Source organism: Acomys minous, assembly GCF_964271855.1.
Source record: "Acomys minous genome assembly, chromosome: 5".
In the NCBI taxonomy this organism is placed as follows: Eukaryota; Metazoa; Chordata; class Mammalia; order Rodentia; family Muridae; genus Acomys; species Acomys minous.
In genome coordinates, this window is record NC_140494.1 from 32,260,982 (window position 1) to 32,332,348 (window position 71,367).

Here is a 71,367-nt window from a genome sequence, read left to right on the forward strand (position 1 = left end):
AATCCTCAGGCAGTCCTCAGTGGGTGGTGCCACCTAGACACTCTGCTATCTGTAAGAGGTTTTGTTTTCATTTACTTCATCAATGAATCCTCACTTTGGAGGAAACCACCTGCACCTTCAAAGAAGTTTTATGTAGGCATGCATTTTCACTTTAATGTTTAAAGATTTTTTTTTCCTTTCAGCCAATCTTATGAGAGAACGTGGGAAGCACAGAACTTGGAAAGCAGGCAGAGACACCCATCCTTTCCCCACACAGACGCACACAGGCCTGCTGGCAGTGTTGTTCTGTGTTTATTCACTGTCTTCTCTCCAAGCGTACAGAAAAGTAAGCACACACATGTATGTGTATGTGGTTACACTGTTTACAGAATTTGACAATGTTTCCTTTCCTGCTAAATAAAACTTTCTTGATTTGGTTTTCTTTCCCCTTATGCATTCCTCCCTTCCATTAACTGACTATTTTTCTGAGAAAGGCTTTCCCCATATAGCTCAGGCCGGGCTAGGAGTACAAGTCTGTGCTATCATATCTGGTCCTTTCCCTTCCCTTCCCTTCCCTATACACATGCATGCACACACACACACACACACACACACACACGTATGCGTTCCTGAAAAGATTTGTTTATTCTTACGTGTATGCGTGTTTGCCTACATGTATGCATGTGTACCACATGGGCACCTGGTGCCCAAGGCCAGAAGAAGGTTTAGGATCCACTAGCACTGCAGTTACAGACAGCTGTGAGCCATCATGTGGCCCTGCTTCTATTTTAGTTACCAAAAACCTTCTGCTGAACGAATATTCATAAAATGATATCAACAATGGTAGTAATAGTTTTATAATTTTTGGATATCATATTTTGTATATAAAATTATAGAAGCTATAAAAATTTAAATATCGATTCCATTTCTGACAACTGGTGCCCCTCGGCATGTAGTAGTGCTACAGGCACATGAGCTCTGTGTTTTCATAACTCCATGAAGCCACGAAGCCTGGCATTTTGGTTCACGTTTCAAAGGCCAGTCACAAGTGGAAGGTCCCACATTAGGTCACACATGGATAACTGTAGGTCTGCTCATGAAGTTCACAGGCTGAACTCCCACAAGCTGTAAAACAGAGTTTATGGGTTTGTGATCCAACCTATTCCTGTCTCGGTGCACAAAGTGGATGTTGTTACCTAGAAGAGAACAAGGACACAATGCTGAGGGCAGATGATGCACTAATCTTTAGATTCACTGCTTACCAGAATCAAGGAAGCATTTCCACTCCTAATTAGTACAAAGGGGAAAGTTAGTTACCTGGAGTCCATTATATTCCCCATGCGGTGCTGCCACAATCCCTCATCACGGCAATTAACCACGACAAGACAATGGCCGAATAAGAGTGTTACTTAACACATGATGAGTTCCAAGGGGACAGCATCCTAAATTTACCTTCCTATTCAGTTTCATTAAGTATAATTAAATAAAACATCCAATCAGGCAGAATCCGGAACTAACATAGGTATGAGTCTATTTCCTAAGCACATGGACTAATAAAACAAATCACTTGCTTCAAAAGTTTACTCCTGGGGCTAAGGGGTACAGCACTGAAGAGGATCTGGGTCATCCCTAGCACTGTCAAACTGAGAGAGAGACAGACAGAAACAGAGAGAAACACTGACTTCATAGAGGTTTATGACTAACCTAAGAGGTTAGAAGAGAAGCCAGTTAGCTACAGTACACCTACACACCCACAATCCTATCCACCCAACTAAGTTATAATTTAAGTCCTGTTCATTCTTTTTTTTTCCCCCTTTGGTTTTTTCAAGACAAGGTTTCTGCATATAGCCTTGGCTGTCCTAGACTCATTTTGCGAACAGGCTGGCCTCTGGAACTCACAGAGATCTGTCTGTCTCTGCCTCCCAAGTGCTGGGATTACAGGTGTGTGTCACCATGCCTGGCTTTCCTCTCTCTCTCATTCTACTGCCTGCCTATCCGGATGTAGCACTCTCAGCTATCTCTCCAGCCCCATGTCTGCCCGTGCGCTGCCATGCTAATAATGGACTAAACCTCTGAACTGTAAGCCAGCCCCGACTAAATGTTTTCCTATATAAGAGTTGCAGTGGCCACGGGGACTTTTTGAAAAAATATTTATATTATGTATACAGTGCTGCCTGCATGTACATTTGCACGCCAGAAGAGGGCATCAGATCACATTATAGATGGCTGTGAGCCACCATGTGGTTGCTGGGAATTGAACTCAGGACCTCTGGAGGAACAGTCAGTGCCCTTAACCTCTGAGCCATCTGTCTAGCCAATCATGGGGTCTCTTTACAGGAATAGAAAACCTAACTAAGACAGCGGCCAAGTGACTCAGTGACATGAGATGAGAAATGGGGTGTAAAAAAAAACCAACCCCCTTTTCAGGTCTGAGTATGCAAATTAGTTATTTTAAAATATGGCTCTGAGCTGGGCGTGGTGGCGCACGCCTTTAGTCCCAGCACTCGGGAGGCAGAGGCAGGTGGAACGCTGTGAGTTCGAGGCCAGCCTGGTCTACAAAGTGAGTCCAGGACAGCCAAGGCTACACAGAGAGACCCTGTCTCGAAAAACCAAAATAAATAAATAAATAAATAAATAAATAAATAAATAAATAAAATAAAATATGGCTCTGGAAGATGGGGGTGTAATTCAGTGACAGAAGCACCTGCACAGTGTGCACAAGGCCCTGGGCAAAATACCCAACACCACAGAGAAAGAGACGAATACGGAAAATGAGATGCTCAGGGGTACAGGTGCTGCCACCAAGCCTGACAACCTGAGTTTGATCCCTAGGACCCCCACATCATGAAGGAGAGAACAGAGTCCTGCAAGCTTTCCTCTGACTTTCATATGTACCAAGGCACACATGTCCCGCCTGCTGTGTACACATGCTCACATGTACATAGACTAAATAAGAAACAAAAGAAATACAAAATGATCTATTAATGCCAGCAACTCAGGAGGCAAGGACAGGCAGATCTCTGTGAGTTTGAGGCCAGGCTTCTTTGCAGAACCAGTTCCATTTCAACTAGGCTGCACAGTGAGAACTCGTTGCAAAACAAAACAAAATACTATCTATTTTTAAAAGGCAGAAGCAGGTGGAATCTATGTGAGTTTGAGGCCAGCCTGGTCTACATAATGAGTTCCAGGACAGCCATGGAGAAAAGGAAAGAAAGAAACAAGGGGAGAAGGGGAGGAGAAGGAGGGAGGGGAGGGGAGGGGAGGGGGGAGCTGTAAACTGAGGGTGCAGTGTGGACACAGTCTTGTCCTAGAGGACTCAATCCCCAGCACAAAAAACAAACTCCCAAGTGGTTCAGTGTCATTTGTCATTTGAGTAAATTTATAAGACTCATAAAATGGGCGCATTTACGTACTTATTTGTTGGTGCTGGGCCCAGGGAGCATGCACCTGCATTGAGATACAACTCCAGCCCCGAAGGGCTTCTTTAATCTGATCTAAATTTGTGAGAGACGGCGGCCATAAATGAGTCTGCTGTAAAGAACCAAAACACTTAGTCAAACCCCTCCTTCAAAACCAGCCCTTGCAATTCTGGGGTTTATAGAAGTGTTAATGCTTTTTAGAAGGTATGTTCACTAGCAGGTACAATTTTATTTTATTTATTTATTTATTTAGGTTTTTTGGGACACAGTTTCTCTGTGTAGCTTTGACTATCCTGGAGGCTGGCCCCAAACTCACAAGAGATCCACTTACCTCTGCCCCCCAGAGTGCTGGGAGTACAGGCATGCACCACTTCGCCTGGCTCTAGCAGGTACAGTTTTAAAGAGGCAGAAGAATGAAGAAAAATCTGCCTGTACCACTGTGACTTGTTGGTCTCTTATGGCAGAACTTGAAAGCCAGCTGTCCACACTGAACAGGGTGGCGCCAGAGGCATCTCTGGCCCATACACAGTCCGTGAAATTGTTGAAGCCCATGACATACGGCAGTTCTCACTTTGGAATGGGCCAACCCTGGCACTGGCTTGCTTTCCAACACCATGTGGGTCTTTTGGTTTAGTTAGTAAAAATAAAGACTTGCAGGCCTTTAATCCCAGCACTCAGGAGGCAGAGGCAGGTGGATCACTGTGAGTTCGAGGCCAGACTTGTTTCCTCAAACTCAGAAATGTACCTGCCTCTACCTCCCAAGTGCTGGGATTAAAGGCATACACCACTATCACCCAGTTTTTTTTAAATCTGTTTTTCTGTCTGTAAATTATTTATTATTTATTTATTTTTGTTTCTTTGAGTCAGGGTTTCTCTGTGTAGCCTTGGCTGTGCTGGACTTACTTTGCAGGCCAGGCTGGCCTTGAACTCACAGAGATCCGTCTACTACTGCCTTCCAAGTGCTGGGACTAAAGGCATGCGCCACCACTGCACAGCTCTGTAGATTTTTGAATGTGCGGTAGAGACACTGGTTATCAAAGTGTAAAGCTTGTTTGGGGACTCCTCACCCTCATACATTTTCTGGATAAACATACAGGGCTCTGCTCTGGAACATTCCTATTCCTGTGAGCCAGATGGCTCTGTTGAGCCTGGAATCACTGTGCGTATCTCCTTCATGGGAAATTTCCAGATGTCTTTGAGTGCCCAAGAGAAAGTACAGATTATTTCGCAAATCCAAGTGCCACCTCCATGCAGGGGCCATGCTAAGCTTTGCACTGATCCAGCTTTAGGACAGGTGCTATCAAGGTGAGCACTAAACTCTTTTTTTGGGGAGGGGGGGTGTCTTTTGAGACAGAGTTTCTTTGTGTAGCCCTGGCTGTCCTGGACTCTCTTTGTAGACCAGGCTGGCCTCAAACATACAGAGATCCGCCTGCCTCTGCCTCCCAAGTGCTGCCAATTAAAGGCATGCGCCACCATGCCCAGCCCCCAGCACTAAACTCTTCTAAGATTTACTTTGTTTTTAACTGTGTGTTTGTGTGGGAGTAGGGGTAAATTTAGGGTTGTACACATGCATGTAGGTGCCCAAGGAGGCCAGAAGAGGTCATCAGATCTCTGGGAGCTAAAGTTACAGGTGGCTGTGAGTCACCTGATGTAAGTGTGGGAACTGAGCTTAGGTTCCTTGCAAGAGTAGCCAGTGCTTGTAAACACTGAGCAAACTCTTTAAGCCCTGTTGAATTTTCTAGAGTATAACAGTCATATATCAACCAGCAACTCTAGTTTACTTTCTGTGTCCCAAATCCCTGTCCCCGCTCAGGAGTGATGGGGACCCTCACCAAACACCACACATCAATACAGAGAAGCCTCTGAAAATGAAAGATGCTCCCTACCAAAGCATGCCGCCTCATTAGGCAAGGACTCCCATTTTTACAGTGTCTATGATGTAAGAAAAGTGGGTAGCTCTTAGACTAGTAGAAGGCACTGGAAAGGAACCTGCCCTTGATGCTCACCTGGACCTAAGATGAGGGTTCCTCCTTGCTGAGCTGGGTCTCCTTGGAAATCAAAGAGAGGGCCAGTGACTGCCCGCCACAGGCTCTGAAGGCTTCCCGCGAGCAGACTGGACTTTATGTGGGGGCTCTGTCCTGAAATATTGAAAATCGTCTTTAGGTGTTATCATTTTATATTTCAATAAGATATATTGTCAGTTCCTGCATAAAGCATTCTTTTAAAAAAAAGATTTAAATTATGTGTATATCTGTCTGTAGTTCTGTGTGGTTGTGCATGTGCATGCTGTACTCTTTGAAGGCCAGAAGAGGGCACTGAAAGCCCTGGAGATGGAGTTGCTGATCCAGGGTGAGCACTGGCAAGAGCTGGGTGACTGCTAATGGCTGCGCCATCCCCAGAAACACTCTGTATTGTGCCCCACTGTCCTTCCCTTACTCTTCAATGGAAATCACACCATTGAGCTTCCCACTTACGTTTTGTCTTCCTTGAAACCATGGCTTATCCTGTCACCAAGACTGGCCCAGGCAGTCCTTCTCTGCTGCAGAGGGAGGCATTTGGCAACGTCCTGGCCTTCTATGCCAGCTAAATGCCAGTAACACGTCACTGAGTTGGACGACCAATCCTATCTCCAGGGAAGGACAGGCTGGGGGCGTGGGCATTGTTCCTGCTGAGGATATTGTCTTAAAGGAAGAAGTGACAACAGACCTGGCCGGTCTGCCAGAGAACACCAATGACACATTTCTCAGACTTGCACCCTTCTATCTTAGTTTCCCACGTATACTTGCTGGCCCCCACCTCATGCTCCGGGCAGGCTGTTAAATGATAGTTAGTCAACACCTTTTCTTCCTCCTGCGCCCATGACTAGATTTCCTTTTCCAGTTTTCCTCACATTAACTGTGGTGACATTTTGGCTAATGCGTGAAGTGGTTGTTTGTAGGCCAAGCTCTCAAAACCTCCCTCCAAATTCTTGGAAAGCTTGGATTGGAAATGGCAGAGCCACAGAGGGCGGGCACAGGTCTCTGAAGTGCTGGTTAGTGCCTGACATTTCCTGTTTCCACGGTGACTGATGTGACTTCTGCTCTGTGACTAACATCCCTTCTCCTTTTCAGTCTCTGCTCGGAGTATAACTATTTTTTTCTCTTATTCCTGTCTTATGTCACAATTTAAGCTTTTAACTTTGATGACTGTACAGAAAAACACTCAGAGTCAAACTTACCTCCCTACTGCACTCCTCTGACTCAGATCTACATGTGGGCGCATTTCTCCACGTGCCAAACAAGCAGTAAGTCAGTGGTGACGAAATGTACCCAAAGAGAATGTCAGGCCCGACAGGTGGAAGGCTAAGTCTCAAGCTGGGTCCCTACTTAATGCAGAACTAACCACAGGCCTGGCTTGTTCAATTTTTTAAAATGTTTATTTCCATTTTGTGTATATGGGTGTTTGGTCTGCACAGGAGAAGACGGTGACTGGGTACAAAGTGGGACCCTGTAGCCCTTTGGAGACAATGAGTTCTCTTGCGTGGCTCACACAATTCAAGCAAACAGGCTATGGTGGTTAATTTTAATTGTCAATTTGACATGATCTAGAATCATCTGGGAAGGGAGTCTCACTGAAAAACTGTCCAGATTAAAACAGCCTATAGACATGTTTGTGGGCAGTCATCTTGACTAGTGTACCCACTGTGAACAGCACCATTCTCTAGCTAAGGGATTCAGTACTATGTCTGAGTAGAGAAAGGGGGCGGAGCATAAGCACGCATGCATTAATTCAAGGCTCTCAGCTCTTGACTGAGGAAGCAATGTGACTGGCTGCTGCAAGTTCCTGCTGCCCTTAACCTGGGCATAATCAGGGAGGCAGAGGCAGGTGGATCTCTGTGAGTTCAAGGCCAGCCTAGTCTACAAAGTGAGTCTAGGACAGACAAGGCTACACAGAGAAACCCTGTCTTGAAAAACCAAATAAAGGGCTGGAGAGATGGCTCAGAGGTTAAGAGCACTTCTTCCAAAGGTCCTGAGTTCAATTCCCAGCACCACATAATGGCTCACAGCCATTTATAATGAGATCTGGTGTCCCTTTCTGGCTCTGGCGTGCAGGCAGAACACTGTATACATAATAAATAAATAAATCTTTAAAAAATAAAATAAAGTAAAAAAATCTCCCTCAAGTTACATTTCAAAGTGTGTTTTATCACAGCAACAGAAATGAAACCATGACATAATCACTTAACACACTTAGCATAAAATGTAATCTTCATGGTTTAATTTTTTTTAATTTTTCTTGTTTTTGTGCCTTGTGGGTGTTTTGTTTTGTTTTTTTTTTTTTTATGTGCATTGGTGTTTTGCCTGCATGTATATATGTGTGAGAGTATCAGATCTTGCAGTTGCAGACAGTTGTGAGCTGCCGTATGGGTGCTGGGATTTGAACCTGGGTGCTTTGGAAGAACAGTCAGTGCTTTCAACTGCTGAGCCATCTCTGCGGTCCCAACTTTTTTAATTTTTAATTTTATTTTACTTGTTTGAGCATTTTGCCTGCATGTACATCTGTGCACCACGTGTGTGCAGTGCCCACAAAGGCCAGAAGAGGGCATCAGGTCCCCATGAACCAGAACTGTAGTTTGAGAGCCTGTGTCCCATGGAAGAGCAGGCACTGCCATTTCCCCAGCCTAAAGGGTTTAGTTCTTAAGTGAGTGTCCTAAGAATGACTCTCACAGTTATGCTTTCCTTACAAGTGGGAACCTTAACGAGTATTTTATCAAGCCGGGAGACGGCTCCGTTCCCAGTACCCCAAGAAGTTCACAGTATTCTGAAACTCCAGCTCCTGTGGACCCAACTCCCTTTTTCAATCTCCATGGACACTGTACATGATACATACAGGCAAAATACTCATACACATAAAAATAAATCTTTAAAAATTACTTTATAAAATCTTGCTGGGCGGTGGTGGTGCACATCTTTAACCCCAGCACTAAGGAGGCAGAGGCAGGTGGTCCTACAGCTTGGTCCTACAGAGTGAGTTCCAGGATAGCCAGAACCATACAGAGAAACCCTGTCTAAAAACAAAAACAAAGCCAAAATTAAAATCAAAAGTACTCTGTCTCAAAAACAATGTGATATTTTATGCTTGATAGTATGGTACCATAACTATAAACCCAAAGGTACATACAGTATAATTACAATTATGCTTAGGGATTATATATAGCATGCATTTATTGGGTATTTCTTATACTTGTATACTGAAGACTGTATGAGTCTTTTTGTTTGTTTGTTTGTTTGTTTGTAAAGATTTGTTTATTTATTTATTATGTCTACAACATTCCACCTGCATGCCAGAAGAGGGCACCAGATCTCACTACAGATAGTTTTGAGCCACCATGTGGTTGCTGGGAATTGAACTCAGGACCTCTGGAAGAGTAGCCAGTGCTCTTAACCTCTGAGCCATCTCTCCAACTCTGTTCTTGTTTTTTAGAGACAGGGTTATTCTGTGCAGCACTGGCTGTCCTGGAATTCACTCTGTAGACCAAGCTGGCCTCAAACTCACAGAGATGCACCTACCTCCCCCTTCCAAGTGCTGGGATTAAAGGCATGCACCACCACTTCCTGGCTCTGTATCAGTCTTAATATAAATTTATATACATTTGTGACATATAATACATATTATATAACAGTATCACAGATATAGCTATATAGAATGGCATATACTGTATGCTTTATAAATAAAAGGAGTGTAAGCAAGTTGCATGTATTCTCTTATAATTACAAAATGCATTTGGTTTGGAGTTCACCTATTTTCTTTACATTCCCTGTCTTCCTTGAGACAAGAAATGTAGTGTCACACAAGTGGAACTCAAAGATCTTTTTTGTTTGTTTGTTTTGAGACAGGGTTTCTATGTATAGCACTGGAAGTTGCTTTGTGGCCAGGCTGGGCTCAAACTCAAAGAGATCCACCTGCCTTTGCCTCCTAGGGACTGGAATTAAAAGTGTGCCCCATCGTGCCTAACTTACAAGCAGATCTTACACATGCTGAGACTGTTAGAGCACATAAAAACAGTGACCTCAAACCTGCGGCCTGCGATCCTAAACCAGCAGAGGTAAAAACTGAACGCTGGCTTATCAGCTTTAGTCACATTTAGGCTGCAGTCTTTAAAGTCAGCAGTAAGGTGGGGCATGGTGGCACACACTTTTACTCCCAGCACTAGGGAGGCAGAGACAAGAGGATATCAGCAGGCAAAACTCTTGTGCGCATAAAATAAGAATAATAAAAAGACTATAGCATGTCTGCCTCAGAAGCAGCTCCCAGCCCCATCTCAGTGAGACCTCCCTTGACTGACATCTTTGTCACCATCACTGGCTTCCACTTGGCCAGGTCTGATTCTTCCTCCACACATTCACTTAGCTGCCACAAAACACCTGAGAATTCCTCAAGGATAAATCCAAACTGAGTCAACCTGAATTCATATGAGCCAGCCAGCCTACCCAATGACTCATACCACATCAGCTGGAGGAAGGTACCCGCATGTCTTGAGTGAGTGGCACTTCCTGAAGCCTCTAAAGCACCTAGTTCCCCCACACACACACACCCCAGTAACTTTCATGGTAGCTGGAACGTCACCTCAAAAGTCAATCGCCTCTAGACCCCTCTCTCTCCACATTCTCAAAACTGGCACTGGTCTCTCCTGCATCTCCTGTGCCACAGGCCGCTACGCTGAACTGAAATCTCTGGCAGGCCGAGGCTTGGTGGGATAACAGCTTTGTACACCGTATAAAGACTGTCTCTGTGTCATTCAAGTGCTGATTTCTTGGCACGGCAGATCTCATTCAGGCTAGACTTTGGCACTGTCATTTTTATGAAGCATCTGCTGTCTCAGGTTTTGTAAACAACGTTCTCCATCACCTTCTGATTGGTCAAATAAAGAGCTGACCAGCCAATAGCTGGGCAGGGAAGTTAAGGGGGTACTTCTGGGCCAGCAGAGGGAGGGGCCAGGTGGGGACCAGAGAGGGAGAGAGGCAGAGTCGCCATGGGAACATGAATGAAGGAGCAGGTGCCAGAGGGAGACTAAGATGGCAGGTAAGGCAGCCCACAGGGTGGGAAGCAGGCCAGGCTAGTGTCTGAAGCTTTTAATAAATATAAAGGTCTCCATACCATTACCTGGGAGCTACAGCGGGCATAGAAAAAGACCTTACATTGTACAGAGGCTGTCCTTTACCGGTTTCCCTCAAGAAGCATCCACCACAGTGGCCACCACCGATAAGAACTCAGTAACTATTGAGAGTGACTGACTGGAGCTGGAGTTCCCATGTCTGTATCTGGAAACTAACTGAGTCCAGCCTATAAGACAAACAGGTCGACTCAGCTGGGCTTAGTGCTGCAAGCCCATCATGCCTGCACTCACGGGGCAGATGCAACAGGACCACAAGTTCAAGGCCAGCCCGGACTACACAGTGAGACCCGATTGCAAGAGGACCCAGGTTCAATTCCCAACACCTACAATGGCAGTTCACAACTGTCTGTATCTCCTATTCCAGGGGACCTGACACCCTCACAGAGACATGCATGTAGTCAAGGCACCAATGTACATTTAAAAAAGAAAAAGAAAACCTGGCTTTTCAGAGACAAGAGGAAAGGTACTTGAAGGGCTGGACCCCAAGACTGGAATCTTGGGCTTGTGCAAACGTAAATCCATCGGAAGAAGTACTGAACTGACAGTCTGAGGGGTTCTCTGTCCAACAACAACTGCTTAGGGCCCAGGCCAGGCAGTGTGTAGCACTGTCACATCCCCTGCAAGGAGCCCGAGAAGCTACCACATAGAGCTGTGAAGGTAAGCACAGCAAGCTGTGATGCAATGGCAGAACTGGATGGGCGGGGCCGCCGAGGCTTATGGGAGGAACACAGAGGGTTCTACCAAGTTCCAGATGCGGGACATGGAGGTGCAAAGTCTGATGTTTGGTCCTGCTGTGTTCTGGTCGTTCCTTGCTGTTCTGGTTGGTTTTTGGTCAACTTGACACAACCTTAGACATATCTGGGAAGAAGGAATCTTAATTGAGAAAATGCCTCCAAAAAACTGGACTGAAGGCGAGTCTCCGGGGCATTTTCTTAATTAATGGTTGATGTGGGAAAGTTGATCTGGGCAAGCGGGCAGGCAGAGAAAGCCACAGGAAACGAGCCAGTAAGCAGTGCTCCTCTATGCCTTCTGCCACCAGATCCTGGCCTTTAGTTCATGCCCTGACTGCCCTTCAGTGACAGACTGTGATGCTAGATGTCAAAGTATAAGATGAAAGAAACCCTTTCCTCTCAAGTTACTTTTGGTGTTGGTGGTTTTTTTGTTTGTTTGTTTTTGTTGTTGTTGTTTTTGGTTTTGGTCTTTCAAGACAGGGTTTCTTTGTGTAGCCTTGGCTGTCCTGGACTTGCTTTGTAGACCAGGCTAGCCTCGAACTCACAGTGACCCACCTGCTTCTGCCTCCCAAGTGCTGGGATTAAAGACGTGTGCCACCACGCCAGGCTCTGGTGCTGGTGTTTATCACCCCAGTAGAAACCCTAAGACCCCCTATTATCTTTCTTTTCCTTTTTTCTGGAATGAGAGTGTTTACTTTGCAAATGTGTAAAAATTTAAAAAAAAAAAAAGCCTTAGCCAGGCATGGTGGCGCATGCCTTGAATCCCAGCACTTGGGAGACAGAGGCCGGCAGATGGCTGTGAGTCCAGGACAACCAAGATAACATAGAGAAACCCTGTCTCGAAAAACAAAAACAAAAACAAACAAAAATAAAGCCTTGAATGGAGCTCACAGTTAAGAGCCTGGATCTCAGAAGAGCCTCTGGGCTTTTGAACAGTGCTGACATCTTAAATTCCCTTTGGCAAGAGCTTTTTAAAGATCTATGGTATTATTATCTAAAAAAATCATGTGGAGTTGTGTGTGTGTGCACATGAGTTCACTCGTGTGCAGGAGGCCTCGGATGACAGAAGAGGGTGTCAGATTCTGCAAAACTGGAGTTACAGTTGTTGTGAGTCACTATGTTGGTGCTGGGACCTGAACCTAGGTCCTCTGCAAAAACAGCAAGTGCCTTAACCACTGAGCCATGTCACCACCAGCCCCTTGGATCCCTATTTTGTCACAGCAACAGGAAAAGTATTGAACACAGCTTTGCTCTGTACATATGCCCTAGTGTGAGAAGACAACACTTATGTTTGAGAGAATCATTGTATGTGAAACATGTCTTACCAGAGGAGGAAATTTCTTCACCTCTTTTCATTCCCAATCTTTTATAAATTTCTCTTTCAGGATCAACATAGATTTCATGAGAATATCCAGTCAGTTTGCAGAAAGGCTAAAAAGAGAATAATTGAAATTTTTATAAGAACAAATGAGAGAAAAGTAATGACCAACCAGCTTTCTGCGAACCAAGCCTACACCCAGGGGCTCAACAAAGGTAGTTTTGTATATGAAAATATATTTAACATGGTAGCTCCTCAGTCTGCTACATAGTTACCTCAATATGATGGTACGATGACTGTCCAATCACTATGAGGGCGACATCTGCTTCCTTTGGGAGAAGAGGGACAAGTATTAAAAGTATGCCTTAACAACTGTCCCTAAAGCAATCCTTTTGTTTTATTCTAATGCCATCTATAGGTGTCTAGAAGAATAGAAAACAACAAAATTGTGTGAGTAGAAAGAAATGAACGGTACAACATTTGAGTGATTCAGATGATTTGTTTTCTCTATGTAAGAATTTCAAGACTTAAATATAAACCACTAGAAGACAACACAAGGGAAAGCCCGTAACTGTCTGGGCAGTGATGTGGCTCAGTGAGTAAAGGTGCTGCTGGGCCTGATGGCCTGAGTGTCACGTCAGGGAGCCACACGGTAGCAGAGAACCGACTCCTGCCAGCTGTATGACCTCCACACATGCAATTCAAGTCAATAATAAAACACAGCAAAAAAGCAGACATACCAAGAAGATTGTGTTATTCTATATAACAAAGGAAACAACAGAGAAAAGACACACAACCCACTGACTGGACTGAGAGAACCTCTGCAAATTATGCACTTGTCAAGAGACTTCTTAAATCTGTTATGAATTCAAACACAGCAAGAAGACAACCCAGTTTTTAAAACGGACAAAATGGGCTAGAAACCAGGGCTTGTCTAGTATGCACGGGGTCTGGATTTGATCTTTAGCATGGAGGGGCCTAACACTTAAGACAGCCAGTAGCAGGGGGCTGGAGAGATGGCTCAGAGGATAAGAGCACTGTCTGCTCTTCCAGAGGTCCTAAGTTCAATTCCCAGCAACCACATGGTGGTTCACAATCACAATCATGAGATCTGGTTCCCTCTTCTGGTGTGCTAGTGTACATGCAGGCAGAGCACCGTATGTGTAATAAATAAGTAAATCTTAAAAAAAAAAAAAAGACAGCCAGTAGCTATATGAAAGAATTCTTGGGCTGGGGAGATGGCTCAGAGGGTAAAGTACTTGATGAGGATCTGAGTTCTATCCCCAGAATCCATGCAAAAAAAAAAAAAAAAAAGGCCGGTACAGCTGCATATGTGTGACCCAGCAATGCAGAGGTGGAAACAGGTGATGGGCCCTGGGGCTTCCCTGTCCAGTCAGCCCATTAAAATCATCAAGCTCCAGGCTAGGGAGAGATGTTACAGCAGAGACAAGGAGCCAGGCGTGGTGGCGCACACCTTTGATCTCAGCACTTGGGAGGCAGAGACAGGTGGATCGCTGTGAGTTCAAGGCCAGCCTGGTCTACAAAGTGAGTCCAGGATGGCCAGGGCTACACAGAGAAACCCTGTCTCGAAAAACCAAAACCAACAAAGCAAGGTAAATAGTACATGAGGAACAACACTTGAGGCTTACCTCTGGCCTCCATGCACAAGCATGCACAAACCTGTGGACGCATGCACACAAATTTGTACACTCAGCACAAAGATGTTGAGCATCACAATCATTAGAGAAATAAAAACAGCCATGAAGTATCTTGTCACCCCAGGAGAGATGCTACTAATCAAAGAGAGGTAAATATCTGAGGAGAACAATGAGTCTGCGGGCTGTTGGTGAGAATAAATTAGCACCGCTTTTGTGAGGATAGTTCACGGGCTCTCATGAAAACTGAGCACATCTCCCACAGGATACAGACGTGCCACGATTGCTTATGCATCCCAAAGAAATGAGATGAGCATGCCAAGGGAACCCCACACTCCGTGTTCACCGAAGCACCATCCACAGCAGCTAAGGCAAGGAAGCACCCCAGCGTCCACCAGTGGGCGAGTGCACAGAGGAATGTGTGGTAGCCCAGGGAAGGAAGCAGCATTTGTGAAAACCTGGAGCACATTATGCTGAGGGAAATAAGCCAAGCACAGAAAGACAAACACTCGACGACTCAGCGTATAATACATATGGGATCAAACACTGCATCTCACAGAAGTGGAGGACGGAGCCAAGGCTCCCACAGGCTGGGAGCAAGGGGATGAGGAGTATGGAAAACTGCTCAAAGAGTACAATTTCAGTTAGGCATGAGGAAGAGGGACCCTTTTAGAAATCCACTGTCCAGCACAGTGACATCGTTACTAGTGACATGCTATTTCAAATTCACCAAAAAGCATCTACTTTAAATGTTCTTTGTAAACACATACACATCATGTTTATTGCCACATTATGCATAATACAGACCGAGCCTGGGGACCAGCGAGTAGATGCACGGACAAAAACGAAAACCAAAACGAACAAGCAAAAACCCAACATTACTTCACATGCGCGCACGCATGCACAGGCAACGCAATCATCAGCCATAGCGGCTGAGGGTAAGCTAACTGCAGGATATGGGTGGAAATGGACATCTTTGTGCCAAGCCAATATGGCATAATGACTTGTCTCCCTGTCTGCAAGGCGGTTTTCACCGCCCTGCTCCTTGGGACCAGGAAGAGGGGCCCCCAATAAACTTGCCCTTATTTTCTTTTATTTAGGCTTATTTTGGCTTATTTTGTGGTGGAGAAAACCTATTAGGTATGAAAGTCGAAAGGGGGTTGTCAGGAGGAGGTATAGGGGTAGAAGGGAGTGAAAGGGGTAAAGGAATGTAAAGATATGCATCAAGAAAACGAAGCAGGGGGCTGGAGAGATGGCTCAGAGGTGAAGAGCACCGGCTGCTCTTCCAGAGGTCCTGAGTTCAATTCTCAGCAACCACACGGTGGTCCATCCATGATGTGATCGGATGCCCTCTTCTGGAGGGCAGGCACACATGCAGGTGGAACATTGTATGCATAATAAATAAACAAATCTTTAAAAAATGGAAATGAAGTAGAAGACCGATGTGGTTCTACATAAAAGGAAGAACAGAACAGGTGGCAGCAAAATAACATGGTATACATGTATGAAGGCAATGAGACCCATTTTCTTTATGCTAAGTAAATCGATAATGTCAACAATATTAAAAATGTTTACAATGCAAAGATGCTTCAGAATATTGTAAACAAAAAGGATAGAAGGGCTGGCAGAAGTTTAAAGTTTTTCCCCCCTCACATATCCTAACAGGAACGTATGCTGAAAACAGATGTTAGCTTTACAAATGCCAAGTGTCTTCACTCACAAAATTCATCAGGAGAAGAAAAACAGGGACACGGAGCTTGCAGCTTATTGGCAAATACAAATCTGCACTTTTAGGATACGTTACCATTTTTCTATAATGAATAACTATTTGAGTTGTAAAATTAAAGGGCCCAAAACATCAGGCAGTTGCAGCCTGTGTTCTGGTCTGATTTTTACATTCTTATGCAACATCTGGATGCAGGCAGTTTACCAGGTAAAATTGTGATAGTACTTTCTCTTGAGGGCGCAGAGGAGCACGTTACGATAGAAACATTGGGTCTCACTGTCCTAGAGGATGAAGAAGGAGACACCCGCTGACAGCTCACCCACGGCATTGGCCACTGCCGGCCTGCCCGCTCAGGAAACTTACTCGGAGGAAGCTCTTGGGAATTTTGGCCAGATCTTCAACGTATTCTTTACACACGTAACACAAGAAATGCTGAAAGGCAACGATGCAGAAGAGCATGTCAGCAAGGTAGCAGCCTGGTCCCAGAAGGTCCAGCCAGGAGCTGGGCGAGCTCTGGGAGGCCCTTCCCGTCCCGCCCGCCCGGAGCTCACCCGCACGAACACTACCACGGCCCGCCGCTCCCGGAACAGCGCGCCGAACGCCAAGCGCCTCCCGGACGCGTCCAGCACCGGCAGCTCGGCCACGGCAGCCGCCAGGGGCTGCCCGCGCTCAGTGTCCGAGCCGACGGGGCTCAGGGCCCGGCCTGCGCAGCCGCTGACCTGCCGCGTCACCGGCGCGGCCATCCCGGAGGACCCGACCGCCCGGGCCTGCTAGGGGACGCGGGAGGCGTGGCCAAAAGGGGAGGGGTGTGGCCAAACGGGAGGAGGCGGGGCCACGAGGGGCGCGACGGGGCTAAGGAAGGGGAAAAACTAACCAATGTTTCTTTTCGCAGTTTGAGTGCCAAGGGAGAGGACCGTGCTGTGGAAGATGAAGCTGCATTTGTCCCTCTTTCTGCTGCCTACAAAACTTCCCAATTGAAAAGGAGCTGGAAGTGGGGCTGGAGAGATGGCTCAGCTGTTAACAGCACTGGCTGCTCTTCCAGAGGACCCCGGTTCAGTTCCCAATACCAACACAGCAGCTCACAACTGTCTGGTCTGTAACTCAAATTCCAGTGGATCCGGCATATCTGTATGCCAAACACCAAACGTACATAAAAATAAATAAAAAGAAAGAAAAGGTGCTAGAAAGATAGATCAGTGGTTAACCGTGCTTGTTTCTCTTCTAGAGAATGCAATACACAACTCAAGTCCAGCCCCAGGGACTGGTACCCTACTCTGGCCTCCATGGGCACCGTATAGAGTGCCTACTGCTTGCAGAGGACACAGGTTAGATTCTCAGTACCCACATCAGATATTCATAACCGTCTGTAACCTCTGACACCCTCTTTGGAGGCTCTACAGGCACCTACACTTACAAAGGGAGGGAGCGAGGGAGTGAGAGGGGGAAAGAGTGGGTGGGTGGGTGAGGAAGGGCGTGGGTGGGAGGGAGGAAATTAAAAATAATAAGAACAATTCATTAAAACTTTGAGATTAATAGCCAGGCAGTACTTTAATCCCAGGACTTGGGAGGCAGAAACAGGTGGATCTCTGAGTTTGAAGCCAGAACCAGTTCTACCACAGCCAGGGCTACACAGAGAAACTCTGTCTTGATTTGTTTTTTGTTTGTTGGTTGGTTTTTTTTTTTTTTTTCACGACAAGGTTTCTCTGTATAACAGCTCTGGCTATCCTGGAACTCCCTCTGTAGTCCAGGCTGGCCTCGAACTCACGGAGATCTACTTGCCTCTGCCTCCCAAGTCCTGGGATTAAAGGCGTGCGCTACCACCGGCCGGTCCGGAAACCCTGTCTTGAATACAAAATAAATTTTGTATTCATGTGTGTGTTGTCTGTGTGTGGGTATGAACATGCCACCCCGTGTGGCGGTCAGAGGACTTTTGGAAGCTGACTCTCTGCTTCCATCATGTCATTAGGCTCGGTGGCAAGTGCCTTTATCTGCAGGACCATCTCCCAGGCCCAGCACATTGTATTTGAAATCACCTGCTTCCATTTCCCATTCCGTACTTCCTTTTGCACTTCAGCTGGTTGTGGGTTTTCACCTGATACAGCAACCAGAGTAATTTCCATTGACTTTAAGTATACACTCTACGGGACAGCCTGTCTCCAGACCTTTCCTCTCTCCACTGTGGAGTGCCAGTGCAGGGTCCCTCAGCAGTCAGGACCAGTCATTGTAGGCACAGCAGCAAGGCCCTCCTATGCCTGTCGCTTTGAAGGAGACCACAGAAACCAATGTGGCTGACAGAACAGCGCACACTTGAAGAGGGCATTAAGAGAGAGAGGCTCCCCAATGCAGTGAAGGCTTCCGTCCTGCATATGGGTTCTGTCCTTGTCGACTTTGGGTCTTGGTAACAGAGTTCACTTTTTTTTTTTTACTTGAGTCATCTCTGTGTTCTCCTGTTTAATATTGTACTTATCGTATGTGTGCGTGTGGGCTCATGATGACATGACAAATGTGTAGAGATCAGAGAACACGCTGTGAATTCAGCTATGTCCTCCCACCATGTGAGAGGCACAGGGCTGCGTTCAGGTTATTAGGCTTGGCCGCAGCTGATCTACAATCCACTGTGCTGTCGGCATACTTCTAAAATCTGTATTTATTTTGGGTTCCTTAAGTCTTTCCCTACTCTACCTCAATCCCTTCCAACACCCCAACACCAGGTATGGGAAAAAGAAGGTTTGGAAGGAGAGGGGGTGTAGTTTTCCTTAGCTGCTTCCTGCTGTTCAGGGTCTTCAGATTCCTTGGGGCATGTCCAATCTCAGACACGTCAGGTATTGACGTCTTCTCCTCACACTGCAGTAGCAGCAGCCAGGAGCAGCAGGGGGAGCGCCAGCAAGCAGCCTTCTTCTTTCTCAGAGCCCTCCCCGCCCCCCAGTCTCTCTTTGGGTCTGGCATTTATCCCCATTGGCAAAGACCCAAAGATCATGCTTCCTCTCAGGAGGCAGTTATCAGCTGTGGACAAACTGGAGCAGCCGCCATATCCCACACCTAGGACTAAAACAAAACATGCTTACATGTAAGCCAGAACTTCCGCAACACTGAGCTATCCTGCTGTCCTGTTCTCCTCTTAGTAAACAAAGCACTTTAACTGTAGAAACTGTCTGGACTCTGTGGGTGCTGGTGACCTTGCTGCACTAACTCTTAAGGGGACATTGGCCTGTATGTCGTTTTGTATATAACCCCAAATCTGAGGCCTCCCAAAGACAGCTGACATGTTAGGACAAAGTGAAATCACAATTCACTGCTCAGAAGTCAAATAAAATATAATCGCATATACATTTATGCTAATTAAACCAGCACGGTAGAAGACAATCCCGAATCAATTCTTGTTATATTTCACATATCAGAGTGGTTCACTAAATAAAGAAACAAGCCAGCACGGTATGAAGGACCAGTTTTTACCTACAACTACCAGGTATTTACACATATTTTACAAAGAGGCTGGCAAGATGTCTGAGCTGATAAAGACCCAAATGGGAGGAGAAAGGAAACCAAGTCTCAGGAGTTGTCCTCTGATCTCTACATAAATGCTGTGACGTATGTGTGCATGAAATGTTTTACAGTGAATGTTGTTGGAGTTACTGGAGATTTTCACTAGATGGCACTGTTTACATTTAGTTTTGTTGTTGCTGTTGTTGTTGGTTGGTTTTGTTCTGTTTTTTGAAGACAGAGTTTTTCTGTGTAGCCTTGGCTGTACTGGACTCACTTTGTAGACCAGGCTAGCCATGAACTCCCAGTGATCCACCTGACTCTGCCTCCCGAGTGCTGGGATTAAAGGCGTGTACCACCACACCCGGTGGCACTGTTCACATTTATAAGCAGAGGACTTTTTGTTGTTGTTGTTTATTTGGTGTTTTGTTTTGTTCTTTGTTTTTTCGAGACAGCATTTCTCCGTGTAGCCTTGGCTGTCCCAGACTCACTTTGTTGACCAGGCTGGCCTCGAACTCATAGTGATCCACCTGCCTCTGCCTCCTTATAAATGCACATTTGTTCCTTTACATTTTGGTGGAACCAGGGCAGCTCCCCTACTGTTTTCCATCTGCTCAAGAGAGTTCCTTTCTCTATCAACTTAAAACATCTATCTAGACCTAAAAACCATCTTAACCCCTAAACAACTAGAGATTGATTTACATTCAGAATTTTTGGACTCACCAAGATAGGAAAATGTTTTCTACAAGGTGGCCAAATACAAATAGCCAAAACACTATGAATGTAACATTAATATAAATCCTGATTGTTTCATGGTTCTTCTTGCTCTAGGTAGTTTATTTTATATATGTATAATAATATAAATGTACATGTAAAAACAAAAAATATTTCAAAAATTAGAGAGAGAGAGAGAGAGAGAGAGAGAGAGAGAGAGAGAGAGAGAGAGAGAGTTCCTTTCTACATTTCTGGGATCCGGATAGTCTAGGGCTCCCTGGAACTTATGGACTATGGTGGAGGTCTTGTCACCCCTGGCATCATTTCCTGTTCTCCTTGCTAGCTGTCCTCTGACCGTACTGAACTCCTGCAGTTGCTTAATTTCATCTGCTTGCTCCTCCTTGGAACCTCTGACATCTTCTCTTCTGGGAAGGCGCTGGGCAGGCAGTGATGTCATCCTCCTTAGGTGCTGGCTCTGTTACTTCTCAGAATCCCCTGGGCGTCCCAAGCACTGCTGCCTTCGTTACCTTCCTAGCACCCATCGCCCTCCAACACACTGTATAATTCACCCATCCATTTCTGTCTCCATTAAGATATGACATCTTGAGCAGGGCGTGGTGGCGCACGCCTTTAATCCCAGCACTCGGGAGGCAGAGGCAGGTGGATCACTGTGAGTTCAAGGCCAGCCTGGTCTACAGTGTGACTCCAGGATAGCCAAGGCTAACACAGAGAGACTTTGTCTTGGGGGGGAAAAAAGATATGGCATCTTTCTGAAAGGATCTGTTTCAGTCTCTACTCTATCTCCCCCTGAACCTAATGGGCACTAGTGGGCTCTTGTTAAACAAACTGCAAGACAAACAAATACCACATTCCATGCTTTCCATTGAGGACGTGAGGTTAGGTACTGTGTTGGGGCGGGGAACCACAAAAGGCAAAGTGATCTAATATCAAAGTTTTATTTTCATTTTATTTGCCGTGTGTGTGTGTGTGTGTGTGTGTGTGTGTGTGTGTGTGTGTGTGTAGCGTGCTCGTGTGAATGTGGAGGCCAGAACACACGTGCTCTTGACTGCTGAGCCATCTCTAGTGCCAGATTTAATTTTTAATTAGTTAACTTGTACAGGGGTCAGGGTGTGTGCCATGGCATTCGTGTGAAGGTTAGAAGACAACTTTAGGTTGCTGTCCCTCCTTCAGGACAGTCTCAGGGATTGAACTCAGGTCCTCAGGCTTGCTGGCCAGCACTTTAGGCCTCTGAGCCATTTCATTAATTCCTGGGTAGCTTTGGGGGCTAGGCTTTAAGTAGATTTAAAAAGTAGTTTCCCCTGGAGTCACATCTCAGGAGAGCTGCCCTTCCACATGAAGGCACATTAACACCCTGTGCTGCGGCCTCTGGGGGAGCAGCCAAGTGGAAGAGGCGCCTTGCCAGATGGCTGGGCAAGCTTCCTAGAAGCTGAGCTTCAGATAAGTTCAGACCAGAGGTTCTCAACCTGTGGGTCAGGACCCCTGTGAAAACACATATAACAGCAGTAAAATTAGTTATGAAGTAGCAATGGAAAAAATTTTACAGATGGGGGATGGGGTCAGCACACATGAACTGTTTTAAAGGGTCACAACATTGGGAGGGTTGAGATCCCCACCCCCACCCACCCCGCTCTAGACCCTTAGTCTTGACACCAAGGGAGTAGAAAGAGCAGAGACTAACTGCTTCTGCCCTACACCTTCTCAGTTCTGAGCCACCGAAATTAATCTAATAAATGAATGTTAAGCAGCCAGGGAGAACTTTAATTTGTAAGTTGTGCATTCATTTACTTTCTTTCTTTCTTTTTTCTTGTTTGTTTTTTTGTTTTGTTTTGTTTTATTTTGTTTTGTTTTTTTCGAGACAGGGTCTCTCTGTGTAGCCTTGGCTGTCCTAGCCTCGCTTTGTAGACCAGGCTGGCCTTGAACTCACAGCGATCCCCCTGCCTCTGCCTCCCAAGTCCTGGGATTAAAGGCGTGCGCCACCACGCTCAGCTTCATTTACTTTCTTATTTATTTGTACGTGTTTGTATGCCCCTGCCACAATGCATGTGTGGAGGTCGTCAGTCCTCTCCTTTTACCATCTGGGGACTGGGAGTGGGACTCAGTTGTGAGTTTTATAGTTGGCCTTTACCTGCTGAGCCACCTTGACAGCTCTCAGATGATTGTTTACACTACATTCTCATGTGGAAGTTATACCACATTGCATTGGCCAACAGCACCCCCATCCCATTGCTTCTATGTTTCCTCTGGAAACCCTGCCCAAACCCACACAGTAGGTGCTCACTACTTCTCCAAGAACTGGGGAAATGTCACCTGGGTACTTGGATCCAAAGCAACTATCAACATTTTAGTTCCTGTGCGACAGAAGATCCACGTCAGTGACCATGGCCATTAGTGTCCGTCCTCTAGACACAGGGAAGTTTTGTTTCATTTTGTTTTTCAAGATAGGGTTTCTCTGTGTAGCTTTGTATGTCCTGGAACTCACTCTTGACCTCCAACTCAGAGATCCACCTGCCTCTCCCTCTTGAGTGCTGGTATTAAAAGTGTGCACCACCACTGAAATTTGGGAGTTTTTGTTGTTCTTCGAGACACAGTTTCTCTGTGTAGCTTTGACTATCCTGAGCTCGCTCTGCAGACCAGGCTGGCCCTGAACTCACAAAGATCCACCTGCCTCTGCCTCCCAAGATCCGCCTGTCTCTGCCTCCCATGTGCTAGGATTAAAGGTGTGCACCACCACTGCCCAGTGAAATTTGTATTTTTAAAGAAGCTGTTGCCAGGTATAAGAAAGCGCCAGGAGCCTGAGAAACTCATACACGTTCTATACAAGTTACTTGGCCCAAAGTGACTTGTCTCTAAGAACCACTACACCAGTGGGCTGCTCATCATTCATCTAACCAACCAAGAACTCCATTTCTAACACCCCAGGTTCGCCCAAAGCCCAGTATCCTTTGGTACCATCTGTTTTGTTAAATGAAAGGGGAGTCCTTTGTATGAATCTCTGGTGGCCTTTGAGGAACTGCTTAGCCCAAGATCCTCCTGATAGCGTTTGTGCCTTCAGGCTGACTTATTCTTGACTTACACAGCAGCCTTCAGCCTTCTTGAGAAACAGCTGAACTAACCCCAGAAACAGATCAAAACAATGAGAGATACAATAAAGGTTTGATCTTTGCTGATAATATGTTTAACTACTAAAGATGTGGAGGATCAGGCCGGGTGGCGCACACCTTTAATCCCAGCACTCGGGAGGCAGAGGCAGGCCTGGTCTACAAAGCGAGTCTAGGACAGCCAAAGCTACACAGAGAAATCCTGTCTCGAAAAACCAAAAAAAGAGGAGGAGGAGGAGGAGGAGGAGGAGGAAGAGGAGGAAGAGGAGGATCTTACTCCCAACCAACACTGATTGTGGCCCCCTTCCTGACTGGCATTAAAGAACAGCATCCAAGGTTGATCTAGAAGTCAAATTCACTTATTTTACTTTTTTCATTTATTTAGTGTGGGGGAGGTGGAGTTGGAGGTGTTCTCTGCCCTTTTGGAGGTCAGAGGACAACTCTCTCCTTCCACCTAGTTTTGAGGTAGAGTCTCTTTTTCTTCTTCCCCTGGCCGTGCTCTCAGGGTAACTGATCCATAAGCTTTCACAACCTGAGCACTGGGATTACAGATACTTGCTATCACAACCTTCATTTTTAGTGGCTTCAGGAGACCTAACTGAGGTTATTAAGCTTGTGTGGGATGCGCTTTTACCAGGTAAGCCATCTCTCAGGGCCTCACATTCATTTTATTCTGAAAGGCCCTGTAGGAAGTAGTTCAGGGGAATCTTCTACTTGTCAGACCTGGTTGCAGCACACATCACAGGCATCCCTGTTCCAGCAATCACTCACAAAGTGCAGCTTCATCAAATGGAAGTTAGAAATTCTAGAGATGCTACTGCATGGAGGGAAAAAAAAATGGAACTATCACTTTTGAGCAGAAAACCAGACTCCATGATTTGTTAGACTTATTTGACAAGAAGTGATTTCACCTGGAAGGGGGGGGCTGAATCCTGTCGGGTCTGATCCAGCATCAGTGTCCGGTTCTTTTGTTCTGAAAATATATAATTTCTCATAAGCATCATAAAGTCCTAAAACTATAAATGCATGAGGTGTGCAGGATGCACAGAACAATCAAGGCTGGTTCTGTAGTTTGTATTCATGGATATATAAACTTAAGTTAGCAGTCTCCCTTTCATCCTGGTATGTTTCACTTTGTCCTCTTTCAAAGAGGAAGTATAATGCTACCATTACCAAAGAACATACAATCATCATCTAATTGAAATCAAAACAAGATTGTATAGTTCTATGGCTCCTGATGTATAGGCCAGGTCGATACCTGTTTCCGGAGAAAGTGTATTCCATTTTAGAGACAAGCTGATTGCCCTGAGCAAAAGAAAAAGCATGAAGCTTTAAATAAACCTATGCATACCCTAGACATCTTATACCTGGGTTTTTACATTTATTGCAGATGTTTTTGTCTCGACTTTCACCCTTTAGTTCTAAATGTCCTTCTCTAGGCTCTATGGCACCTGATGGATAGGATAGGCTGCTACCTGTCTCCTGAGAAAATGTATCTCGTTTTAGAGACAAGCCGGTTGCCCTGAGCAAAAGAAAAGGCATTAAGCTTTAAATAAACTTTATATAAACTCTTATTTAATTTAGAGTTTATACATACCCTAGGCATCTTATACTTGGGTTTTGACACTTGTTGTGGGTGGTTTTGTCTCATCCCTTCTCTCCATAAGGGATGGACACTTTTAAAGCATATGAATTATAGCTTTTGAGTTTCTGGGACCTAACTAGGCTGACATGTATTTTGTCACCATAAGTCCTCTGTGTCTCTTTGCATCAGGTGACTGCCACCTGTCTCCTTTGAAAGTGGCTCATGTTTAGAGGGATAAGCCGGCTGCCAGAGCAATGACACCTCAACTCAGCATACAAAAGCTTTTTGACACAGGAGGCATGCAGCTTGTATGTCCTTACATCAACCAACAGAACATATCTTTTAGGCCAATTACCCTTTGGCACCAGTTCTCCCAATGGAAGCTCCACTTTTAAGGAGATTGGCTGGCCATTTTTAGAGCAGTGACATCATTTTACCTTACAGAAACCTAAGGTTGATGTGTATGCATCCTTTAGATCAATAAGAACATATAATCCATTATTAACAAAAAGGAACATACTAAGTAAATTTAAGGAAAAATTTGTCAGTTTAAATCCTAGGCTGTCTCTCCGAGCAACTTCTCTTATCCCAGGAAATCATGCCCTGTGGAGACCAGGCTGGTCCAGAACTCACAGAGATCCACCTGTCTTTTTCTCCATTGTGTTAAGCTTAAGGGTGTGTGCCACCACTGCCCTGCACAAATATTTCATCTCATTTCCAGTCAAAATCTACAGAAATCTCAAGTAAAATTCAAGAGCTTTCATGCTTTTATTACATTTATAATAGCTCTCTCCTGTTGAAGTTCTATTGAGGCAATTTCTCACATCCATTACAATAGCCTGGCTTTCTTTTCTGTTGAATGGTTTGAATTATTAATGACAGACTCAGAAGAACTTTGCAAGATCACTCCCTGTGAGTCACATCTGCAGGAAATCTTCATTGAACAAAGTGGAGAGGCACGAATACTAAGTGGCTTTCTGGAAATTCCTCATCTCTTATCAATGTTTTATTATTGATGAGCATAACCCATCCTATGTAATTGTCCTTGATTTTATTTTCCCTCTGAATCAGGAGACCACCACTGCAATCTACTAACACTGAGAAAAGTTGAAAACATCTTATGAACTTATTTCCATATAGTTTATATTACACTGCAAGCCTAGATTTCACTGAAGCAAATAAGGTTGATGTAATATAAACGGGAGAGGAAAAAAGTAAAGAATTCCCTAGGTAGGTAATGACGTAAAATAAATACCATGGACAGTACGAGGGTAGATAAGAAAAAAGGAAGCACACTGGAATTCGGTCGGGGTGCTTATTTTAGGCAGAAGGGAAGTAGAGGGGAGGATTAATATAACACAGACCATAAACCTTAGAGCAATAACAACAACAACAACAACAACAAAACCCTGGAGATTATATTATTAACAAAATAGGCCAACTACATCTGGGTGTGGTGGAGCAAGTCTTTATTCTCAGCACTTGGGAGGCAGAAGCAGAGGCAGGAGGATTTCTGTGAGTTCCAGGACAGCCAGGATTACATAGAGAGACCCAGTCTAAAAAACAAACAAACAAACAAATAAATAAATGAAAACAAATAGGCCCACTGCAGAAAGGTTTCTGTTTTGGGAAGGAAACTGTTGACCACGTCCAGATATTATCTTGATGCTTTCGGCTGAACACTAAATTGCTCACATTCTTCCAATTTGATATATTTCATTTGCATGGGCTCTTCAGTAACAAACACCTAACAATAACACTTTTCCAGGTTGACATGAGGACATTACTGCTTAGCCTCTCACTCATCTCTGAGCTGTGAGTCACAAAACCTCAACTGAGAACATGTCTCGGTGGCCAAAGCTGTGGGAACTTTTCTTATTTAGTGATTGACGGGGGGAGAGCCCCAGCCTATTGTAAGTGTGCTATCCCTGAGCTTGTAGTCATGGGTTCTATAGGAGGGCAGGCTGAGCAAGCCCTGAGGAGCAACCCAGTAAGCAGCACCCCGTCCATGGCCTCTACATCAGCTGATGCCTCCAGGTTCCTGACTGTTTGAGTTCCTGCCCTGATTCCCTTCAATGACGGACTACAATTTAGACATGTAAGCCAAATAAACCTCCTCAACTTGCTTTTGGTCATAGTGTTTCATTACAGCAACAGAAACCCCTAACTAAGCCAAAGCTTGTCTAAGTAAGGGTCTTATGGCTGTGATGAGGCACCACGAGCACAGCAACTCTAATAAAGGAGAAGTTTAGTCCATTATCGACATGATTAGAATCACAGCAACACACAGGCAGACATGGTGCTGAGAGCTCTATACCTTGATGCACAGGCTAGAGGGAGAGACGCCACACTAAGCATAGCGTGAGCATGAGACATCAAAGCCTACCTCCACAGTTACACACTTCTCCAGTAAGGCACCATCACAAAGCCCTAATGAATGCTATTGTTTCGAGCATCTACTTGTGTGTTTCTATGTGTGTATGCTGGTGGAGGGTAGTAACAGGGCGCTCTCTCCTTTGACCATGTGGGGCCTGGGATCAAACTCAGATAGCCAAAAACTGGCAGCTAATACCTTTACCCTCTGAGCCATCTCATTGGTCCTGGTCAAAGCATTTTAATATGAAGGTCGTACAGGGAAAAGTCTGTACTGCCATTTTGTTGCACAGATCAGCAAAATGTTGCACAGGCAAAAGCATAATGTCACTGTCTGTGAGCTTTTATTTATTCTTTCTAAGTATCACGTGTCATCTCATGTGTCTGTTTTCAGCAAAACATCACATGCCCTCTCCCAAGACAGCATCCAGAAAAATATCACATGACACAACTGAGTTGTTTGTTTTCTTTCTTTCTTTTCTTTCTTTCTTTTTTTTTTTTTTTTTTTGACACAACTGAGTTTTTAAAGAAACCAGAAACTTCCACTGCAAAAGGCTATTCTGTGCTGTGACTGACTGCATGTTACACCAGGAATGTTGGCTTTTGTTAGCTGTCACCCATGTTGGTGTGTGGGGTTCTTCAGTGACACAGGTACTGGTGACTCACTCACGGTCCTGTAAGTAACCTCAATAAATCTATTGATTTATCAAACTTGACTTGAATTGAGGCCTCTTTTTTTTTTTTGTCTGTGTTTGGTGCCCTCTTCTGGGGTGAATAAATATTACTCACATCTTTCCAGGAAGTTATGCAACAAAGTTCCTATGTGCTCCTGTGGTCAAGAGAAGACATGCATGAACAGATATTGTGAGCAAAACTGTACATTGGAACAAAATATGTAAACTGAGTTCACTATTACATCATATAGGAATCAGGCCTGTGATCTTACTTCTGGAATAATAAGAGCTATTTAAAGCCAGGCAGTGGTAGCCCACCCCTTTAATCCCAACATTTGGGAGGCAGAAGCAAATGGATCTCTATGAATAAGAGCCCAGCCTGGTCTACAGAGCAAGTTCCAGGACAGCCAAGGCTACACAGAGAAACCCTTTCTTAGAAACAAAACAAAACAAAAAACCCTGAACGCATGCTCAACTTCAAATAAGAGCACTAACTGCAGATTGTGCCTATTTGGGGGCTGCTGAATTCTTACACACGCACCTTTCTGATGTTAGGAACTGCAGTGGAAACTACTGCAGGGTATTTGACCCCACAGTGATCCCTGAGATTATGAACTGTAAGATCCTGTCTTTGGTTGATGTAGCTGAGCCCTAACACACACCTTTAATTCAAGAGCTTTCTGTATGCAAGATTTAATAAAAGTAACCCAAGGTCAAGAGGTGGAGCAAGAAACCAGCTGACAGGGATTAAGGAGGAGGAGGACTTTAGTTAAGGCAGTGTGTAGAAGAAGAAAGAGCTCTTGGACTTTTAGATTTTTAGCTCTTGAGCTCCTCGGCCTTTGGCTTTTTGGGCTTTGATCTGGCAAGTCTTCGGCTTTGGGTTTTCTAGCCTTTTCTTCCTGGGCTGTCGGCTGAACAATGAGTGTTTTAGGCCTTTTCCATAGGATGTGAGCTGAGTAGGAAGGTCAGCTGGGTGCTTTCTCTGCCTCTCTGAGCTAGCAGGTTTTCACCCCAGCATCTGACTCCTGAGTATTTATTGGTAAAACAGAATGATTAGGAGTTTAACTTAAACAACAGGAAACCTATGAGCAAATTTGATGACAGCCTTGTCACTCATACATACACTTTGGTTGATTTTATGGCAGGTGTTTTATTGGCAGTGAGAGAATGAGTTTCAATTATTCTTATCAGTTAGTACAATTTAGGTGAATATAATCTTAATGTTGCCTCTAAGAAAAACCTTGCCGGGCGTGGTGGCGCACGCATTTAACCCCAGCACTTGGGAGGCAGAGGCAGGTGGATCCATGTGAGTTTGAGGCCAGCCTGGTCTACAAAGTGAGTCCAGGACAGCTAAGGCAACACAGAGAGACCTTGTCTCGAAAAACCAAAAACCAGCCAACCAACCAACCAAACAAACAAAAAACCTTAAACATATTAGATGACATGACTTTAATTAACTAATTAATTTTGTTTGTTTTTGTTTTGAGGCATCGTCTCACTATGTATCTCTGGCTCCCCTGGAACTCACTGTGTAGACAAGAAAGGCCTGGACTTCACAGAGATGTGCCTGCCTATGACTCATGAATGCTGGGGTTAAAGGCGTGTGCTACCATGCCTGGCTAATTTCTTTTTTAAAGCAGACTGTGTATGTGGATGTGTGTGTGTGTGTGCGCGTGTGCGTGTGTGTGTGTGTGTGTGTGTGTGTGTGTGTGTGTGTGTGTGTGTGTGTGTGCTTGTGTGTTCAGGCTCCCACTTGCCTCAGCAAGGTGAGGGGGTCAGAGGACAAGCCTCAGGGGTTTGCATCTTGTTGCCTCAGTGTCTCTTATCTCTGCTGCAGAGCTTTGCAATCCAGGCTAGTGGCTCGAGAGCATCCAGGGACTTCTCCTGCCTCCACCTCCCACCTCACTGTTGGAGTGACAGATATCACCACATAAGGCTTTGCACTGGGATTCAGGGATGGGAGCTTCTTTGGCCCTCAGGCTTTCCTGAGGAGTGGTTTTACCTGCTGAGCCATCTCACCGGCCCAACAATGTAATTCCCAATGAGCCGCCTAAAATTTCTATGTGCACTTTTGGGGGGGGGTACTGTTTCTTAAGCTAAAGGAACCATCCCAACTTTTATTTATAAAAACCCATAGTAATGAACAGGTAATAAATAAAAGCATATCTATAATTAACTTGTTGGCTGTTGGTGAGCATTTCAAAATTGACTGCACCAAAAGTTCAGGTCTAGGAGGAGAAGGCAGAACATGGTGGGTACCAGTCCAGGCAACAGGCAGGCACCGGAATAAAATAAGGCCATTTCTATTGTACTAATATTACAACAGTCGTTTTCATAGGGAATTAGAAGACAATTTACAGTCTAAATTTTCTAACATTCCTAATTGTATTTTACTTTTTAAAAAAGATAGACACTCCTCCATAGCCAGGGTGGCCTCAAACTAACATAGATCTTCCTGGCCCTGCCTCCCAAGAGTTGGGATTAAAGGTGTGCACCACCATGCCTGGTTCTAAATTCTTAAAGTAAACACACTGCAAAATGTTTCCTCCTAATCCAGATAGGGTTTCTCTGTGTAGCCCTGGCTGTCCTGGAACTCACTCTGTAGGCCAGAGTGGCCTCAAACTCAGAGATCTGCCTGTGTCTGCTTCCCAAGTACTGGGATTAAAAGATGTGCCACCATGGCCCATCTTTTTTTCTTTCTTTTTTTTTTTTTTTTTTTTGGTTTTTCAAGACAGGGTCTCTCTGTGTAATCTTGGCTGTCCTGGACTCACTTTGTAGACCAGGCTGGCCTCGAACTCACAGAGATCCACCAGCCTCTGCCTCCCAAGTGTTGGGACTAAAGGCGTGCACCACCACACTGGCCCACCATAGCCCATCTTATAAATGCTTTTTAAAAACCATAAATATATATCTCCTCTTCAAACCAATGCTCTTGCGCTATGCCACCAACCCACCTGGGCTTGGGAATCTTTTCTAGTAAGTTACTGGACATCTGTGAAATGTATTTTAATATTTTCCTTCTTCTTCTTCTTTTTTAGACAGAGTTTCTCTGTGTAGCCTTGGCTGTTCTGGACTCACTATGTAGACCAGGCTTGCCTAGAACTCACAACAACCCACCTGCCTCTGCCTCCCAAGTAATATTTTCCTTTAATGTCCATATCAACTAGGTTTAAATTATCATAAATGTTCCTTTCTATAATGTTTGTATAAATCCTTTGTCAGATATGTGTTAGACAAATGCTCTTCCAGTCCCTGGTTCTTTTTCATTAAAAAAAAAAAAACAAAACTAAAACTCTGAAGGCTAGGAGTGAAGCTCAGTTGGTGAGTGCTTGCTTACAACACAAGGCTATGGGTTTGGTCCCCAGGACCTCATCATCCAAGTGCAATGGGAGTACATGTGTGATCCTAGCACTTGGGAGACAGAGGCTGGAGGATCAGAAGTTCCATGCCATTTCTATCCACATAAGTGAGTTCAAGGGCAGCCTGGACCACATGAAACCCTGCTGAAAGCAAAATAGGACAACAAAACTTTAAAAAGTATTCTAGTAAATTTTAAATGTTTAATGTTTACTTTCTTTTTCTTTTTTATTTATTTATATTTATTTGGTTTTTTGAGACAGGGTTTCGCTGTATATATTTGGCTGTCCTGAACTCACTTTGTAGACCAGGCTAGCCTCGAACTCACAGTGCTCCACTTGCCTCTGCCTCCGCGGTGCTGGAATTAAAGGCGTGAGCCACCAACACCCAGCTCGTTTCATGCTTTTGAAAAATGATTTATTTATTTATTTATCATTTATACAGTATTCTGCCTGCACACCAGAAGAGGGCACAAGATCTCATTGTAGATGGTTATGAGCCAACTATATGGTTGCTGGAAATTAAACTCAGGGCCTTTGGAAGAACAGACAGTGCTCTTAAACTCTGAACCATCTCTCCAGCCACATTATGCTTTTTTGATGTGTTCTGTTTTAAATTTTTTGGCACACCACAAAATAAAACTAGAGTTTTGTTTGTTTGTTTGGTTGGTTTGGTTTGGTTTTTGGTTTTTTGAAACAGAGTTTCTCTGTGAACCCTTGCCTAAACTCGCTTTGTAGAACGAGCTGTCTTCGAACTCACATTAATCTATCTGCCTTTGCCTCCCGAGTGCTGGGATTAAAGGCATGCACCACCACGCCCGGCTCAAAACTAGCTTATTTTTTTAAAACAAATATTTTTACTTAATTTTGCTAATGCATATGATTTAAGTTGAATAATTGCTTTTTAAATTTATTCAATTTTTATGTACATTTTGCCTGCATGTATGCCGTGTATCACTTACAGCGCTGGCGTCCATGGAGGTCAGTAGAGGGTGCTGGATCCCCCTGGAACTGAAGCTACAGATAGGTGTAAGCTGCCTTGTGGGTGCTGGGAATCAAATCCAGGTGTTCCCAAGGAGCTATGAATGTGTTTAGCTGCTAAGCCATCTCGTCAGCCTGGAATAAGTTTTGTGTATGAAAGAAAGCTCAAGGTGTGTGAAATACATGAATATCTGGTTATTTTAGCACCAGTTTTGAAAACAGTTATCCCTTCCCCATCCAGTTACCACAGAACAAATGATGATTTCAGGTATCGCACTGAGTGTGTAAAGAAAAAAAAAAAAAAAAGACCACGTTCTTTTACACAGAGCAAGGTAAGGGCCAAGTGATTACAGTTTTTCTTCAATGCTTGAGGTACGTGAGTCACAGGGAGAAAGATGGCCAAAACATGGAGTCAGTCAGTGCCAAACATGACGGGACATGATAGCTAGGTAATTGAAACTATCACATAAGTTAAAATCTGGGTAGAGAGTACAGCATCATAGTGAGGGCTGTTCCCCAGGGTCCATTAGTACACCCAGCACCCCCAAGGGCCTCATGCATTAGCCACCTTAGATAACGCAAAAGCCAACAGGAAGCACTTGCTCCTTTGAAATTGGCCCCTCTGCCCTGCGTAGAGCAGAAGGCTCCAGGGCTAAAGGAGTGTGGGAAATATGAATTTCCACACTTCCTGTGACAGATGTGTCATTAAAATGTATGCGGAAAGTAGCAACTAATGTCAGAATAACTTATTGATCAAGGGGATGTAATTCTTCTACATCTATGAGTTCCAATATATATTATATACATATACGTATATGTGTAAAATAAACATCTGTTAAGTGGGATATTTATATCCTTAGAACAGACTATTCAAATGTACTCACACTCAGCATTATTCAACTTAAATTTGTTTATATGCACTTTATCATAGTGAACATCTGTGAATTAATAATTGTGTCTTTTTCTTTTTTTTCCTGAGACATGGTGTTAGCCTTGGCTGTGCTGGACTCTCTTTGTAGACCAGGCTGGCCTCGAACTCACAGCAATCCGCCTGCCTCTGCCTCCTGGCTGGGATTAAAGGCATGAGCCGCCACACCTGGCTTCGATAATTATGTCTTTAACCATTTTCATATTACAGATGAAATAGCTGTTTAGATACAACATTTTTAGAAAGAAACTATTATTTGCAAACTTCCTCAAATTGATATATTTCTCTGTTTATTTCTGAGATAAAGTATTACAACTTGGGGCTGGAGAGATGGCTCAGAGGTTAAGAGCACTGACTGTTCTTCCAGAGGTCCTGAGTTTAATTCCCAGCAACCACATAGTGGCTCACAACCATCTGTAATATGATCTGATGCCCTCTTCTGGCCTGCAGGTGTACTTGCAGGCAGAACACTGTATACGTAATAATAAATAAATGTTAAAAAAAATATTACAACTTGTCAAAACGTTTACATAATTAGAAAATCAATTGTCAGATATTAATGAAGACACACACAGACATGGTAAATAATTTCTTCTTCATGTATTTAGATATTGATCTTTTTTCCTTAATCTATGCCTGATGAGGACCATACGGCCTTTTAGGATATCATCAGAGTCTCTTCCGTGTGATGATTTTTCTATGTGACTTTCCTTTGCAAGAGCAGTGCGTGCTCGTAACCAGTGAGACTAGCCAGCCCCTTTTCTGTCAATTCTAACTCTGCTACAGGTGAGGCAAAGGTACAATGAAAACTATAAATAAATCCATCTTCACATTTTTATTATTTAAGGTACATTTTTTAAAACAGGGTCTTAACATGTTCATAGAAGCCCCAAGATGGGAAACAAACAGACAAATCTCTCCACTGATAAGAAGTACAAATTTCAGGCGGACGGTGGTGGCACACGCCTTTAATCCCAGCACTTGGGAGGCAGAGACAGGCAGATTGCTGTGAGTTTGACCAACCTGGTCTACAAAGTGAGTCCAGGACAGCCAAGGCTACACAGAGAAACCCTGTCTTGAAAAACCAAAGAAGAAGAAGAAGAAATTTCAATATGTTCATGCAAAGAAATACTTGACAAAAGAGAATAAACTACTAACAGACAGAAACACACACAAATCTCAAAAGCCTTATGCTCTGTAAAACAGGCCACACCAAAGACTATATATAGTTAATGATTCTACTCATAAGATTTGAAAAGTCTCAAGTATCATTGCCATGGCAAGCTGGTGACTGGAGAGAAACTTACTGTAAAGGGCTACACGGAGTCTTTCTGAGGGGCTGAGACCCTTCATACCTCGATTTGGGTAGCAGGAGCCAATTGTACATATTTCCCACAGCCCTGTACACTGAAAGGTGTCAACCTGATTTCTGGTTGCTACACCTCAGCAAAAGTGATTCAGATTTCAAAAGAAAAACAAAACAAACAAACAAACAAAAAAACAAGAAAAACCAGTCAGACAAAACTGGAGAAGAGATGTACTCACCTTGGGGACCGAAATGGCTCAGTTCTCCAGCATCGCCTCTCTGTCAATCTTCTGAGCAGGCACCAGGTGCCACAATTCCTCCTGGCTGACTTTCACGTTACATCCTCAAGTGACATCAAGGCCTGTAACAGCACATGTCTGTTTAATCTGCCTACTACAATCTTTGGGTTTTTGTTTTTTTTGTTTTTTTGGGTTTTTTTTTTTTTTTTTTTTTTTTTTTTGTTTTTCGAGACAGGGTTTCTCTGTGTAGCCTTGGCTGTCCTGGGCTCACTTTGTAGACCAGGCTGGCCTCGAACTCACAGCAATCTGCCTGCCTCTGCCTCCCGAGTGCTGGGATTAAAGGCGTGAGCCACCACGCCCGGCTTACAATCTTTGTTTTTATCACCTGAAAAATGGTGTTGAAAACTCCACTTTGATAGGTTAAGGACTGATCACTAACAAGATATTAATTTGCCTCAAAATCACTTACTACAAGTAAACTTATTTCCCTTCTATACTGTAATGGACTATACTGACATTTTTCATTACTTCAAATACAAGTTTTAATGTAGTCCCTTTTTATATGTATTGATTTGTTTTGCTTATTTTGGATTAAAATGTTCTAGAGAAACAATTCTAAAGGAAATGTTGAGAATGACAGTGACAGTATACTACAGCGTACCTAATGGGCACTGAGATGGTTTATGATATATTAGTTATTAGACCAGCATAGGGCTGGAGAGATGGCTCAGCGGTTGGGAGCACTGACTGTTCTTCCAGAGGACCCAGGTTCAATTCCCAGCACCCACATGGCAGCTCACAATTGCCTGTAACTCCAAAATCTGACACCACAGACATACAGTGCACATAAAAGAAAAAGAAAAGAAAAAAATAGACCAGCCTGGTCCCAGTGTATGATGAGACACACTGACTGAAGCAAAAGAAGAAGCCAGAAGACATAAATCCACAACTTTCTAGTCTGGAGTCAAGAAACATCTTAACTGAGTGAGGAAAGGCTGGACGCAATGTCACAGGATTAGCTAACTGCATGGCCCCGGGGCTCACACCACAGAGAAGCACTCAGTAAAACATACTTGAGATCAATGGTAAAGACTAAAGAGGTGGCCGGGCAGTCAGGAGTGATGCCGTTCTTCAGAGGAGCAGGGTTCTTAGCACTTAGGCAGTTCACAACTGCTGGTAATTCCAGCTCCAGGAGAAATCTGATGGCCAACTCTGGCCACCATGGGCACTGCACACATATGCTACACTGCACCATGGGCACTGCACACATGTGCTACATTGCACACATGTGCTACACTTACATATATACACACAACCAAAATACTCAAACACATTTAAAAACAAAACAAAACAAACAAACAAACAAACAGCAGAGTGCAGTGGTGTGCACCCTTAATCCAGTACTTGGGAGGCAGAGGAAGTCGTGTCTCTGTGAGTTTGAGGCCAGTCGGGTCTACAAATTGATTTTAAAAATAAACAGCTGGATGGTGGTGACACACACCTTTAATCCCAGCACTCAGAAGGCAGAAGCAGGTGGATCTCTGAGTTGGAGGCCAGCCTTGTCTACAGACTGAGTTCCAGGACAGCCAGGGCCACACAGAGAAACCCTATCTCAAAAACAAAACAGTCTGGTCTACAAAGTGAGTCTAGGACAGCCAAGGCTACACAGAGAAACTCTGTCTCGAAAAAAAAAAAAAAAGACTATCAATGGTAATATAGCAGAAAAAGAGGCATAACCTACTACAAATTGTGACTATAGAAATAAAAATGGATAAAATATTAGAAAAAAGCCTTGGGGAATATGTCTAAAACAATTTATCACATTTATTAGGCTTAGAATCTATGTAGCAGTTCAAGATATCATTAGAAAATGTGTATGTAAAGATTAATATACATGCATAGATTATATTACAGAATTACAGATTAAAGGATACAGCTGCTCTTCTTCAGTGACTTTACAAGAGGCACTGTACACAATTGGAGGTACACTTATTTTTTTTTTAAAGATTTATTTATTTAAGTATACAGTGTTTCATCTTCATGTATGCCTGCCCACCAGAAGAGAGCGCCAGATCTCACTGTAGATGGCTGTGAGCCACCATGTGGTTGCTGGGAATTGAACTCAGGACTTTGGAAGAGCCGGCAATGCTGTTAACCACTGAGCCATCTCTCCAGCCCCTGGAGGCACACTTAGGACCAACGTGAACTCTCAGCAAACTGTAGCCAGAGAGAACTCTCCTCCCCTAACAAAGGGTAACCTGCACTTTCCACAGAGACTGACTTGGTTTCCAGTTTTCCTTTTCCAGTTATTGCATGGAACCTCCTAAGCCTCACAAATTCCATACATTTCAAAGTAGGGGATGAACAAAGATCTCACCTGAGGTGTGTTCATTTCCTGAGGCTCTTGGTAGCATACAGAACCATGAAAGCCCACCTGGGGAGACAGAAAGTGGACAGGTTGACAAGGTCTCCTAGACTCACTCTCCCAATATTTTATACCCAGACGCAGGGGAGCTTTAAAGATGAGCCCTTTAGACCTTGAAAAGGCAGCAAGAAGAGTCATGGGCAGACTGCAATATATCTATGCAACCCTGAAATGATAATGGGACATAAACCTATTTTAATGAAAAAAAAAAAACACAAACCCAAACTTTTCTAGATTGAATTAACAAATTCAATGCACATGCCTTCCAAGATAATAAAATAAGGACTACTTCAGTTAATGTATACCAAAGGCTCAAACACTGTTCGTTCATTAAAATTAACTTAGTGGGGGGCTGGAGAGATGGCTCAGAAGTTAAAAGCACGTGTTGCTCTTCCAGAGAATCTGGGTGCAGTTCCCAGCGCTCCCATGAGATAGCTCCAACTCTAGGGGATAATGACGCCTCTGGCTTCCAAGGACACTTGTACTCATGTGCTCGTATCACATGCATGTACACACCTACACATAATTAAAAATAATGAAAATAACCCTTTAAAAATTGACTAGCAAGGTATAAGGCTGAGCCACTCTGAATGTACCTGATCATGTCTGGTCCAAAGTTAACTTGGGAAGATACCTCGTGTGGTGGGTCATTTATCCTTGACATAGATGCTCCATAGAAAAATCTACAAAAGGAGACTTTTTTTTTTTTAACAACCTGAACTTCTGGGGCTGGAGAGATGGCTCAGTGGTTAAGAGCACCATCTATTCTTCCAAAGGACCTGAGTTCAATTCCCAGCACCCACACGGCAGCTCACACCTGTCTCTAACTCCAGTTCAAAGGGATCTAACACCTTCACACTAATGCATAAGAGATAAAAAAGTAGCCGGACGTGGTAGCGCATGCCTTTAATCCCAGCACTCGGGAGGCAGAGGCAGGTGGATCGCTGTGAGTTCGAGGCCAGCCTGGTCTACAAAGAGAGTCCAGGACAGCCAAGGCTACACAGAGAAACCCTGTCTCAAAAATAAAAAAAAAAAAAATAAGAAATAAAAAAGTAAATAAAAAATTAAATTTAAGCCAGGCGGTGGTGGCACATGCCTTTAATCCCAGCACTTGGAGGCAGAGGCAGGTGGATCACTGTGAGTTTGAGGCCAGGCTATACAGAGGGAAAAAAAAACCAAAAGAAAAACAAACAAATAAACAAACAACCCTGAACTTGAAGGAATAAAGGTCCAGAGGAGGATGCTGTTGAGGAGGAGGAGGAGGACCCGGGGTGAGAAAATAAAGAAGTCAGAGAGCTGGGGTCAGGAGGTCTGCATGACCTGATGACTCATGCCAGCATATTGATTAAGCACTACACCATCTTACATACGATTTTCAGGGGGGGGAAACGGGACAGGGTTAGCAGAAAACTATACCACAATGGGACCAAGTCAGCAGGAAGCTAATCAAGGCATGTTGTACAAGTGCACCACAACCAAGCGGCCTTGGGACTGACAACCATAACCGGTTAGTGGGGAAGAGCTGGGTTCCCAGGATCTGCAATTGCAGCTCTCGCAAGCGTCCTCGGCACTAGGCCATTACCAGCTTTGCCAAGCATGTTCTTGGTTTTAGATATGGAACTATGTTCCTTCTCCATTTACCAGGGACTCAGGGAAAGCCTTGAAGCCTAGCTCCTAATTTTTATTCTTTTTTGTTGGTGCTGGTGGTTTGTTCGTTTGTTTGTTTGTTTGTTTTTGGGACAAGGTTTCTCTGTGTAACTGGACTCTCTTTGTGGACCAGGCTAGCCTCGAACTCACAGAGGTCCACCTGCCTCTGCATCACAAATGGTGGGATTAAAGGCGTGCACCACCACCACTCAGGAAGATGAAAAGGAGAGGGCTTTTGTTTTTTTGTTTTAACAGAATGAGCTTCTAAAACCTTCAGGTAAGATTCCTTCGGGGACTCACCTGGAAGACAGTGTGTGTAGTTTTCCTCCTACTGTCAACTGAATAACCCTTGCGAAATCAGCAAACCTTTTACGTCTAGGCTGTTGAAAGTTCCCCAGAGTCAAAGCAGGGAACTTTGGAAAGCTTGACCTGTAACATAGTCCTGAGATTCTCCAACACCGGGGTAAAATCGTGAGTGTCAAATGCTGTGACACTGTGTGAGAGAATTAGGGTCCCTGCAGAATGGAGAAGAGACAGCGGAAAGCCCTCTTCCTTCTGCCCGTGTGTCCACCTCTGCACACCAGCTCTGCAATGGCATGCATTTCCCAGGCAGCAGACCCTGGGCCTCCTGAGCACTCCCTGCTGTTCTGCCTGCTGCCCTACATCTCCCGCGGTGGTGGCTCTGTGGAGGTGCTGCTTCCATGCCTGGCTCTTAAGGAGCCGGATGACCAAGACTGGCTTCTGATCTAGGAGCCTTTGTCTTCAGGCTCTTGTTTTTCTGCTCTGAGAGGAGTCCTGAAGGTTTTTCTTCCAGGTGAAATGCCTACACACACGGGCTCTCCGCTCCCGACTCCTCAAGAGCTGTTGTTTCAAAGACCTATAAAATAAATTCATACGCTGGAGAAATGGCTTAGTGGTTAGGGGCACTGGCTACTCTTTCAGAAGTCCTAAGTTCAATTCCCAGCAACCACATGGTTCAATTCCCAGCAACCACATGGCTCACAACCATCTATAATGAGATCTGGTGCCCTCTTCTGGCCTACAGTTGTACATGCCAACAGAGTACCATATACATAAACTAAATAAATCTTTTTTTAAAAAACAAATTCATTTTAAGGACAAGTATCTGACTGTTGGTATTCATTATGACCTTAGGCCACAAGAGGGAGACAACATTCCAGAAAGGGCCAGAGGATGGGAAGAGTACTAGAAACCCCACAACATGTCAGACGGGAGCCTATGTGCAGTCACTTCTGGTTACATCCCTGTCAGCTGGGGCCAGCTGCCGCAATACCCTCTTAGGTAGGTGTTACACCAGATGACCAGAAGTAAATTACACCTGTCCCAGCACTTTAATTCTGACTTAAATCAGCTCTCCCACCTCCAACAACCTGAACCTCAGTGTTTGTATTGTTGGTTGACATCTTCATAGGCATACAGGATGAATGAGGAAAGAACTAACTTCTCTGTTGGGTGGTTGATTTGAGACAGATTCTGAGGTGGCTCAGGGGACCAAAAGCTGCTTGCCCTCCTTTAGGGTGCTTGGATGCCAGTTCCCGAAGTGAGAAGGTGGTAGGGAATTTAACTTAAGGCCTTTGAGCTACAGTCCCAGTGCCTCAGTTACTTCCGCTTTGTTTTTGTTGTTGTTGTGTTGTTTGTTTGTTTTGGTTTTTCGAGACGGGGTTTCTCTGTGCACCACTACCACCTGGCTAACTTTTGATGTTAACGGTTCCACTGACCTTTTCTCACTTAGATCAGATTCGCACGAGTCATCCAGTGCTAAAAACAACCTGGTGCCCTCTCCCAGGGTGGCAGCTGTCTCTTACTCAGGCTGTTGGCTTCACAGGCGCTCACTTCGCTGGCGATTTCCAAACACCATGAGGCATTAAATCACACCTTCGTCATGTCCTTATGAGAAACTAGACATCTTACTCAGGTAACTCGCCTTGCACGTGACATCTGGGGCTGTCGTGGCTTGCTCTGGTTCTGGAGCTCTGGGGTCTCATGGCCGACCTAGCTACTGGTCCTGTCTGCGTGTTAGGCGCCGCTGAGGTTACAAGCTGGTCTTGTGGCGCAGACTCGGCTCATGGTCCATCCCGAGCAACAAGCTGGGAGCCTCTCCACCAGCCTCCCGCCTAAAGCCTACAGGTGTTTGAGGATATTGCGGGTGAGGGAGCAGGCCCAGGAACTTTCTCATTCCCTCCCAGACCTGAGGGTTTCTCTGCGTTTTTGGAACTAGCTCTGTAGAACAGGCTGGCCTCAAACTCACAAGAGATCCACCTGCCTCCATCTCTCAAGCGATGTGATTAAAAGTGTGCACCACCATAGCCTGGCTTTTATTATTATTTTTTAATACAGGGAATTAAACTAATAACCTATATGTGCTAGGCAAGTGCTGTACCACAGAGCTATAGTCTCAACCTTTTACATTTATTAATACACTCCACTGTAAAGTATTGTGATTGTTATTTATCGTCATGACTCCGTGGCTTACTGAGGGATACAGCCTCCTCCTCCCAGCATCACAAGCGAGTATTATCCCACATATCTCACATATGGCCAAGCAAGGACAAGAACCAATTTAAATTCAAAATATAGTCTCTGGGGCTGAGAAGATGGCTCAGTCAGTAAAGTGTGTGCCACATAAACATGAAGACCTAACTTTGGGCTGCCAGAATTAATAAAATAAGTTATTTTAATAAATTATTCTTAAATAAATTATTAAAAAATAAAGGTAGGTGTCCCAGCGCTGATGTCAGCCTGCACACCGCATGCACACACCTACACAAATGTACATGTGTGCACCCTACCACCATTACTGCACACAAATGGAATGCGCACCATTTCTGTTTCACTTTTTGTTTGTTTGTTTTGTTTTGTTTTTTGAGGCAGCGTTTCTCTACAGCCTTGGCTGTCCTGGACTGACTGTGTAGACCAGGCAGGCCTCAGATTCCCAGTGATCCACCTGCCTCTGTGCACCACATCTGAAGCACTATAAAAATGTTAACACTGTAATGAGAAGTGCCGAGCTGTGCTTATGAGTGGAGCTGTGGCAGGGTGCAGGCTTCCCTGAGCACAGTGCCCGCGGCAGCTGCTCCTTCACCTCCTAACAGAGCAGAGCGGTTCCGTTTCTTCTCCTCCCCACAGCATTTCAGTCTCTGTTTTGCTTCTTCATAACAAGGGATCCTAAAGGATACGATGTGACATCTCGATGTGGTTTTTGGGTTCTATTCCTTTAAGGGTTAACAGTTCTGAGATTTTTTAATGAGCTGATTAGTCATTTGTGTATCTTCCTTGCAGGTACGACAATTTGAAGTCCTCGCCTACTTTTGAGTGAGTTATTATAGGTGCTCATAATATTTATATTTTGAAATCCTAATCCCTTGTGTGACTCTGTTTGTAGATAGGTTTATGAGTAATTAAGGCTAGTGAAGCCACATGGTAGCTGGATGGATTGGTGTCCTTATAAAAAGAAAAAGAGAGGCCGGAGGGTAAGCGCTTTTCTCTTATCTGCTCCTCCCTGACCCCCTGTCAGTAGAGAGGAAAGGTCATGTGACGACATAGGGCGAAGGCAGCAGTACGAAAAACAGGAGAAAAGGCCACCAGAAACTAATCTTGCAAAACTTCTGAATTTCCAGCCTCCAAGACTAAGAACATAAATTTCCGTTGCTTAAGCCATCTGTCTGTGGTATTTGTTATGGTGACCTGAGCAGACTAACATTCATAAGAGAGAAAAAAAAAAAAGACGAAAAATTGGTCCGCATAAATCCACTTGTTCTGAGGAATATATTATTAAAAACCAGGGAAGGTGTCCGGCTTAGTGTGCAATCCTCTAATCCCAGCACTTGGGAGGCAGGCAGATCTCTGTGATTTCAAGGCCAGACTGGTCTACATAGTGAGTTCCAGGCCAACCAGGGTTACATAGAGAAACCCTGTCTCAAACAAACAATAGAATAAACTGGGTATGACAGCGCATACGTATAAACCTTTGGGCTCAGGGAGCTGAAGCGGGAGGACAATAAGTTTGATATCTCAGTAACATGGTGAGGTCCTAAAGAAGGGGGGAAGGAGGGAGCAAGGGAGGGAGGGAGGGAAGGAGGAAAGAAGGAAGGGAAGGAGAGAGGAAGGGGGAAAGGGACAGAGCAAGGAAGGGAGGGATGGAGGGAAGGAGGGATGGAGGAAGGAAGTCTATTTAGAAAAGCATAGCCACAAACCTCCAAAGGAATCATTATGGAATATAGAACTCTGTAAATCAGTAATAAATATGGGGAGAAAAGAGTTAAATGGGCACTTCTCCCAAACAAGCAACATGCTTATTATTTTATCTTATTTTTTAAACATGCTTATTATTAAATATTAAAAGAAGGCAAATTTGCAGGACAGTGGTAGAGCATGCCTTTAATCCCAGCACTCGGGAGGAAGAGGCAGGTGGATCTCTGTGAGTTCGAGCCTAGTCTGGTCTACAAAGTGAGTCCAGGACAGCCAAGGCTACACAGAAAAACCCTGTCTCGAAAAACCAGAAGGAAAAAGAAGAAGAAGAAGAAGAAGAAGAAGAAGAAGAAGAAGAAGAAGAAGAAGAAGAAGAAGGCAAATTTAAACCAAATTGAAATAATGTTACAAGCCTAATGCAATGGATCGGATGTAAGAAGAAATAATGATGTTATTGAATGCTTGTAAAGATGTTGAGCTTGGGCCAGTAGGATGGCTTTAAAGCATAAAGGTGCTTGCTGTACAACCTGATACCCTGGGTTTGGTCCCTGGAACCCATGGTGGAGAGAATCTACCCCTGAAAGTTGTTCTTTCACCTCTACAGGCCCATATGTGTGCACCCAAGCATGCACGAGGACGCACGCATGCGCGCGCACAAACGCACACACACACAGAGCAATAAGAAGAATAAATAAAATCAAAGTTTAGCTGGGTATGGCAGCACTTGTGTATAATTCAGCACTTGAGAGATAAGAGTCAGGAAGACCAGGGGGCTGGAGAGATGGCTCAGTGGTTAAGAGTACCGCCTGCTCTTCAAAAGGACCAGGGTTCAACTCCCAGCAACCACATGGCAGCTCACAACTATCTATAACATCAAGATCTGACACCCTAACACCAAAGCACATAAATTAAAATTAAATAAAATATTAAAGAAAAAAAAAGAGTCAGGAAGACCAAGAGTTAGTACCAGCTCGGGTTATGTGAAATCTGTCTTAAAACAAACAAGCAAATCTGGATGTGCTAGTACACACCTATAAACCCAGCACTTGGGAGGCAGAGGCAGGCAGTTACCTGTGAAGCCAGCCTGGTCTACAAAGCGATTCCAGGACAATCAAGAACAAATAAGAGAATCTCCAGATGCAAAATGGTACAGCCACTTTGCAGTATATTAAAAAGGACAGTCAGTTTTATTATTATATTTATATTAAATAATTTATTAAAATATTAAATAATAGTTGTTATTTTTAGGAGTTTTTTGAAGTTTTGTTTTGTGTGTGTGTGGTTTGTTTGTTTGTTTTTGAGACTGGGCCTCTCTATTATGTAGCTTTGGCATTCCTGGAACTCAGTATTTAGACCAGGCTATCTTTGAACTCAGAGAGATCTGCCTGCTTCTTCCTGTGTGTTGGAATTAAAGCAGTGCACTGCGACAGCTGGCATTTTTATTACTATCATTGCATGTGGTGAGGAGATCAGAGGACAACTTTCAGGAGTAGCCTTTCACTCCACCTGTGGGTTCTGGGGATTGAACCCATAAGGCCACACTTGGGTGGTAAAGCCCTTTGCCAGCAGAGTCATCTCGCTGTCCCCGGCAGTTTCTTACAGCGTTACACTCTTATGAGACCCAGCAATTCCACTTACTTCTGGTCGTAACCCTTACAGAATGAAGACATTAAATATTTATGAGTAGAATTCACCCACATATATGTGAATACATTGTGGACTCATCAAAAGTAATGAATTAGGGTTGGAAAGATGGCTCAGAGGATAAGAGCACTGGCCTTTCTTTCTTTCTTTCTTTCTTTCTTTCTTTTTTGTTTTTGTTTTTTTGAGACAGGGTCCCTCTGTGTTAGCCTTGGCTGTCCTGGCCTCGAACTCACAGCGATACGCCTGCCTCTGCCTCACGAGTGCTGGGATTAAAGGCATGCGCCACCACGCCCGGCTTGGCCTTTCTTCCAGAGGTTCTGAGTTCAATTCCCAGCAACCACATGGTGCCTCACAAACATCTGTAATATGATCTGATGCCCTCTTCTGGCCAGCAGTTGTACATGCAGGCAGAGCACTGTCTATATAATAATAAATAAATAAATCTTAAAAAAAAAAAAAAGTAATGAACTATAAAATGTGAACATCACGCCCGTGGCAGGCTCACTGGGAGTTCGGTTCCTGGGGTGTTCACTGATGATGTTGTTCCAGACAGTCACTCACACTCCACTTTCAGCAAAAATTGAAACGATTATGGAAACCAGGTATTGTTAAAGTTGCTTTTATAAAACAGTGTTTGTTTCTCTTAGTTTCTCTCTTAACCCGGCTATCACACAAATAATTGAGACTCTTTTATAATACAAGGCTTCACAACACAACCTCGAGCAGTTTAAGTCTGTTCTTAACCCTCTATGTTATTTTGCCTTACTCCCAGCAAACATCCCAGGGATACTTTGCACTTTGTAGCTTTCCTCGGTTCCAGCTCCTTCCTCCTGATCCTTCTTGGACCTCTACCCATGGCTGAATCCCCTCGCTCAATCTCCAACTTCCCCTTCTAAGTCCTCCTCTGGCTGGCAGGAAGTCCAGCCCTATTCACTCCTCCCCTGCTCAGCAATTAGCTGTAAGCTGCTTTATTGGCATACCAGGGACCAATTGGGGAGCAGTGTTTACACAACATCAAGACAAATCAGAATTTAAACTACACAATAAACTTATGTTTACATTTTCCCCTCCTGGTCTAATAAAAGGCTCCTTTTCTTTTCTTTTTTTCTTTTCTTTTTTTTTTCCCCCCCAGAGACAGGGTTTCTCTGTGTAGCCTTGGCTGCCCTGGACTCCCTTTGTAGACCATGCTGGCCTTGAACTCACAGCCTGCCTCTGCCTCCCAAGTGCTGGGATCAAAGACGTGTGCCATCACTGCTCAGCTCCTTTTCATACAATAACAAACTATATGTAATATAACAATTATGAAAAATGAAAATAGGTAAGACTTACCATTTGTATATTTGGCAATCTTTGGATAAAGTATTTTACTATCTATCAACTTCTATCATCCAAAACAATTTAACTGTGCGGTTATAACTAGTTTTCAATCCTATCAGAGACTTAAGAAGGAATAAATATTATATAAATATGTAGGAAGTGCAGGCAAGCAACTTCCAAAAGTACAGAAATAACAGAGATATTTAGCTGCCTGGACAGTGCCTCAAAATTTCTTCCATAATGTTGGAGCACCATCTTCAGCCTTCTGGCTCAGATTTTTTTTTTTGTTTGTTTGTTTGTTTTTTTTTTTCGAGACAGGGTTTCTCTGTGTGACAGCTCTAGCTGTCCTGGAACTCGCTCTGTAGTCCAGACTGGCCTTGAACTCATGGAGATCCATCTGCCTCTGCCTCCCAAGTGCTGGGATTAAAGGCGTGCGCCACCACCACCTGGCTCTGGCTCAGAATATGTGACATGCTTTCCTGTGAAGCAGAAATTATAAAGGACTTGCCTACTTTGTCCTTGCAAAGGTTGGCAGTCAACTCTCCTGCATCTAGTTTGTCCTGTTTGGACAGTATTCTGTCTGTAATTCACACAATAGCGTTTTCTTGCCCAGTGACTAGCTTGCCACATACGAAGAACCGTTTGGTGCTCTTTAAAGTAGAATAGGGTGCTGCCAGGAGCACTCCTGTCTCATGTCAAACAAAAGTCTTAAGTTAATAAAATCTTTAACTGCCGTATTCTGTAGATCCCTGACGTTTTTTAAGACCATCTATGTGTCTATCTTATCTGATTTGCTTGTTTCTAGCTATTTCTTATCTGCCAATCTAGGAAACATATTTTTATAACTAACTAAACTAGTATCTAACATGACAATGAGTTTGACTCTCTGACTACTAATATGCATTTTCTAATTATCCTAAACAGTTGGCAATAGCAGCTTTCAAAAAGACTAGAGTTTAACACTGCGGTTTTAACAATTACCTAGGTGCAATACTTTAGCACGTTGTAACAAAATATAATACAGTGATCTATACCAATGGCTTATTAATGTCCTTTGGTCTAAAAGTAGATTCAATAATTTACCCTTTTACTTATTCCTATAACTAAACCCTTTAAACAATAACAACCATCTGTCACCCATAAAATAACCCCAATACCATCTGCCATCTCCCCATGAGAATGGCATGTAGTTTTCTCTTCTGGGGGCCCAAGAAAATTGGGATATTGTCCAGTCTTAAGAAAACTAGCTGAGATGTGGTGGTGCACACCTTTAATCTCAGCATGTGGGACACAGAGGCAGGCAGATCTCTGTGAGGTTGAAGCCAGCCTGGTCTACAAAGTGAGTCCGGCACAGCCAAGGCTACACAGAGAGACCCTGTCTTGAAAAACCAAAAAAGAAAGAGAAAACTAGCTGAAACTTTTGCTTTCCAGTCTCTGAATGCTGAGAAAGTTCAGAGCTTAACTGACGTTCTGACTGGAACAGTCTGTGACGCTGGACGATCTAGGCGGCCATTTTGCAATTGTCCCAGATGAAGATTTTCAAGAAAACATTGTCATTGAGGCCATCTGTGAGGTAGGGTCACCTGGGCTACATGTCCTGTCATTTTTGGTGCCTGGTCCTCTTGCTCTACAAAGTATTAACTTTCAAAGGTAATACACAATACATTTGTGTATTAACATATTATGGGCTGTGCACTGAGCACAGTTCAGTTAAAAGTGAGTCTTTGTAAAATAAATGCTTATCTATGCCAGCTAAAAGAATAGGCCAGATGTGGTGGTGCATGTCTTTAATCCCAGCACTCGAGAGGCAGAGGCAGAGGCAGGCTGATCGCTGTGAGTTCAAGGCCAGTCTGATCTACAAAGCAAGTCCAGGACAGCCAAAGCTACACAGAGAAACTCTGTCTTGGGGGTGGGGGGAAGTCCCAAGGATTCTGTAGCCAAAGGTTTATTGCCATATGTAGCCAAAGTCCTGGCTGAAGACACTTTCATGTCTCAGTCAGTCTCAGCTGTTCCCATGTGGGGGATCAGCAAATTATGCTACCTCTCCTGTTTGGTCTTTTTTATTTCTTTCTGTCTGCAGTCAAGATCCTCAGGAGGTCTCACCCTGTCAAACCTTATTTTCAAGAGTTTGGATGGAACACGTAGCTTTTGCTTCCTGTTGAGACAAGAGCATACTCTCCTCCCCAACACAGCATATTTCCTGTCTTCCATTTTGGAATTAGGACCTTAGTATGCTGATCTAACTCAGCAGGCCTTTGTAAAACCCAGTGTATCTTAGCAGATGTGCTGCTTGTCTCGTTTAAAAAGATTTTACATCAATATATCATTACATAATCTGTTTGGGGGAGATAATTATATTCCTATTCCCCTTTGGTTTTATGGCCACCTTTAAAAAATTACTATTAGATCTTTTCGTAATTGTTTGACCTACAGGATTATAATTCATATCTGTGGCAGGTTTCACATTATAATGTCTAAGAAAGTGGTGTATTTCAATGGATACACATGCTTAAGTACCGTCAGCCCCAATTTGCAAAGGCATCTCCAAGACAGTCATGATCTCTAGCAAACTTAGGATCATGCTCTACAGAATTTAAGGCAAAAACCCATTGTAATTCTGAATATGAACTTATGATACGGTGCATTTATTTCATTTCAGTTCTCTAATCTCTGCAAAATGGAGCATGCATGCTGTTGTCTGACCCTTTTCCAAGGCAACCTCAAGCAGGATCTGCATTTCTATTTTAGCATATAGACCTTCATCTAGTAATTGGACCTTGACAATATATAATATCCAGTCTGACCATGCTGGCCTATAGCCAAAGCCTTTCTACCCAGCGTCTCAGTGGGCTGCCATGCTATAATTTCTTCAAGTCTTTGTGGATTCTTATCATCTGGAATTACCTCTGTTGGTGTTATTGTAAATTCCAGACTGGATTTCTCTGAAGGTTCCCTATTTTGATTTAAGGATTCCTCCAACCCCTGTTCTATGCTTTTTTACTTAGCATCTTCTTTCTCCAAGTCTGTCTTTTGTTTGCTTGTTTGTTTCGAGACAGGGTTTCTCTGTGTAACCTTAGCTGTCCCGGACTCACTTTGTAGACCAGGCTGGCCCCAGACTCACAAAGATCCACCTGCCTCTGCCTCCCGAGTGCTGGGATTAAAGATGTGTGCCACCACGCCTGGGCCCTCCAAGTCTGTCTTATTCTGATCTCGCCCAAAGAGGATACACTATTTGTATGCTAAAAGAAAGAAACTCAAGAGCTAGAGAGATGGTGCAGAGGTTAAGAACACTGACTGTTCTTCCCAAGGTCCTGAGTTCAATTCCCAGCAACCACATGGTGGCTCACAGTCATCTATAATGTGATCTGATGCCCTCTTCTGGCCTGCAGGTGTATATGCAAGCTGTCCCTTTTGTGACAGCACATGCACTTCACTCCTGGGGTAGGAGGATTGCAAGCTTGAGGCCATCCTGGGATGCATAGCAAGACCACCAAAAACAAAGCAAAGCAAAACCTCCTAACTCCGGCAACTTGGACTTCACCTGTTTGTCTGAGGGCTCTAAAGTCAGAAGGCTGCTCTCTCTTCTGGGGGGGAAAAAAGTTTGATCCCCATGTCTCCTTACTTCCTAGTTCTCAGCTCAATACTCTAAAGCAACAGTGGTTACTAGATGTTGAAACTAATTTTAGTATCACAAACCTGACCCTGTTATTTCCTATGTCAGATTTAAAAGCGCATGGTTGCAAGGCACTGGCTACAGGTAGAAACCTGCCTCAGCTAAGGATCTGACAGGACACACTAGAATTCTTAGAAAACATCTGATATTCGGACCTACATGTCGACGGGTCATGGTGAGGGCCCAGATACTGGCTTTGGGCAGGTGAAGAATTAGTGCCAGAGACAGGAAGCGAATTATACCTACCCTTGAATCAGCGCTTTCTCAACACCAGCCTGAACACCTCCTCCCACCTGAGAAAAGCTTGTTATCCTTAATGAGGACAGCTATGCTGACCTCTCTGCTATGACGTTTATGTAAGACTGCCAATGCAAACAACGTCGTGTTTTATAAACAGAGCAGCTGTCAGTCAGGACTTAGGAACCTGCCCAAGGTTGTTTGTCTCCCGAAGCATGTGATCTAAGTTTAAAAACAAGGCCATGTGGTCAATAGTGATTAAAGTCCTCTGGGCAATGGGTTCTTACCTAGGGAAGAGATGGAATTTGCTGTGATTTTGAGGCTCTGGGGCTCGGGGTCTTCCGCGGACCCGAGCAGGCGAGCTTTGGCACAATTCGGGCAAGCTCTGGATCCTGCATACCTAGCTGGAATGACCGCCTGAGCACTCAGTCGGGACTTGTAACCTAAGAGCTCTGTCCAGGAAACTCAGTCCTTGAGTACAGCTTTGGGGGTTAGGGGTGGGGTTAAGCCCTGGCTACAGACTACAGGCATTCCAGACTACACTTCCCATAAGTCTCCTCGTCTTGAGGAGGTGACATCGCAGATTTTTAACCCTTCGCCAAGAGTTGGTAGGTGCTCTATCCTAATTCCCCCAAACTAAATTTGTGAGCTAACCTTCAGTTCTGCCGCCCAATACAACATATGGCCCTTCACCAAATCCGGGCTGAAAAATTAGCTGTCAAAGACACTAGGAACAATTTGAGAAATTTGGATATGGGTTGGCAATTAGAAATTTACGGAATCAGCTCAGTGTGATGCCACATACATTTTAATCCCAGCACTCTGGGAGAGGGAAACAAGAGGATTGTAACAAATTCTAGGCCGGTCTGGTCTACACAGCGAGTTCAAGGTTAGCCAGAACTACAGAATGAGCATCTACTTCATAAAACAAAACAATTTAAAGAAACATTACATTTATTTTAAATTGAATTATATTGAACAGCATTTATTCTTTTAAAGGAATACACAACAAAGCACTTGACATTAGAATTATCTTTGTTAAGTCATTTTACACTTTGTTTTCCACAAAAAAAAAAAAAAAAAGCTATTCAAAGAAAACAAAAAAGGGCCTGGGGAGATGGCTCAGAGGTTAAGAGCACTGGCTGCTCTTCAGAGGTCTTGAGTTCAATTCCCAGCAACCACATGGTGGCTCACAACCATCTGTAATGTGATCTGATGCCCTCTTCTGGCCTGCAGGTGTACATGGAGGCAGAGCACTGTATGCTTAATAATAAATAAATACATCTTTTTTTTTTTTAAGTGTATCTTTTCTTAAAACAAGGGCATGGCTACATGACAGGGTTTGCTGTGAGAAAGCACCATGACTAAAAAGCAAACTGGGTAGGAAAGGGTTTATTCGGCTTACACATCCATGTCGCTGTTCATTACTGAAGGAAGTCAGGACAGGAACTCAAACAGAGCAGGAACCTGGAGGCAGGAGCTGATGCAGAGGCCATGGAGGGGTGCTGCTCACTGGCTTGCTCCCCATGGCTTGCTCAGCCTGCTTTCTTATAGAACCCAGGACTATCAGTCCAGGGGTGACACCACCCACAATGGGCTGGGCCTTCCCACGTTGATCACTAACTGAGAAAATGCCTCACAGCTGGATCCCATGGAAGCATTTCCTCAACTGGGGCTCCTTCCTCTCTGATTATTCTAGCGTGTGTCAAACTGACCCACAAAACCAGCTGGTACAGTCAGTTTTTGATGCTCTCTCTGTTTGTTTTTGTTTTCTAGTTTTTAAAGACTTATTTATTATGAATACGGTGCTCTGCCTGCATGTAAACCTAAATGCCAGAAGAGGGCATCAGATCACATTATAGATGGTGGGGGCCACCATGTGGTTGCTGGGAACTGAACTCAGGACCTCTAGAAGAATTGTCAGTGTTCTTAACCTCTGAGCCATCTTTCCACGGTACAGTAGTTGTTTTTTGTTTGGTTTGGTTTTGGTTTCTCGAGACAGGGTTTCTCTGTGTATCTCTGTAGTCTTGGCTGTCCTAGACTCACTTTGTAGATCAGGCTGGCCTTGAACTCACAGTTATCTGCCTGCCTCTGCCTCCCGAGTGCTGGAATTAAAGGTGTGCACCACCAAGGCCAGCCCCAGTTTTTACCCTTTTCTGTACTTGAGGTCTTTGCAATTCAAAGGCAAAAGAGATAAAGATTGTCCATTAATGGTGACTTTTAAACTTTAAAAGAAATAAAAATGAATGTCTCACCGGAATCTTAAAGTTACTTAAACATGAAGTACACCCATATGATAAAAGTATTTGGGGCTGGGTGTGGTGGCACACACCTTTAATCCCAGCACTTGGAAGGCAGAGTCAGCCAGATCTCTGTGAGTTTGAGGCCAGCCTGGTCTACAAAAGTGAGCCCAGGACAGGAAGGCTACACACAGAGAAACCCTATCTCAAAATACAAAAAAAAAAAAAAAAAAAAAAAAAAAAGCATTTGGAACTGGGGCTAGAGAGATGGCTCAGTGGTTTAGAGCACTCACTGCTCTTCCAAAGGTCCTGAGTTCAATTCCCAGGACCCACATGGCAGATCTCAACTGTCTGGTACCATTTTCTGGTGTGTAGGCATAATGTAGTGTAATGTAGACAAAGTATCCATATACATTAAATAAATAAATCTTTAAAAGTAAAGTATATTTGGAACCAACAGAATGTATTTCATGAACAGCCACCCTCCCTACACACACACCTCTTTTCCTTAAATTAGGAGTATATGGGCATAATACAGACATGTGAAGCTTGTGTCTGGGCAACATTAGCACTAGTCATTTCCTCTATAAGGTGATAAGCTTAAATTTTAGATCCTAATCACAAGGATCAGGGGGAAGGGATAGAGTTGCAAAGTAGCTGGGTTGGTAGAGCATCAATCATGCAGGAAGTCCTGGGTGCTGCCCAGGACTGCATGAACCCTGCTCCCGTAGTGCTGTGCTCAGGGCTATCCCAGCACCAGGAAGGTCGAGGCGGGGGGAGGATCAGGGGTCAGGATCATCCTCCACAATGCCCTGAGCTACATGAGACCTTATCTTAAAAAAAAAAAAAAAAGCTTCCTGTTGGCATATGATTGTAATCCCAGGGCTAGGGAGGTGGAGACGGGGGGGGGGGGGGGGGATGGGGGGGCTGGGGGGGCTGGGGGGGGTCTCTGAGGATCTCTGACTGGTCATCTTCACATACTTGGTGGTGACCATGTGTTATGTTTTGTTTTGGGTTTTGGAGGTTTCTCTGTGTAGCCTTGGCTATCCTAGACTCGCTTTGTAGACCAGGCTGGCCTCACAGCTGAACTCACAGCGATCCACCCGCCTCTGCCTCCCGAGTGCTAGGATTAAAGGCATGAGCCACCACTCCTGGAAGTGATGACCATGGCTGAAAGAAAGAAAGAAAGAAAGAAAGAAAGAAAGAAAGAAAGAAAGGAAAAGGTAACCAGCACATGAGTTGTGGCCCTCACGGTTTTCTTCTGGCCTCCACTTATGTACACACACACACACACACACACACACACACACATACACCCTGACAGCCACCATTCTAATGCTGATGCTTTCATCCTAACAAGGAAATAGAGATAAAATGTCTCACCCTGGGATGATTCACTGTTAAGAAACAACGGGATACTTAAGAGATTTTGACGAAGCAGAAAGGCACTTGGGCCTAGTGGCAGTGATATCTTTTTTTTCCCCCACCAGGCTTGACTCAAGGAGAATAAAAAATTACCAGTAGACCAGCACTTGGGAGGCAGAGGCAGGCGGATCGCTGTGAGTTCGAGGCCAGCCTGGTCTACAAAGTGAGTCTAGGACAGCCAAGGCTAAAATAGAGAGACCCTGTCTCGAAAAAAACAAAACAAAACAAAAAATTACCAGTAGAAAAGTTGATTGGATTACTGCTCAGACCACACCCATGGCTGCAGCCCTTCCCTCTCCTTCTTACAGAGCCAAGCAAGCACCCTGCTCAGAGCCTGTTTTGAGTCTCTAGCTCACAGACACCCAGATTTCTTACTTCCCCAGGTGAGTGTCCAGACATACAGGACACATCAGACACATAAAAAAGGGCTACCGATGGACTGCAAAGTGCAGTGTTTCAGTTGGGTGTGGTGGCATACCCCTTTCATCCCAGCACTTGGGAGGCAGAGGCAGGCGGATCGCTGTGAGTTCGAGGCCAGCCTGGTCTACAAAGCAAGTCTAGGACAGCCAGGGCTACACGGAGAAACCCTGTCTCAAAAAAACAAAAAATACAGTGTTTCTCTATGTCCGACCTCCCTCTGAATAATGACACGGAAACTTTTATAGTTATTATAAGCTTCAGGCACTATAGCTGGGCAGATACTTAGCTATTGTAACCTGCCAGTAGTGGCCTGGCCTACTTCCCAGGCACGTGGCTCATTACCTGGCATCTTAGTCTCACCCTGGCACCTCCTGAGACCCTCTTACTTGCCTCAGCAGGCCCATCTTAACTCTCCTGCCCATCTATAGGCTGCTCGGCTCTTTATTTGACCAATCAGAAGGCGGTGGAGAACAATGTTTACAACACACCAAGACAGGAGATGCTTCATAATAATGACAGTGCCAAAGTCCAGACTGCAACCAGATCTCTGGGCACAGACATCAGCATTTGAATACACAGTGCACAAAAAAAAAAAAAAAATCCTCCAATATCTCCCCCTTTTTAGTCCGATAAAAGTCTCTTTCTCTTCCAGTGGACCTGTGATGGTTCAGATGAGAAACGTCCCTGTAGGTGGCGCTGTTTGGGGCGGGAGGAGGCTCCTGCCACTATGCCATGTCTTCCCTATGTGATGAGCTTGATCCCTCTGGAAGCGTGACTCATAATAAACTCTTTATTCCTTGTTGCTTTTGGTCATGGTGTTTTATTACAGCAATAGAAAAGAAACTAACACACCGTCTGTACATCATATACCATCCCTACCCCGCTGCCTGCTGGGGAATCAGACACAGCCTTGCTGCAGGATTCTCTGAAATCTACAAGAAGCAACTCCCATTTTGCTAACTGGGCCCGAGTTCTCCCCAGAGCTATACTGATATTTGCTTTTTAGCCTTTGGCATTAATAAACTTCTTATTCCTTTTGTTTGTTTGTTTTTTGTCTTTTTGTCTTTTTGGTTTTTTGGTTTTTCGAGACAGTGTTTCTCTGTGTAGCCTTGACTGTCCTAGACTCGCTTTGTAGGCCAGGCTGGCCTTGAAGTCACAGAGATCCACGTGCCTCTGCCTCCTGAGTGCTGGGATTAAAGGTGTGCGCTACCACGCCCGGCTCAAACTTCTTATTCCTAAGAGACTGTTTCAGTATCTCCCTTGAAGCCCATATCTAAGACCTTTCAAATAGACAACCCCAAAGAGCCATGTGCTTAAGAAGAAGCCTGTGTTGGCAAGCTCATAGTTAAGCATAGACTGTTAAAGGGATAAATACCTCAAACTTTGTGTTCAGTCACAAGTGATACCCTGTCCCCTTGTGAGCATTTGTACTCTCCTATTCTGCCATCTTCAGGAACAAGGAGGACAGGTGTTTTATGGGGTGTTGGAGCTTGAACCCAGGCCATCATGCATGCTAGGCAAGCACTCAATCAACTGAGCTATACAACCCCTTGTAGAGGAATTTTAATTTAGAACAGGGCTGCTCTGGCAAAAGAGCACAGTCAAAGACTTTCTAAGTCTGTGTGATCCAGCTGGGATATAAACACACCTTTAATCCAGGAGACAGGGGCAAGCAGATCTGAATTCAAGGCCAGCTTGGTATAGAGCAAGTATGAAGTAAAGAAAATCTTAGATCCGGGTGTGTTGGTGCATGCCTTTAATCCCAAACTATTTGAAAGTAATGTCTAATGGAGTGGCCTTCACTTCAGATTTGTTTGTTTCCGTCTCCTGTATTAAAGGCATGTTTGTGTTCCAGCCGGATCACACTGACCTAGGAGGTCTTTGAATGTGATCTCTTGCCAGCCGGATCACACAGACCTGGTATGGGGTAAAGAGGAGCATAGGTCCAGGCGTGGTAGTACATGCCTTTAATACCAGACGAAGGGAAAGTTAGTTTGTAGAAGGAAGCACCCATGTTTGAAAGTGATGTCTAATTGAGTGGCAGAAAAATCAGAGAAGATTTGACAGAATAGGATATGCCCAGCTCTCCCAAGAGGAGGGAGGAAAGGGAAGCTAAGAGGCAGTTTTACAGAGAGAGGAGGAAGTTTTACCAAGACAGCCATAGATGGGTTGCAGAGAGAGAACTCAGGTGAAGACGGAATGAGCCAGAAAATGAGAAGAAACCAGAAGATTAGAGCAGATTACTGAGTTAGTTTGAGGCCAAGCAGAGCAATTCCAGGCTGAGAGAGATGCCAGATTAAATAAATCAGCTGAGAGAAGAGTTTGAGCCTGAACAGCTGAGCTGAACCAGCCAGCCCAGAGCTCAGAACAAGTAAGATAAGCTTTGCTTGTTTGATTGGTTTGGTTTTGGTTTTTTGAGACAGGGTCTCTCTGTGTAGCTTTGGCTGTCCTGGACTCACCTTGTAGACCAGGCTGGCCTGGAACTCATAGCGATCTGTCAATCTCTGCCTCTCAAGTGCTGGGATTAAAGGTGTATGCCACCATGCCCAGCAAGGGTAAGTTTTTTAAACAGTGAGTCTCAGAGGCTGAAGACGTTCTAGGCCTAGATTAGATTGTATGGAGGCTAGAAGCTTCCAGGACTAGGCCTAGGTTAGCAGAAGGAGGCAGTTAGCCTCTCAGACAACAATTGAGTCAGGAGAATAAAAGTTACTTTTACTCATAATAATATGTGTACATTTTGCTACATTCTATAAGTCTATATTCATAAGGAAAACTGGTTTTTAGTTTGTGTGTATGAGTGTGTGTGTGTCTATGCATGTGCATGCACATGTATCTGAATGTTTGCCATGGCCCTGGAATGTGGAAGTTAGGAAACAGAACATAGAAGTGGATTATTCAGACTTAGCAGCAAGACGTTGAAATATCTTGCCGGCCTTTTCACCTTATTTTTTGAGACAGGGTCTCTCACAGAACCTGGAGCTTACTAAAAGGCAAGACTGGCTGGCCAGTGAGCTTTCAGGATTTCCTGATTTCCATGCCTCCAGTGCTAGGATTATAGGCAATGGCTGCCTCCAAGGCTAGGGTTATAGGTGATAGTTACCTCCAGGCCTGGGTTCTGAGGGATCAAACTCTTTCTCATGGTTTCGTGAGAAATTTTAACAGATAAGCTACATTCTCAGTTCAAATCAGTTGCTCTTTAATGGGTCCCTATGGTGAAAAGAATATTAAAAATTATGAGAAAGGCTACTGGATCTTTGGTTTCTAAAATGGAAATGACTTACTATATATTTTACTCTAGTTATTCAGTGAAAGCAACCTTAGGTCATCAAAAGCTTGAAATAGTCACTCATCACTATTCATGGTATGGCATTGGTAGTGCCCAACCCCAACAACAAAATCTAGTAAGATTTCTGGTGGGGGGGGAGGTTTCTGGCTTGGGAAGCAGAGGCAGGTGGATCTCTATGAGTTCGAGGCCAGCCTGGTCTACAAAGAGAGTTCCAGGACAGCCAGGGCTACACAGAGAAACCCTGTCTTGAAAAAAAAAAAAAGAAAGAAGGAGAGAAAAAAAAAGATTTCTGGTTCTGCTAAAACAAAGTAGTCCACTCCTCAATCATGCTTTGTAGAAATAAAATAGCCTGAACATTAAACTACAAACAAATATAGGACCCTGAAGCCATACAGAAGGAGAGCTGTCCAGAGAGCTTCTGACTAAATGGAAATCAAGGGGGACGGGGTTGGGGGCTGAAGTCCCCGGGTTTCTGCATGTCACTCACGTGAGGTCGACCGGATACTTCAGAAGCCTTCCCCCTCTGCAGAAGCAAGCAATTCACCCCAACCCCAGTTCTCTGGTCAGGTGCTGTTAGCCAAGCTGAGAGGAGTTGATCTTTGCCCTTGGGAAGAAGGGAGCACAGTGTCTGAATTTGTCCGACAGTGTTGGAGGAGCTGGGGTCCTGTTCCCTGCATAAGGTGGGCAGGCCTTGGATTCGCCACCAGGGTACTGGTTAGGGCTCAGCTGAGCCTCTGTCCCCACCCAACAGCAATTTTTTTTTTCTGATAGGCAGTATAAGGCAGAGTTAGTTTCAAGTTGGGCTTCAGTCCTCCAAATCCTGTCCACTGTACCTTCACTTTTCTTTGGCATCACTCAGAAGCAGAGTATTAATGATGTGGTTTGCCTCTCCCCTGGTCTCAGTGCCAAGCAGAAAAGACCTGACTCTCCTACCCCATCTACTGTGGCCTTCTGATCCAGCCTTCTGCTTTACCTCCTACATCCCAGCTTGAGAGACAGTAGAGTCAGCTGTAGAGCTGATCCCACAGTCTAGCTCTGAGTCACTAAGGTTACTGCATGAATCACTGTCCCCGTTTACCAGGAAGGTGACTCCAGGGAGGGTTTGAACTTTCACCCCGCCCTCTGAAGCAATGCAACATGAGTCAGGTCCATTTTTTTTTTTTTTTTTTTTTTTTTTTTTTTTTTTTTTTGTCCACCAGGATGGCTTAGAGAAGCTGAACCAGGAAGCTGAACAAATAAAACCCATCTGACCTTTGAGCTATACCTGTGAAAGGCAGCTAGGACCCACAGCCTGAATCTGTAAACAACAGAAAAGTCATGTGTCACACCAAGAAGCAGCAAAATGACAAAATAAGGAGAAATAGTTGTTAGACACCAATGCCAAGAAAATAAGATTATAATTATCTCATAAGGGTTTTTAGGTGACCATCAAAAGAACACTCCAACTCGTAATTGTAGATTAAAAAAGAAGTTTAAAAATACTCCCCAGGACTAGGAACATAGTTCAGTTGGTAGAGCACCTGCCTAGCATACACTGAGTCTCTAGGTTGATTGGTAGTGTGGGTGCATGCCTGGGATTCCATCACTCAGGAGCTGGAGACCTGTCAGTCAGGGAGGATATGTATTCCTTAGCTACACAGTGAGTTTGAGGTCATCCTCCATCCCACTCCCAAAAAAATAATTATAGAAAGAAACAGAGTGGAAATGAGAAAACTGAAAAAATATAATAAACAAACAAACAAACAAAAAATACCCACAGTGGATGTAATAGAGTCAATAAACCCGAGGACAGAATGCTAGAAGTCATCCGATGTGAACCACAAAATAGACTAAAGGAAAAACAGTGACAAAGCCCAAGGGAGCAGGATGATGATGAAGCCCTCACACTTGTATCAGGACAGATGGAGAGGGGAGAAAGCAAACGGGACTGAAACATATACAAGGGCCAAATATTTAGAATCTTGGTAAGAGAATAAACCTATAAGCTTGGCACGGTGGCACATGACTGTAATCCCAACACTCGGGAGGCAGAGGCAGGTCGATCTCTGTGAGTCTGAGGCCAGCCTGGTCCACAAAGCAAGCCTAGGACAGGTAAGGCTACACAGAGAAACCCTGTCTTGAAAAACAATCTATCAATCAATCAAACAAACAAACAAATGCCCCCAAAAGAATAAATCTACAGATTGAAGCTTAGTGGCTCAGTTGCTTGCCTCGTGTGTGTGTGTGTGTGTGTGTGTGTGTGTGTGTGTGTGTGTGTGTGTGTGTGTGTGAAAAGGTGGCTGGAGACAAGCTCCAGGGAACAAACACTGTGGAGTTCTGACCAGAGTCAGTATGCGTCTCAGTCCAGCAGTCTTCCTGGAATATTGTCCTTTGGCAAATTCCCTTTGTCCTCCTTTCAGCCTTAGCAAAGTCCTCTTCCTCTTCCTCTTCCTCTTGCCCTTCCTCTCTGAGAATCTCAATGGCCAGAGGTGATAATTTGGGGTTGTGAATGGACCGTATCTGGCAGATTTCAGTAGAATTGCATCCCTGGGTTTACCGATAAGCCGTTATCAAGTTATCTAAGGACTCTCTGTGTCCCTTCTCCATCTTCCTTACCACCACCCTCATGACTCTACACCTACACTACCCCTCATCATTCTAAATCTGTCGCCTATGAAAATATATGTGGGTTATTTCACCTTTCTGGACTCAAGTGATCTGCTCGCCTTGGCCAAGTAGCTGGGACCAAGGGCATGCAACCACCGTACCTGCCTTGCATGTTGATACTTTTGTTTTTCTTCGCTCTTGTTATGGGTCTGGAAGTCATTGATGTGGGACCAAGTGGCCCAGATTAATGGGAGAAGGGTCAAGGAGAGCTTCCACCTTAGATACGCGGTGAGGCTGGCAGGGGTTGGCTCCCTCCCCTTTCCCAATCTGGCACCAGAAAGTCGGCTGCTCCACTGTCAACTCCAGTAAGAACTTACTACCTTGACAGTTCTGAGGCGTCACTCCTTGTTTGACCTTATAAGCTTTTCCCCCTTGGACCGCTAGCCCGTGAGTATGCAGATGAAGTGTCTTCCTTTAACACTCCTGTTCTGGCTAATTGTACATGGCCACACAAACCTTGCCCCAGAGACCCTGCTCACCTCCCCAGGGGCATAAAGAACCCCCCCCCCCCCGCCAATAAACAGAACCAGTTATCCGAAGCTGTTTCTGAGTGTGTGTATTCTTTGCCTGAGCACTCACTGCCGACCAAGGCCCTGCATTGTACCCTCCCTCGAGGCCAATCTGGTGGCAATGGGCTGGCTATCCTGAGAGGGAGAAGTGGGTACGGAGTGAGCAGCAGCTCATAGGTTCACCAGTCTGAGCATGAATAAATTTTAACAAAGAAGAGGTTTTATTCACATTAAAAAAAAAAAGCCGATTGTGGTGGCACATGCCTTTAATCCCAACATTCAGGAGGCAGAGACAAGCACATTGCTGTGAGTTCAAGGCCAGCCTGGTCTACAAAGTGAGTCCAGGACTGCCAAGGCTAACAGAGAGATCCTGTCTCAAAAAAAACCCCAAAACACACACATACAAAAAAAAAAAAAAAAGCCAGATATTCATGGTGCCCAGACTGCACGTGAAAGGCTCTGAAGATACAGATCTGAATTACATTAGTCAGGTGTTTATAAAGGCAAAATTCACAGGTTACATATTTTCTGCCTTTGTGAAATTAGGGGCAAGAACACATATTGACATCCTTCTGCCTTCATATAATCAGGCACACATCCCACCTCCATGCAGCCAAGCACACATCTTGCCAACAAGACGTCAGGGGCAAGCAAGCTTGTCTACAGAAGCAAAAATGTGGTTTATTTTCTTACCTGAACAAAATCAGACAATTACAATAACACCTTCAGCATTCCAGGATGTTGTCTGTCCTTGGACAGGCAGGGTGTACAGGCTGAAGGCATTTTTATTTTATAGACTTCTCTCTTTAAAAGGTTTATTTATTATTTATACAGCATTCTGCCTGCGTGTACATGTATGCCTGTAGGCCAGAAGAGGGCATCAGATCTCAATATAGATGGTTATGAGCCACCGTGCGGTTGCTGGGAATTGAACTCAGGACCTTTGGAAGAACATCCAGTGCTCTTAACCTCTGAGCCAGCTTTCTAGGCCTATTTTATAGTTCTCTTAAGCACAGTAACTTAAAATCTTTAAACACAATGTTCACCATCACACTCTCCCCTTGAGTTGTATACTGAGCCAGATCTTTTGTTGGGGTACCTGTTAATATTGGGATTTAATAACCACTGGCTTAATGACACTGTCTTATTTTAGGTTTCTGTTGTGATGATAACACCATGACCAAACAGCAAGTTGGGGAGGAAAGGGTTTATTTGGCTTATGTTCTGCTTTGTAATCCATTGTTTGAAGAAGTCAGGACAAGAACTCAAACAGGGCTGGAACCTGGAGGCAGGAGCTGATGCAGAGGCCACGGGGGACACTGCTTGCTGGCTTGCTCAGCCTGAACTCAGGGCCACCAGCCCAGGCATGGCACCACCTGGATTGATCACTAATTGAGAAAATGACTTACAACTGGATGTCAGGCAGGCATTTCCTCAACTGAGGTTCCTTTCTTTCTGATGACCCTAGCTTTGTCAAGTTGATGCAAAACCAACCATTAGAGACACGCAGACAGGTTTTTATGTATCTAGCTAAGGCTTTAATGAGGCATGGGCCAACAGTCATCAGCGGCGGCAAAAGTGCCTGGGATCCTGCAATAGCTGACAGCACAGTTATCAGCCAAGAGGAACCCAAAAATGAGATTGGAACCAATTGCCTGCCCCATTTTGGGTCTTTTCTGTGTTTTTTGTTTGCTTGTTTGTTTTGAAGCACAGCTGAAGTATCTCTAATGATTTCCAAGTGATTTGCATAAAAGCAATAATTTTCTCTTAATGCCACACAATAAACTCCTTGCTCTGATAAAATAGGTGGAGTGTCCTGTCATATTGTAGAACCACTACAGCTAATGGATCTACCTGTTGATAGATCTTGGTCAATTTGGGTTTAACAGGTGCCTTTTTGATAGTGAGGGAGGCTGCTCTGAGTCCTGGTGCTCTAACAGGCGCTGTAGGAAGCCATTGTGTCTCCTTTGCCAGGGAGTTTCCTTGGTAGTTAACATTCTAGCTTTTTGTTAAGGATAAAGGGTCATGTACTCTCTTCTGCAAATGCTTGTCAGCTGAAATTAGGAGGTTGCTGTGGGGCCCAGGAAAGCCGGGATGCTAGTCAGAGGCTGGGAGGGGATTCAGGCAATGGGGCATTCACCAGAAGCATCTGGGTAGCTGGCCCAGAGGGAGAGACACGGAGCAGTCACATCAGCTTTCAGGAAGTGCAGGGTTTTCCAGTCTTCAGAACCACCTGGGGCGGCGTGGTGTAGACTGCCTTTGGAGCAGCACGGTTCATAGTCTGCAGCTGATTTATGGATGGTGTCTACCAGCTGAGTGAAACCCTGCCAAGACAGACATATAGCCTAGGGACAGAAGTTAAGGTTAGGGATCTTAAAGGACCGAAAGCTTACCTAAGCATTTTAAGTTAGAGAAGAGATTAGTAAATTGATGAAGTAGACTCATACTTTTGAGTCACAAAAAGGTTGGGGATCCAAAAATGATTTTGAGTTAAAAACAAAACAAAACACTTAACATTCATTTCTTCGTCCAGATGGTGAACTAGATAGCTAGGATAACTTTTCTATGCATACTGTGGGCAGGGCCCTAGAGGCAGGGGAGCGTGGGGCAGCCCTTAGTCCCATAGTTAGCATTACCATAGTCCAGGTGGGGTGGTCTGTGCCCCATTACCTGTAGAAGCCCTAGGCTGCCGCTAGGAGCTGGCATTCTTGTGTATCATTCAAAGTCTTATCTGTTAAACACTTTCCCCAATTCACTATCTAGTTTATTATCTATCCTATGTGCCAAGTCCACAGCTCGTCCAGGAGAGGTTTTGGCTTTGGGTTCAAGTGGACACTGAGCCGGCTGTCCTTTTGGACAAGAGGCTTATCAGAAACACTAACCCTCAGACAGCAGTGTGAAGGGGGCCCTGGGGAGCTCAAGCTGTCTTCTGGAGTTGGGTGCCTTCTTAAAAGTTTCAGAGGAGCCGGGCGTGGTGGCACACACTTTTAATCCCAGCACTCGGGAGGCAGAGGCAGGTGGATCGCTGTGAGTTCAAGGCCAGCCTGGTCTACAAAGTGAGTCCAGGATGGCCAAGGCTACACAGAGAAACCCTGTCTCGAAAAACCAAAAAAAAAAAAAAAAAAAAAAAAAGTTTCAGAGGAGAGCAGGTCACATGATTGAGTGCATCACAGGCAGTCTCTGAATCTGCTATGTGGCAAGTTTCGAAAAGCAGATTACTTCTGGAAACCAAACCATTGTAGTTTCAGGAAGTATCACTGAATCAGACTATGTCTTCCCATATAATAGAATATACTATATACATTATATATAAGGTGACTACTAACTTTCGTGTCTTAATCATCTTTAACGGTTTGTAACAAGTTGTAGCTTTTAAGTTTGGCTTGGTTTTATTTCGTTTGTGTGTTTTTGTTTTTTGTTTGTTTTTGTTTTCTGAGACAGGGTTTCTCTGTGTAGCCTTGGCTGTCCTGGGCTCACTTTGTAGACCAGGCTGGCCTCGAACTCACAGAGACCCACCTGCCTCTGCCTTTCTGAGTGGTGGGATTAAATGTATGCACCACCACACCTGGCTAAATTGTAGCTTTAATGAGATTAGGATTTGCATTTTTATCCATGTTTTAGCCTTTAAAAATTACATTTTTTGGATTGATGTTTTTTTAAAAGATTATTTAATTTACATTTATGAGTTCTATATCTGGAGGTCACCTACAGGCCAGAAGAGGGCATCAGATCACATCATAAATGGTTGTGAGCCACCATGTGGTTGCTGGGAATCAAACTCCGGACCTCTGGCAGAGCAGACAGTGCTCTTAACCACTGAGCCATCTCTCCAGGCCTGGATTGCTGTTCTTTTGGTATCAAAATAAAACTTTAAATTATAAATGCAGTCCCTAAGGAACCTGGCCATTTTATTTCCCTGCTCCTTTCATGGTGCACCATTACAGAATATTAGTTTCTTATAAGATTCATTTTATCAAAATAGCTAAAGCTTAACAAAGTTAACAAAGACAAGGAGGCCAGGCATTCATTCTTAAATTGGGCTCTGTTAGCATGAATACACCTTAGGTAAGGAGAGACATTCTCTGGGCTCTTTGCCAGACTGCATCATAAGACAGAAATATCCCAGTTCCTGGTGCTTAATGTTTGGTGCTCATAGCTGTGGCTCCAACTCCGTAGCTTTTTTTGTTTTTCCTTTTTAAAAAAAAGTCTTTATTAGTTGGCAGGCGATGACATTGGGTGTCTGGGATTCCAGTGTAGCTCCGAGCCTTTCTCAGGGTGAGCTTTTAAGCACAAGAACCATGCCATGAGTTAACAGACTTCAGTGAACAAGAACGGTTAGCCAGAAACAAAACCTCAGAAGTGAAAAGGCAAGGTTGGCACAGTTGGAGATGTTCTCTCTTTGATGGATTAGGTCTTTGTCTTCATTTTGGCAAGTGGCGTTGTCTATTTGCTGAGTTTTACAGCCTGAGTGGTAAAATTGCCCATGTTTAAATGTTTAACTATCAACCCTGTGTTACAAGTTTTAAATCAACTTTTGTTAAATATTTTACAATTTATTTGTGAGACAGGGTTTCTCTGTGTCACCCTGGCTGTCCTAAAGCTTGTTCTGTAAACCAGGCTGGCCTCAAACTCAGAGATCTACTTGCCTCTGCCTCCCAAATGTCAGGACTAAAAGTGTGTGCCACCCTCACCTGGAGAGTTTACAGATTTTTTTTCCCTTGAGACAGGGTTTCTCTGTGTAGCCTTGGCTGTCCTGGACTCCCTTTGTAACCAGGCTGGCTACCTGCCTCTCTGCCTCCCTGAGTGCTGGGATTAAAGGCATGTGCTACCATACCCTGATCTATAAATCTTGATGTACAGAAAGTTCACACACTGTTAAAAATCTTGAGATAAAGCTGTAGCTTAGCAAAAGTTTTAGGCAGTTAAACGAAAACAATAGTCAATTTTGTAATAGCCACTCTGCTTTGTTCTGTTTTTCCAATCATAAAGTCAGGTGGATCTTACTGACATAGGATAGAAACTTCTTCTAAACAATTAAAAAGCCAGCTTTTTAATAAATCATAACAGAAAAAAACTCCAATATTTCAATATTATCCGCATCTAAAAACTGAATCCAGTGGCCAGGGGTGGGACCAGAGCAAAGCAAGTGGCAGCAGCAGCCAGACTGTGGTGGATTTGGGTCTGGGTGATGGTGAGTGCACAGAGCCACCAAAGGTGGAAAGGTGGCACACGGGGGGTGGAGGTGCCCACATTGTCCCAGCCCTGCTGAGTGGGAGAGAGTGGCAGCCAGAGCTCCAGAGGTAGTACTGGATATAGACAGAAGGTGATGCAAGAGGGAGCTGAGAGAAATATCAGCAAGGAATGCCGACTGCCGGTTGCACTTGCTTCCTCATTCTCTCTCTTGCTTGTCTGGTTCAGCTCACAAATCTTCCTGTAACTGGAAAAGATTAATGGGGGGCACAGAAACACATACAAGGGAAAGAGACAACCAAAACGAAACCAGTCTACAACATTCATACAGTCAGAAGAGACCAGTCAAAAATGAAATGTGGTAGCCACCTTCATTTATACATTTAATTGGGCTTGACCAATTTCTGTCTTGGTTCTCAGGATCCAAAAACCAGGTGGACAGTATGATTTCTTGCTAGTGCTCTGGACAGGAGCCAGACAGAACACAGAACAAGACCCAGGGGGCCAAGAACCAAGTGGGCTGTGAGATGTCTCACTTGTGCCATGGGCAGGAGTCCATGCGTCTCGTTAGATATTTCATTAGCCCTGAAATGGAACCCCATCAGAACCAAGTGTCATAGAAAGAACTATGACATATAACTGCTGGAGGAAGGTTCTTCCTGATTTCTTTTGATGCGGCCATTCAAGCTGTCAGCTGACGTAAAGGCATGCCCTGGTCTTGGAATGTCCCCAAGGTGTGCACTCCCAGCAAGTGGCTGCTCAGTCCCCCAGAGGCCTGGAGGGAAGGATTTGTGTTGTGGTCTTGATCTCACTCAGGCCTTCAGATGGTAATCCCATAGCATAAGGAGAAAGGCTACTGATTCAGAGTATGGGCAAACTAAAGCAAGCTTTATTCATATACACATAAGGGTAGAGCCAGTGGCTGTCTCCCACTGAGACAGGGTTCATGAGACCAGCCCTGAAGCAAGGTTCTATGCCCTGTTTATTGGGAAAAAACACGAGAATTTTGAAGGCATGGTTATAGAAGGGAAACAAAGCCGTTAAGAAAATCCCTCTTGGAGAAACAAAAGGAAAAGAAAATCTCTCTTTGAACAATGGGTCAACGGGTACAGAAACTTCTGGGAACAGATGGCCCAGGGTGATCGGTTAACAGTTAAGCTTTTGGGTCATTCTCCAGGAAATAGAAACTTCAGTTCTTGCAGTAAACTGAACTTAACTGAAATACAGACTCAAAATGGCTCCTTAGAACGAAATTGAGTCTGGCTAGTTCTTCAGTGGGGGCTGATACGGAGGTCAGTTGCTGGAGTGATGGCCTAGCATGCAAGAGGTCCTAAGTTCAACCCTCAGAATGCCTTAACTCGGGGACCGTGGACTATGCTTGTAATACTAGTACCTGGGAGGTGTAGACAGGAGGATCAGAAGTTCAAAGTCATCCTAAACTATATAGTAAGTTTGTGGCTAGCCTGAGCTACATAAACCTTGTGTTAATAAATAAAAATGGAAGAAAAAAGAAAGACGTGATGGCTACATCTATACCAAAAATTGTTTTTTCACCATAAAGTGAATGAGAGATGGTTTATTTTGTAACCAAATATGAGTGCCTATGGTCCTGGTACACAGGAACTAACACCACGTTCCACTGTGGATGTGGTTACATGACATTTTTATTAGTGGTAGGACCAAGAAAGTCATAAATCAAAGTATTTGCTGAATACATTGATGGGGCCACAGGTGGATATTTCACAGCGAAGTGGGGAAACCTCTGCTACAGGTTTTAGATGCTATCCAATGGCGTTCTTAGCTTTTGTGTGGGTGAAAGCTAAAGCGCCATAAAGAATACACTGCCAAGCCAGGCATGGTGGCACACTTGGGAGGCAGAGGTGGATGGATCTCTGTGAGTTCAAGGCCAGCCTGGTCTACGAAGTGAGTCCAGGACAGCCAAGGCTATACAGAGAAACCCTGTCTTGAAAAAAAAAAGGGGGGGCTAGAAGTTAGATCGGTGGGTAAAGAAATTGCCTTACAGTCACTAGTCAGCCCTCATGGCGGCTCTGGGCTATTGTAAGACTGTCTCACAAAACCAGAGTGGATGTGCCTGAGGAGGACCAACACCTGCTTTATTTCCTGTGCACTTGTGCCAAAGGAAGCATGCTTGCCTTCTCTAGATGGGAGGCTAAACTTGCTGTATCTGAGACTGGGCAGTGGCTTCCCATGTGGTATTGGCCCTGTGAGATCTTGCTGTTCTCACTTGGTGTGACGGCCCACACGTATAATCCATAACTTGGTAAGCAGAGGTGTTAGGGCCTACTCTTTGTAACATAGCTGAAGGCACTCAGTATCCAGCTTTGTTCATAAGGAAAAATTAGGTTCACATTTTTTTTTTAAACTCTGCTTCCTAGAAGTAGCTATTCATAGCTGACACTAACAGACCCTGTCAGAGGATCAAGTTAACATGTTTGTTTGTTTGTTTGTTTGTTTGTTTTTGTTTTTTTTAAGGTTTTTTGTTTTGTTTTGTTTTTTGTTTTTTGTTTTTCGAGACAGGGTCTCTCTGTGTTGCCTTGGCTGTTCTGGACTCATTTTTGTAGACCAGGCTGGCCTTGAACTCACATCGATCCACCAGCCTCTGCCTCTCAAGTGCTGGGATTAAAGGCGTATGCCACCACGCCTGGCCTTTTTAAAGGTTTTTCAAGACAGGGTTTCTCGGTGTAACAGTCCTGGCTGTCCTGGACTCACTTTGTAGACCAGGCTGGCCTCGAACTCACAGCGATCCACCTGCTTTTGCCTCCCAAGTACTGGGATTAAAGGCGTGCGCCACCACCGCCTGGCGAGTTAACTTATATCTTACTATGACTCAGTGGTGTCATAACTCATGACCCGCTAGCTCCACACTTGGTTACACTCATGTTGCACTCTGTTACCGCTGCACTTGGCTGTACTCTGGAAGACCCTAACCACCGCCTCAATTACCACACTTGAGACCAATCAGCTTAAAGGTTAGATGATAAATAATACTTTGTTTAGTTAGACAAAATGTAATATTGCTTTGTACGGTTAGCCAAAACGTGTTACTCCGCCGCCACTGCGCCCCCCCCTCCTACCCCGCTATCTTCTGCACTTGATCTTCCTATAAAAGGCTGCCCTAAAAAGCAGGTTGATGTCACAGTTAAGCTCCTGAGCCCTTTCTGTGGCCCTGATTGAGATCAGCTTGGAAAAGGCATTCAATAAGCCATCAATAGCTCACTGAGGTTAGTGCTAGCTTAGGTAGCTCTTTCTGCGTTTAAGGCCAGTCTGGTCTACATAGCAAGCTCCAGGCCAAGGTTAAACAGTGAGACCTTGCACCTCACCCACTGTAGCTCCCCAGAGCAGACATTGCTGGTCCCTGTAGTACACCAGCTTCCTTTGTTTCCAAACTAGTAACTGGACTTAAGTTCTGGCAGGCTCTGAAAGACGAAGTAGAAAGTGTGAGCTGGGAAGAGGTGAACATTCCAGGGAACTGCGCGATCTCCAATGTGTACAGACCCAAGTGTAGGAAATGGGCTGAGAATGCATGGAAGGACACCAGGCTATGGTGAAAGGACCAGAAAGTCACATTACACAGAGTTGCTTGGCATTATATTATTAAGCAAATATGTTGGAAGCAACATACTGGCTCAAGGTTAGGAACGGTTTTGTAAGTTTGTGTTGTGTTGTGTTGTAGGCTGGAACACAGGCCTGAGATGCCTGAACTGCTCCCAGGACACCACTGGGCTGGTGAATGTTTACTGTCCACTTGGATGGTGGCAGTTTGAGTAAAAGTGGCCCCATACTGAAGTGGCACTATTAGGAGGCATGGCCTTGTGGAAATAGGCCATGGTGTCACTTCACAGCATAAAACCCTAAGAAGCTGTACCAGTGACTGCGGTATTGCTGTAAAAAGGCCTGACCATGCTTTTGTGTGGAGGAATGTGTACTTTGGAATTTTGGATTAGAAAAGCCATTGCTAAACCAGGTGGTACACACCTTTAATCCCAGCACTAGGGAGGCAGAGACAGGCCTAGAAAGCAAAGGCTACACAGGGAAACCCTGTCTTGAAAAACCGCACACACACACAAAAAGTTGATGCTTTAAGTGGGGTTTATGGGACATGGAGACAGTAGTGCTGAGGGTGACTGAGCTGTGGGGGCGTGGATCAAAGTTTCCAGAAGAATTTTATATTGCCTAGAGACTGTTGTGATATTTTGGTGAAGAATGTGGCTGTTTTCTGCCCTTGTCGAGAAAAATGTGCCCGAGACTAAATTGAAGAGTTTTGGATTAGTTGCCTTATCAGAAGGAATTTCAAAGCAGCCTAGTATTGACTCTGTTCTGTGGTCTTCATTCTTATGAAGATCTTTAATAAAAAGGAGCAAGCTGAGCAAGACAAATATAAAAATGTACAGTTTAAGGAGAAAAGGGGCACCAGTAAGTAGACTGGAACTGAATTCTGTGCTGAAAGAGATGAACAGATTCCCCACCCCCACCCCCACCCCCCAGACAAGATTTCTCTGTGTAGCCCTGGCTGTCCTTGACTCGCCTTTAATCCTAGTACTTGGTGGGCAGAGGCAGGCAGATCTTGGAATTCAAGGCCAGCCTGGTCTACAGAACAGCCAGGCTTAGGCAGTGAAGCAAACCATGGGGGGAAAAAAGCTAACGAAAGCAGGGCATGGTGGTCCACGCCTTTAGTACTAGCACTTGGGAGGCAGAAGCAGGTGGATCTCTGAGTTTGAGGCCAGCCTGGTCTACAAAGTGAATTCAGGACAACCAGGCTTACAAAGAGACCCTGTTTGAAAAACAAGCAAACAAGCAAAAGGACCTACAATAGGTCTTATACATAGACATGCATCCACATTTGGCCCATAGAATATAGAAACATTTTCACTGTACTTTAAACAAGACTCAGCACTTAGGAGACAGACGCAAAAAGATTTGAGTTTGTGGCCAGCCTGGTCTACAAAGGGAACTCCAGGATAGCCAGGGATACGTAGAGACCCTGGCTCAAAAACAAAGACCAAAACCAATCAACCAACCAACCCCCAAAAACTAAACAAACAAAAAAACCCACTTTTTATTCATACTAACTAGCCATATAATTATGTTAGTCTAGGGGGGCTGGAGAGATGGCTCAGAGGTTAAGAGCACTGACTGCTCTTCCAGAGGTCCTGAGTTCAATTCCCAGCAACCACATGGTGGCTCACAACCATCTATGATGTGATCTGATGCTCTCTTCTGACCTGCAGGTGTATGTGTGGGCAGAGCACTGTATACATAATAGTAAATAAATCTTTAAAAAAAAAATTATGTTAGTCTATTTTATTCCCCTCCAGGTTTTTTTAAAAATAATTTTAATTTATGTGCATTGGTGTGGGAGTGTTAGATCTTGGGAGTTACAAACAGTTGTGAGCTGCCATGTGGGTGCTGGGAATTGAACTCACGTCCTTTGGAAGAGCAGGCAGTGCTCTTAACCACTGAGCCATCTCTCCAGCCCCCAGGCTTTATTTTCAAGTCAAGGATTAGGTTACTGAAGTTTGTTTGGCCTACAGACTTCTCAGTCATCTCCCACAGCCAGAGAACTTCTGTGGCTTTACCTGGTTTCTCATGAACCTTCAACACATTTCTCCAAGTTACCAAATACCTGAGATATGTCAATCACAGCTGCTCAATGTATTTTCGCCAATACTGGGAAGTATGAGGTTGTCTAGGACACTTAGAACATCAGCCACAAATCACCTGTGCCTGTCCTTTTCCGGA

The 71,367-nt window shown here is 44.4% G+C and overlaps 1 protein-coding gene and 2 long non-coding RNA genes across 7 annotated transcripts; 1 reads left to right on the forward strand and 2 right to left on the reverse strand.

The window, feature by feature from the left end:
* Positions 1-269: 269 nt before the first annotated feature.
* PRXL2C (peroxiredoxin like 2C) lies at positions 270-16,787 on the reverse strand. 3 transcript variants are annotated; one of them, XM_084784097.1, is made up of 6 exons: positions 16,536-16,782; positions 16,348-16,416; positions 12,879-12,932; positions 12,611-12,716; positions 5,405-5,536; positions 270-1,175 (listed from the first exon to the last, which is right to left on the reverse strand). In XM_084784097.1, exons 1-6 carry the CDS (start codon positions 16,725-16,727, stop codon positions 1,048-1,050), a joined length of 681 nt encoding a protein of 226 aa, XP_084640223.1. In that variant the 5' UTR covers positions 16,728-16,782; the 3' UTR covers positions 270-1,047. The 3 variants fall into 3 exon arrangements, with proteins under 3 accessions (XP_084640223.1, XP_084640225.1, XP_084640224.1); XM_084784099.1 differs by lacking the exon at positions 5,405-5,536 and having other exon boundaries at positions 16,536-16,784; XM_084784098.1 differs by lacking the exons at positions 270-1,175; positions 5,405-5,536 and adding an exon at positions 6,792-8,445 and having other exon boundaries at positions 16,536-16,787.
* Positions 16,788-17,500: 713 nt separating this feature from the next.
* LOC311598766 lies at positions 17,501-57,862 on the reverse strand. Of its 3 annotated transcripts, none has more exons than XR_014779662.1 (4): positions 57,750-57,862; positions 37,117-37,173; positions 34,740-34,861; positions 17,501-19,029 (listed from the first exon to the last, which is right to left on the reverse strand). It is a non-coding gene; the product is annotated as an uncharacterized lncRNA (long non-coding RNA). The 3 variants fall into 3 exon arrangements; XR_014779663.1 differs by lacking the exon at positions 57,750-57,862 and adding an exon at positions 50,179-50,411 and having other exon boundaries at positions 17,502-19,029; XR_014779664.1 differs by lacking the exons at positions 17,501-19,029; positions 57,750-57,862 and adding exons at positions 27,552-28,084; positions 50,179-50,412.
* On the forward strand, positions 39,982-42,535 carry LOC311598767. The gene is made up of 4 exons (XR_014779665.1): positions 39,982-40,113; positions 40,658-40,747; positions 42,112-42,144; positions 42,350-42,535. It is a non-coding gene; the product is annotated as an uncharacterized lncRNA (long non-coding RNA).
* Positions 57,863-71,367: the final 13,505 nt, after the last annotated feature.

Coding starts and splice junctions, on each gene's coding strand:
- PRXL2C (XM_084784097.1), bottom strand. CDS start 16,727: ATGGCCGCGCCGGTGACGCGGCAGGTCAGCGGCTGCGCAGGCCGGGCC. Junction 16,417..16,535: donor CCGTGGTAGTGTTCGTGCGG/GTGAGCTCCGGG, acceptor GTTGCCTTTCAG/CATTTCTTGTGTTACGTGTG. Junction 1,176..5,404: donor AACCCTCATCTTAGGTCCAG/GTGAGCATCAAG, acceptor GTTCTCTTCTAG/GTAACAACATCCACTTTGTG.